Source organism: Prinia subflava, chromosome 1 (genome assembly GCF_021018805.1).
Source record: "Prinia subflava isolate CZ2003 ecotype Zambia chromosome 1, Cam_Psub_1.2, whole genome shotgun sequence".
NCBI classification, from domain to species: Eukaryota; Metazoa; Chordata; class Aves; order Passeriformes; family Cisticolidae; genus Prinia; species Prinia subflava.
In genome coordinates, this window is record NC_086247.1 from 87,308,452 (window position 1) to 87,380,540 (window position 72,089).

At 38.4% G+C, this 72,089-nt stretch overlaps 1 protein-coding gene and 1 long non-coding RNA gene across 3 annotated transcripts; one reads left to right on the forward strand and one right to left on the reverse strand.

Moving 5' to 3' along the window:
• The first annotated feature begins 22,640 nt into the window (after positions 1 to 22,640).
• Positions 22,641 to 35,720, forward strand: LOC134552936 (uncharacterized). The gene is made up of 3 exons (XR_010080974.1): positions 22,641 to 24,025; positions 27,739 to 27,831; positions 31,392 to 35,720. It is a non-coding gene; the product is annotated as an uncharacterized LOC134552936 (long non-coding RNA).
• SLC35B3 (solute carrier family 35 member B3) lies at positions 34,553 to 56,373 on the reverse strand. 2 transcript variants are annotated; one of them, XM_063402140.1, is made up of 10 exons: positions 56,190 to 56,373; positions 51,756 to 52,034; positions 50,367 to 50,488; positions 48,405 to 48,559; positions 46,816 to 46,923; positions 45,245 to 45,342; positions 42,166 to 42,258; positions 41,647 to 41,758; positions 38,672 to 38,741; positions 34,553 to 37,598 (listed from the first exon to the last, which is right to left on the reverse strand). In XM_063402140.1, the coding sequence occupies exons 2-10, from the start codon at positions 51,954 to 51,956 to the stop codon at positions 37,448 to 37,450; spliced, it is 1,110 nt and encodes a 369-aa protein (XP_063258210.1). In that variant the 5' UTR covers positions 51,957 to 52,034; positions 56,190 to 56,373; the 3' UTR covers positions 34,553 to 37,447. The 2 variants fall into 2 exon arrangements, with proteins under 2 accessions (XP_063258210.1, XP_063258200.1); XM_063402130.1 differs by lacking the exon at positions 56,190 to 56,373 and adding an exon at positions 55,797 to 56,110.
• Between the last annotated feature and the right edge of the window lie 15,716 nt (positions 56,374 to 72,089).

Consider the following 72,089-nt stretch of genomic DNA (forward strand, 5'->3'; position numbering starts at 1 on the left):
TTGTTATCAGTCACCAATAATGGCATGCTGTCTTAAATTGTCCCAGAATTGAAAGAGAATGTCACCTTGCTTCTTCTTACTTTGGTAAAAGCATTGACTATACTCTTTGTGTGACACCACTAAACATCAGAAACAGCAAAATCCTGCTTTTCTGATTTATCTATTGCCAAATATGGAATTTTATTCTAATATACAGTGTCACTGAGGATAAGCTGGGGCAATTTCATTTAGATATAACCTCAAAAATATTTTAAGTAATAAAAAAGCTATCAAATTCTGATGGCTTACATATATAGATTTTACAGGTTGATTTTTCTGTATTCAGAAATCTTCACCTGTTCAAAGATGCAAAAGATGCTAAATACCAAAAGAGTCCTGTTCTTATGGGTAGGGTGGAAGAGGAGGGATGGATTAAGGTCAGTTTGCTGTAGCTTCATTTGCAGAGTTGCAACATGGGGAATAATTTCAGGGATAGAAAATAAGTCAGGGAATTCTGCACCTAACTGCTTAGATTTTTGATTGAAGAAAGTTATTGTTGTTCTCAAAGATCAGCTGCAAACCTGTGAATTTTAGTAGTGGTTATATTCAGTGTTTCATGCTGAATATCTCTTGTGTATCTCCTCTGTGCTATTTTGTTGGGTTGCACACTGAGAATTAAAGTTTGTCCAATGTTCAGAGCAGCTGAGCTAGAACTCTCTCTCAACAGCTGCTATTCCATTTTAATATTTTATACAGTATCTCATACTGTGGCTGTATCTTTGCAGGAAATACTGTCTTTTCCAAATATCACAGGTATATCAGATTCTGGAAGCAGAAACACATTTTTCACAACACATTTCTTCTTCTAACTGTAAATAGAATCCAGAGTTGTACATGAACAAGAAAGATATAAGATTTCAGAGTATGGCTTTTCTGATCTTTTCTAGAGTCGCAGGGTGTGATGAGGACTCTGTCAACTGTCAGTAACAATTCTGCTGTGGCTCACAGCATGAAATATCTGGAGAATATCATCAAATGATTTGAGCAAGAGTCCTTGAAGAGCTGGTGCTAATGAACTTGAGGAGAATCATAAAACTAGTGAGAGATTAAGACCAGCATTTGCTAATATTTGTAACAGTGTAAATGTAGCAAACAGAAAAGAGAAGGGTAGAAGATTTGAAGGTATGCTAACCACCTAGATGTCTGGGCCATTAAATAGAAATACATGTTAATTTAGAGAAATAGAATAAAGTTAGAGATGCAAAGAATCACAGAGAAAGTCAGAGAATCAGATGTGGGAGTATTTCTTATGTAGAAAAGTTGAGACAAAGAAAAGGTTCAAGGTATGAAATATCTTTGATACTATCAGTCCAGCTGAAATGCTAAAACCTGGCAATGCAGACAGTGGCTTTCATCAAGAGGAAACAGACAGAAAAGCAACACAAAAAGGAAATGCCATTACTGCCTTCAGAAAGCTGTAGTTTAGTTTCACAGACAACAATCATGTTTCATTTGAGGCACTATTTATCATTCAACAAGAAAGCAAACCATGAAGTCTGCATGGTTTGTTATGCAGTTAAGAAAGAATGTAGCAAAAATATGCATTTTGTTACAAATCCCCCTGTCAGAGCTTAGCCTAAGTAAATTACGTATATTTTGAACTCTTCTTCTGAAACCTGTGTGTCTGGAAAATCTATTTCTCTGGTTTCAGATTACAGGGAGGTTTAAAGTAGGTACTACTGAGATGCATACATTATGTATAACCAATACCAATAGCTGAAATTAGAGAGTGAAGCCCTCCAAGTCCATTCCAAGCCAGCAACAAAACTGCTCTTGGACCCACTGAGCCAAGATTTCACAGGCAGATTCCTTTGGGCACTTGTCAATGTGTCCAACTAATTCTGCTGCTCTTGGACGTTTTCTGAAACAACCAGAAGAGAACAGATCCAGTGATGTCAGGGGATGATACACAGAATCAGGATATTCCCATGCCACTTTCCAGAACAGATTAGCCAGGAACTTGGCCAAATGTGTCTTACATGCCTTTCCTGACAGATGCACGCATGTAGTACTGAAAAGGAGTCTGCAAGACAGGGAGCACTTGTCCTTGTGACTGAAGTGATTAAGTATGCAGGTGTTTGCTGGATTAGGCCTTTAAAGCGGATCTTGCCCAACGGCCGTAACTGTTAAGGATGTAACTCATGAATCAAATGGAATTAGTTGATGTATGATAATGTTACAGCACTGGCAGAAGAGAGGTACTTATTTTTGCCTTTGAAGCGATAACAAACACCATAAATTTTAATGTCAGCTTTAGCTATTATTATCTCAGCAATTTATTTTTATTTAAATTGTTTCATCTTTTTTTTTTTTTTTTTTTTTTTTGGTTGGTTATTTGTCAAAACCCACATTTGACTTTCTTTGGAATAGCTGAATCTGGTAAGCTGTCAGCTGGCTTGTGTGAGGCCACAGCAGTTTTGACTGCTGTTGACTTCAACGGTATCAGGTTTTCAGTCACAGCTTCCAGTGTGGTTTGAACTGACATGCAAATCCAAATTCAGCTATAAGATGACAGAAATAGGATTTTTTCAGCCTACAGATTGCTAAACTGCCCGAAGCATGCTACTTTCTTACATACATGTCTATAAAAACGTTTTGAGAACCTTTGTTGTGCCTGGGTAGTTCCAACAGTGATAGAATCGGAGAATAGTCCTTGCAGAAAGTGTTTATTACAATATATGTAATTGAAAATCAAAGACTTGAAAGCTGTTTTGGTGGTGGGTCATCCAAACTTGAGCAATGGTACAATTAAATAATTTTGAAGTTTTTCCTCTGGCGTTTATCATCATACTTTATAATTGATACCTGGTATGCTTTTGCTGTATCAAAACCTATTGAGTTTTCTTTCTTAAATTTCAAGAGAACTGTTGCAACTCACTTTAATATTGACTCCAAAGCATAATTTTACATTTTGCACATCCAAATCTTGACACACTTTCTTGATAGTTAAATTAGCAGTAACTGCAGCCACTGCAGGATCCTCAACACAACCTAGGGGGTCACTGCATTACTAATTATGCCTAGACATTAAATTTGTAGTTATTGAATTGTACTGGTAGCAATTTTATCACTACAGAATCTTATTTTAATGCTTCTAAAAAGCCACAATATTTGGGGATAAACTGTGTCCCAGCTATTGAGATACAAGAGTATTCCTAAAGATGGTTCTTAGGCAAACTTGGTAGCACAGAGCTGGAAATAAAAGCTGGGCAGCACTAAGGCTAAATAGCTCCATCTGCCAACATGTCTCTCAAGTAACATTTTTCAGGTGATGCTGTTAGTGCACCCATCCTAGACATAAAGTGCTGCATTGGCAATAGGAACTTTTCAGGCTTTTTTGAATTGGCCTGGTAACAGTGTAGCTACACTTATTTCTGCAAGTAAGTGGGTATGTAGAATTGCTGTGCTTTAGCCTCAGCAGAGTAAAGTAATATATTTCAGAAGTTCACTTAATAATAAGCACAAAACTAGGATATTTCCCACTTGACTTCAGTGGGAATCTTTCTTTTTCTTCCCCTGGAAAAAACCCCCACACTTTATTTTGTTACCTAGTACTGAAAAAGGCACTTCACTTCTGTTGAGGCATTAGAAATTGGAGACACAGGACAGCGGGTGGACGGGAATATTTAGGGACGGTGTTATCCAGAGTTACAGGTAGATGGCTATTCAGATGTTATGGCCATCAGCGTAAAGCAGCAACCCACTTGAAAATGATCATAAAAGAATGATCACAACAGGTATGTAAGAGGAAAATAGTCAAACTTACAGGATGCAGTTGTGCCAAACTAAAGGGAGCTTCATCCCTTTGTTCAGGAATAACTATAGTTCCCTCAGTGTCTTCTTGAAAAATGACTGAGTGAAGTTTGTGCCTGATTCTGACAGGGCTAATGGGAAAAGAAGCGAGCAACATATTTTTAAATGATAGTACAGTAAATGGAAGTGGATCTGTTCATGTAGTAATGCTCTATTAATTAAGATCATCAGGAGGCATGAGGAAGGAGAAGCAGAAGAGACGGAAATGTTTAAAAAAATTATTCAAGATATTATTTATGAGCTCTATTTCCAGGACTGCAGCTAGTGTGGTACCTCTCTCAAAAATAAATGATGGAGACTGATTCTGCATAATGGGATAATTTACAAATAGAAATGAAAGAAATGTTTATAATTTTGACCTTAGTGACTCCAGCAAGATCAGTCCTTTGCTGGTTTAATATTGTTTCACAGTTTGTGCTGTTAAATCAAAAGGTTATCTATAATACATCTGGTACTATTAATGCAAAGGATCAGGGGTATTCAACAGACATTTATTCATTATTAATATAGATAATAAAGGATCATTTATGAGGTTACAGATGAGATTTTTATCATCAAAAGCTTAAAAAGGGAAATGTATTTTTGCTCTAGGACAGAGATGAAAAGAGTCAGTAATGGGAAATGTAAGAGTCAACATGAAACTGTCAAATTCATTCTTTTCCTGAAGACAGCTAGGACTTTATGGCAATAAATGAAAAACAAAATAAAACTAAATGTTTTTGCTGTAAAACTGCTTTATTGACAGGGAGGGGCTTTCAGTGGCAGTGTGGTTTGCTCTATTTTTCCTCCTTTAGCAAGACAATTGCGATGTTTTTCCCTCATACAGCTGAGCTTTCCACTGCCTTTTAAGAAGACCTAGAGTGGGAAAACACATCTGTGTCTCAAGAACTTCTGGAAGCTGGTTGAAATTGAACTTGACAAGGGGGGAAGTCACAGCTCTAAAGCCCCTTCATTGTTGGGTGCACATTCCATTCATATGTTTTGTGGTGTAGGTGTGTAAATCTGTGCCATAAGGTGGCACAGCTGCAGTTAGTGGTAGAAAGATATGCACATGTGAAACAGGAGTAATGGCAAGAGAAAAATACTGAACTTTTTGCTGTCTTGTAGTTGCTGGTGTTACAGAGGTAGAACAACCCCCTAGTGCTACTGAGGAGGTTTATAAAGTGACAGAACTTGATTCATTGAGCCAGTGGAGATTTCTTAATATCACAGGACTCATAACATTTGTGGAGACTGCCCCCTGCATTCCCAAGGCTGCAGTTGCCTAGTGAAGTATTGCCTGTATGAATGGCGGATGCTGGGATATTCAGAGTTAAGGCTAAAACTCTCTCCTTGTTTCACCTATCAGGTTTATCTAGGGCAGTTTCTTGAATCAGCTTCTAGGGTTCTCAGAACATTCAATTATCTTGTTTCCCATATGATCTGCAATACCCAAGGGTGAATTTAGAATCTGATGAAGTTGTTTCTGATCTGAGGGTATGGACTGACCAGTCTGTTTGAGATGACCTCAAATCCTCACTAGGAACAGTGGTAGTAGTAAAATAGAAATAGTTGCATTGGAAAATTAATGTCATTACTTAGATACTTTGCATTGTCTAGAGTTTGAGTACAATTCTGAAAATCCTCATTTGCAATCCCCTTTTCCCTTGTTTGCTTAGGCCTTTTTCATGCCAGAAAGGGTTGGCATTCCCCTTGCTATTCGTGGGATCTTACAAACTTGTGTAGCCTTTTATCAATCAAGGAGATGAATCTTGGCAGGCATTATAGAAATGAACAAATCTGAGTTATGTGACCCAAAGTGTTTTGTTTGTTTGTTTTAAGTTTCTGCCTTTTTGTTCATAATCTCATTAAAAAAAATTCTGATGTGGAAAACCAGCCCTTTTTGAAATATGATCCAATGGAGAAGAAACACACAGCATTATTATCTGCATGTGAAAACTGGATCAATTTTCCCCTTCCTCCAAACCAGAAAGGGTTTGAATGTTTTAGATTTGAAACTACAAATAACACTTAAATATAAAATAAATATTTTATAAGCAAACAAATTAATTTTCCTTGAAGGTGGAGAAGGGAGAATAATCCCTGGATGAGCTTGAGAACTCAGATTCTTCATCACTTGTCAGAATTTGTTGCAACATGATGTATCACAGGGGGTCAATGAGAAATGGAGCAGAGCACAATGGGAATTTCCATGTCAAACTTTCTTTTAGTTGGCATTCCAGCCTCTAACTCAAGCACGATGACAGGTAAGCCCTGACTAATCTAGCAAAGCCTTACAAGTTACCTCCCCAGCTTCAATTTCAGCCTTCCATAGATATTATTGTTACCACAGTGAGTTAGCAGGATTAAATTTGCATGTGTCTCACTCAGCTGCTTTCCCGCAACGTCCACTGAACTGAGTTACTCATCTGAGTTACTGGAAAAGCAGCTGTAGGATGGCCAATTTTCAGGCTCTGATGTGGGATTTTTAGTCCTTGCACAACTAGTAAATTTCTTGTAAGACTGGTCTTCCTTGAATATATGACACAGATCAAAAGGACTGTAAAAAACATTTGGCTGCTGCAATTGCAGGGGTGTCCTGCAATACCAGGACACCCCTGGTATTGCAGATGAGTTTTAGCTTTTGGTTATCCATCAGAAAACAGAGCATTTTGAATAACAAATCAATTTAAACAGTTCATCAAGTTTTATAAGTCTCTTCTCCTTTCTCACCTCAGGTCTCTAACAGGAATAGATTAATATATTACAGAAAGTCATTGTTAGTCCCAGGTGCAGCGTATTCTACCAATGAACAGCTACTTATTTAATTAAAGAAATCACCTGAGCAACATCTGTAGTTACTCCTGGATGCTGATGGAGACCTGTGAACATGCACAGATGACCTCCAAGCTGCAGAAGCCATGAGAGAGCATCAGAAAAACTAAGAAACAAAGCAGCTGCCAAGTTTGAGAAAAATGTGGGGAAATGTTTTAGCTGGGCATTGTCCTGTATTTCAGTCACAAAAGATTAAATCCTACATGACATGCAATAGAGATACCAAGGTCTTTTCTATCAAAGGAGCTTCTTAAAATTCATGAGAACCAATCAGAAAGATTTTATATGTGTAGAAAGTGAGGAGAAAGTGATTGTTACATCAGGCAAATACATACCTGCCCAAGTCATTAACATGAGGGAGGGAGAAAGGATACCATGGTTCACAGAGAAAATGCAGCTTATAGAAATATCTCTGAAAGCATTCAGCTAATTAAAGGCCTGACACAGGAAAGTATTACTCACATGACTAGTCAAAATGGTAATCAAACCACCACTGCAAGGACAACTCATGAGTAAAGGTTTGCTGTCAAGACCTGAATGAAGTAAATGCGTGAAAAGCCTGCACTGATGATTAAATCCTGTGCTTGTTAAAATGTAATAATTCCAATGACAGGGAAGAGATTTGATTAGTGTGCTTGGACAGGAAGGCATTATGATGGAGGAGTGATTTATATTAGAGAGGCACAAAATATGCAGATTTTTTGTACATGTTCAAACACAGTCCAAGGGTATTTTTCACAAAGTAAGGCCTTGTGCAATTAAAAGCATTCTTTGATTTTACTGAAGTGGATAGATATTTCTACTGGCTTCTAGTAAAAAAAAAGTAAATGTTGCGTTGGTGGTTTGATTGATTTTTTTTTCCGTATTAAACAAAGTTCAAAATTACTTTGCTCTTGAATAATTGAGACTCTCTGCAGATAGGTGGCATAAGATCTGTGTCAGAGTGACTTCTTGTGCTGTAGATTATAAGGAATAATATTACTTGATAATTGAGTGTATATTTCATGAAAATGTCAAATATAGTCCACTTAAATCACTGTGAATCTTTCTGCTGGTGCTGTGTACTTTTCTCCAAGTCAGAAGATCTACTAGATCTTCAGAGAGTATTTTTCTTTTGCATTTAAATGTGAATTAGTAAGGATTTATTCTGTTATGGTGTCACTGAGAAAAAAAATAGCGTTTCTGTGACCGGCTTTAGAATGCTTCCATGGCTTGGGCAGCACATCACCTTGTCAGCTAACATAAATTTGCATGTTTCCATGGCCTGGAATGCAGCTATGATGGTTACTACCAGATGAGGCTCAGGGGCTGCTGTGTTCTTGGAAACTGGCCTCTAGTTACTTCTCAAAATGAGCCAATAACTTTTTCCCAGTGCTCTCATTCCATGCCTGTTCACTAACAACAAATACAAAACCTTTGTCTAGATGTCTGGGGGCGCTGGGACACTACTTGGAAGTAAAAATAATGAACGTGTCCCCATAATTACCCATGAGACTGCATCTTGAGCACTGTGTTCAGTTTTGGTCTTCCCACTGTAAAAAGGACATTGTCATACTGACATGAGTTCAGTGCAGGGCCAATGAGATGGTTGGAGGTGGAAACACAGGATACATGAGGGGTGGCTGAGGAGTTCACCAGGTGATTTCACTTGGAAAGAGGCAGTTAGAGGTGAGATTTTATTTCTGTCTTCCACCATCTAAGAAAGTATAAGGATGGTTCACACTTAAAGGATGATGGGCAGTGGGACCAAGCTGCAATAAGAAAATTCTGTTTAGATATTAGGGAACAAATTTTCACAATGAGAAAAGTCAAGTATTGGAACACATTGCCAGAGAGGCTGCACACTTTTCATCTTTGGTGATATTCCAGACTCACCAGGCCAAGTCTCTGAGCACCTAGTTGCACATGATTTGGGCTGGGGTTAAACCATTCTACCACATGAGTTCCTTCTAGTCTAAATTATTCTATGGTTCTGTGTAAGTATTTTCAATCCCACAAGCAGAGATTTGTTACAACTGAAATGCAAATGCCCCTTCTACGTATCATCATACATTAGAAGAACATCATATGTTCATCTCTGGGTTTTCACTAGACTCAACTTCTCTTTGTGCAGAATGAAAGTTAAAACCTTAGACAGGTTTGTTCATCTTCCAATACAACAGCTGTTGGGATATTAAAGGAATAGGAACAAATTAAAAAAAAAAGAGAGAAAGAGGTTTTTTCATAGCAATTCTTTCAGTACTATGGAAGCTTGAGGTTCACTCAGAATCCAGTTCTGGACAGGCTCATCAAGGAGAAATCTGGTCATGATTTCATAAACAGAAACTACCTCTGACTCCAGAAGTTACAGAGTTGCAAATGTTCAGAAAACTGAAGTATACTCAAGGCTACTATTGTTTCATACTTACTTTATTCTTATACTTTTTCTTATGCATCTACTATTTATCGCCGTCAGAAAAATGGTATTGGATTAGATGATCTTTTGATCTGACTTAATATAGCTGTTCTTTTGGTCTTTTCTCCTGTTCTAGTATGTTGAGATAATTTTTTTCTTCTCCCCTGGAGCTGTTGGCTAAAGAATGCCCAGCCCTCTGGGAGCCGTGCACGTGCACCTTGCTCATTGCATGGTGCTGCTTAATGCAGTCAGGCTCTTCAGAGACTTCAGCTGTCAAAATCTTTCCAGTTCTTGACAGCAGACTTCACAGAGGGTTTATAGAGATTTGAGATTTGATCAAATTTGTGCTAAAGGCATATATCTAGTATGTTCTTCCCACTTTCCAACTTTTGCACTAGAGCATAAAATGTGGGGCATATAATCAATGAATAACTGCAAGATTCTTTTATTAGAAACAGAAAACTTTTCTCTCAAAAATATTTAGCCCTTTTTGCTTTAAAACTATTACCAAGACATTGATTCTTGCCCTGAAAAATTATTTCACTACAATTACTTAATTAATTGAATGAAAAAAGGTGATGAGCAAATGAAAAAATATGGTCTCGTGCTGGAAGGTGTTGGACAGGTTTAATATCATATGTCACATATACCAACACTTTGAGTTGTGTTGGTTTCTAAACCATACAAGTTACTCTGGACTTCCCGGGCTCACAGTCTGTAAAACAGTGCAGTTTAAATCCTATTTAGCTTAGTTAACAAGATGTAGAACTGGGGTGAAGAAGCTACAGAATGAAAACAAAATAAAATGAGAACAAAATAAGCTTATGATGCTCATGGCCGTCCAAAACGTTGAATCACGTTCAGCTTCAAATTCATCAGGTTAAATTACAGACAGATACTGCCATACTAATTATACATAATAATTTGCTGGGGGGCTGGGTTGAGGGAAATAGACTTCATGAACCCTCTGAAGCCATTTTTAGGGACTCATTAGAGATAGGACACTTTGGCAGGCTACCCAGAGCCAGCAAACACAAACCAGTTTTGCCATGCAGAATCCCTGGTCTGGCCAGGCAGCACACAACCCACAGGTTCACAGCCCCCTAGCCTGCTGACCAGGTAACAGGAGGTGGAGCAACAGAGGAGCGATGCAGATATAAGAACCACACTACATGATACAGTGCCGTAGGAAACCAGGCCTTGCCACAGCTGCAGACTGAAACTTCTTACTGCTCACACACCTCACCGGAGTCCTGTGCTCTAGGGTTAAGTCCCCATCTCTTTGGGAGGGATTCTGAGTTTCTAGCATGTAAGAGAGCTAGTAATAAATTTCCCCTAGTCCTTCTTTTTGTAGTGTCAGCCTAGTTCTTGGTGGGAGTTATTTCTTAATGGGTATTAATATAGTGTAGGTCCCATTATGGTTATGATTTCATGTGAGGCCAAAAATGCAAGTAAACTATTGACTACATGATGCAAGTAATATTTTCTGAGTAGTTGAGAGGGCAGCAAATAAAATATCCAGATCTGACATCATTTATTCAAATGTTTTTTCACTGGAAAATATCTCTTGATGTGCAGTCACTGTGGCCTAACCTAGCCTGTTTCTTGTGAAATGCTGTTAAAACAAATGATGGTTCAATCAGGTTCATGTAGGCAAACAGGTGGCAGAATCCACCAATGCAGTTATAAACTGTTTATAAGGGAAAATAAAATCAGCAGTGTAGAGAAAAAAATGCTCTTATTTTAATTTTTTTGTTTGTTTTTAATTTACTTTTTTATTCTGATAACAGATAAAACAAGAACTTATTTTGTAAAATACAGTAGTGCCCTACTGAGATATACAAAATTAAGGGAAAACCAGTTTTAGTTATTCAGTTAGTTTCTCCTTCCTTCTAACTCTGGATCTCAGTTTCCAGTTTCAAAGGAGCTCATTTTGATCCACAAACCAAATAAAATTTGGACATTATATCACACTGGAATAAGCCTTTGTGACAAAGAGGTATTCAAAGCTCAGTGAAGTGAGAAGTATATTAAAACTGGTACGTCCAACATATACATGTGCATTCCTGAGATATATATCTCTATATTTTTTATTACTAATACTAATAAAGGCAGGGCACGGGTGCAGCAGGCCTTAGTTTCTGTCTTTGGGGACTTTCATCTTTAATATAGTCTCTTAAAAATACATGCATTGCTACATTTTTCATTACCCTTAATTTTTTCATCAATCACGTTAATTTATACAGGGGGCACTTAATAATAGCTAATTAACACTTATGACTTTTTAAATTAAAAGACCTTTGGAGAGATTACTGCTGATTGCGAAAAGGTTTTTGTTCCTTCCATTAAGAAGAGGAAGAAAGAGAGACTAAAGATCTGGCTTGGGCATATGAGGGGAACTTCTCTCCTGCTTCACTGATCATACAACAAATGAAAACAGCAAAGGCCTGTGCAGAGGCAATGCTGCTATTAGCCTACACTCTTGAAAGGTGCCTTTACTTTAAGTGATTATTAAGCAGCATATATATTATTCAGAGTGACCTTTAAATAGCTGAAAATTAAATTATAATTTACTGGGGAGATATCTAAACCCATGTAGCTATTATTACCAAAAAAACCCCCTGATGTCATACAATGTCCTGAAAATATATTTTTATTACTACCAAATGAAGTGAAGAGAGAAAAAGCATTAAATATTGACAGTGAGAAGACTCTCACAGATTGAAATAATATTTTTTAATAACCTCCCCATTATTACAGTGAGGAATATACCATGTTTAGTTTTTGACTGCAATCACTTTTGGATATATCAGGGAGCTTTTGGGATTCACACAACTTTCCTTCTGTAGTAATAACAGTATGATTCCTTCCTTTTAATAAACAAATGTGTTCCCCAAAATTGAGCATATGTGCTAAGCACTTCTGGTGTTCTCTATATCTCAATGGTCTGGCCAGAAAACTCTGTTTTAAAGCATCAGTGAGGACTTTTTTTCCTTTTTATGGTTGCTACTATCATTGTTACACTAACTATTACTATAACAACAGCAATATTTTACGATGATAATGATGATGAAGATGATGATGATGATTATATCCCACCAATAGGTGTCCCCATTCCCTGACAGAGGCCACAGAAATACTCGGTATCTGGAACATCTGTAAGATTCTACCTCAGTCTGGTGACAACAGGAGGGAATCCAGCCTAGAAGGACAATATTCCATCGCTGAGGTAACCCTGGCCACCTCCCTTGCAATGGCCTCCCCTCAGCTGCCCAGGACCTGAGGGAAGGCTGTCTCACATGCACGGTGCTTCCTCCCAGATGCACCCTAGGTCACAGTGCCTTTACTTGTTACAGGTGAGCATATCTGGCTGCCAGTAGCAGCTACTGTTTTATGAATATCTTTTCTAGATAAGATGAAACAGGCTCATGAAGTGTAAAAAGACCAACACCATCCCTGTTTGGGAGTTTCACTCCTTTTTTAGGCACATAGCAAAAGGTACCACCTTGGTGGTGGCAGCATTCTGTAGGTCACATCTCACAGTAAGGCCTGTGTTTTGCACAGTCTGCCTATCATGAATTTAAATCACATGGGATGGTTTGCTGCTGCTGCACGTCAGACTCAACAAAAATTTAAGCCAATTGAAATGACCTTAGTTGCTCCTTGTAAGGCTTCTCCTCCAGATCCTTCACCATCTTTGTAGCCCTCCTTTGGACCCTCTCTCAAAGCTTTATATCCTTTTATATTGTAGCACCCAAACCTGCCCCCAGCACTTGAGGTGAGGTAGCCCCAGGGCTGAACAGAGCAGGACAATCCCCTCCCTTGCCTGGCTGTGATGCTGTGCCTGATTCCCCCCAGGACAGGGTTGGCCCTCCTGGCTGCCAGGGCACTGCTGACCCGTGTTTAATCTGCCACTGACCAAGACCCCCAGGTGCCTTTCCATGGGAAGCTTTCCAACCTCTCATTCCCCAGTCTGTCCGTACATCCAGAGTTGCCCCATCCCAGGTGCAGAATCAGTCACCTTCCCTCATGGAATTTCATACAGCTGGTGATTGTCCAGTCTTCTAATTTGGTGAGGCATCTTTGCAGGACCCCTCAAGGCTCAAGGAAGTTGACAGCTCCACCAATTTAGTGTTATTTGCAAACTTAGTTAATATTTCTTCAAGTCCTGCATCTAAGTTATTTATGAAGATGCCAAAAAGCACAGGGCCAAGGATGGAGCCCTGCAGAGCCCTACTAGGGACTGTGCTACATAAGGTGATGTCTCAGCTCTCTCACAGCTCCAAAATGGAGAACGGAGACAGCCAACAGGGTTGCCAGTTCAGAACACCGCATGCCTGTTCTCCCCTTTCAGTCATGATTTTCTGCAGTAAAGGAGTCACCAAAAAAACAATGGGAAAATTATTCTCAGATGCCAAGACTGGGGCAGCAGGAGTCAGCAGCAGTGTTATCAGAGGCAACATGTACCGGCCTAGCTGAGTGATGGGACCTGAGGTGTGGTGGGGGCATTTACTCACTTCTCATCCAAGGAAGGAGGCCAGCCTTTATCAGGAATCAAAGCAGTGTAGCAGAAGAAACTCCTGCGAGAGGGTTGCAAAGCACTGCAGCATGGCTCTGAAACTGCCTAACATCTCGATGAACTGGAGCAGGATTTACATATAAATGATGTCAAACAAACATACTCTCCGTAATGCTTTGCCAGTAACCACCTCAACATTATTCATTTTGATATCGTTCCACGCTGTGAAAACATGCATGAGCCAGAAGAGTTTTACTGTGTTCTACAGGGTAGAAAAAACAATTATAAATAAAAGCAAAAAGCAAATAGTCATTATTATGTATTGGCAATTTACTTGATAATGGCCCACATAGTTACAACCAACATCCCTTATGTCAGAATTTCATGCCACAAGTGCCCTCACAGTTTAAAATAGAATTGCTGTGGTATGCTCTGTTGAATTACTAAATAACTGAATAATAATAATTAAAAAGGAATTTGAAAAAACTAAACTTCAATTTACAAAGACCTGCAATTGAACACCAAAATTTTTAAACCTCTCAGGCTCTTTAATCCACATTTCCAGAAGATTCCTGATTTTTTCTCTCCCTACAAACAGACAAACATTTTTGCATCATTATCAGTAACAGCACCAGTGATTCATACTTACTTTACTCTCTCAGACTCAAGTCTCTGCAGATTGAAGGGTATGAAATTCTGATCCTCTGTATAAAAACAGGCGGTGGAAACATCACCTGTAAAGATCAGGAAGAGGGACATATGTTTTATCTCTTGATTTTCTGCTGAGAGAAAGGCGATAGCAATACTTAACACAACTTGTGACAACAACAATTCAAGGGAAGGTGAAATTCATGGTAATTGGTAGTGTGCTCTCAGAACGGATTTTCCCCTATACTATCTTTATAAGTGAAGAGCAAAGACACTTTACCAACTAATTCATCTCTCTACTTATCTGTTCAACAATTTAAAATTATAATCTGTTGTTTTTTATATGACAGCAATAGACATGGTGAAACCCCTGGTGGATTTTGTTAAGTCTTTGGCAAATCTTCCCTTTCTGGGATTAGATCTCCTCTTTGTCTCTTTTTGGGAAGTGGGTGGACATTTAAGGTTTACAGTGAGTAGACAGTTAAGCTTCAGGGGCTTAAACTATGTGTATGGCTCAAAGTGGAGTTTCTCAGAAAGCTTGGCTGTTTTCCCTGGAGATTTAACATCTGTTTGATCTCTACTGGAAGACTACGCACTGTGAGATCCCCTTAACTGAAGATGTCCCCAGCATTTATATGCTGCTTCTGGGACTTTGTGAACTGTCTTGTCCCCAGGAGGCACTGCTATCATGGCAGTGCATAAATCAGAACTGGAACTTTGATGTAAATGGGGCTGAATCCATTAATTGCTTTAAAAGTCTTTGTGATTTGCATTGTCCCAGAGGACATGCAGTTATAGTGATTCAAAGATCACACCATGCTTTGATGTTGCCAGGGCCGGATTCATTATTGCCTAAAATGGCAAGAACAAAGCTTTACGTGGACACTGGAAATTAGCTGGGAGCCACTGCGAGGATGAGATCCATGCTATTTCCTTCTCCAGGCTTAATGAGCCTTGGAAGACCCCAGCACTTTCTTGGTACACAGGAGTTTAGTTTCTTTTCTGGATTGCTGTCAGGCTGGTTTGTGAACTATCAGGATAACAGCCTGTGCACGAGTCTGCCTTATTGCACACATGAGATAGACTCTCTGAACACCTTTTAGTTGTAAATCACCTTCCAGCTCTGTGCCTAGAGTCTCCAAAAGTTGTAAAAAAATATCTTTGCTCACAGATAGATCCTCGAACTCTAGAGTTCAAGTCCCATTGTTCAGAAATTGTACTCAGACTTCAGAGCCCAAAGTTGTAGTGTGTGTGCAGATTTTAGTTTAGCTCTGTGGACCACAAAAACAAGTCTATTACTTTCCCAGGATGAAGTTAACGCAATATACTGTGTAGAAAGCTAACACACATGTAAGAAAGAAATCAGATTAATTTTGTAGCCTGCACAGAAATAGTTTTAAAATATACACATGGAATGGAAAAATGGAAAACAAAATAACTGTAATGAAATCAATAATAATAATAGTAATTATAATTTCCTTTCAGTTTTGCAGACTGGGCAAGGAAGAGTTAAAACAGTTTGTACCAATTATTGACTACAAGATCTGCAAATGATTGCATAAAATTTCCAAAATATGCCTGCAAGCTTCTATTATTGATGTTGTGCCCCAGGACATGCACATATGGATTTAATTGTCTAAAGTGTTTTATTAATTAAATTGCTATGATTTACCTCTCCCATGTTAGCATTTACAGTTTATGAAACAGCTCGTAATTAGGAAATGACTATACTGATGTAGCTTGTTTACTTTGCAAGCAATACATAATAGTGCCACATTCCTCTTTTTAAACCCACCCTCCCAGGCTACCTTTTTTTCTAGCCCGATTAACAGGCAACTGCCGCTGGTGCGTTAAATTGCTTTTTGGATATGTTTAGGGGTGAAGATAACTGCCAGGGCTACTGCTGCTGTTGGAGTGCACAGCAGCATCCTTCTTCCTAGACTGGAAGCTTCATCCAGAGCTCAGTGAAGTTAATGGACCTCTTACATTGGTGTGTTTTGAATCTGTCCCAACAAACAAAAAATTAATCTTTTTTTTCCCCCCTAAATACAGTATCATGTTGGTTGTGGAATGTCCAGAATACTCTAACCAGACACATACTACTTTATTCTCAGAGACAAGGTTTTGTGTTTTCTTTACTGACTCCCAGAAAGACTTTCTAAAATACTCATGAATAAATGCCCTGAAGTTGCACAATTGAATTTATCCAAATGAAATAGAGGCTGTAAGTTTAATGCGGAAGAATATTTGCAAATGAGTAGATCAAAGGTGCATCAAATGGTTACTTAGCTGATGAAATGGATAATCCATTCTGTCTGAAAGTTAGCATAATTGAATTTATAATTAAATTCTATAGTCTCAAATTTTGCACTTTTTTTGTTTATTTGGAGAATACAGACACCATGTAAATGACCCATACGTATGTATGGAGGAAGAGAGAGAAGAATGGAGTGGTTTTATAGCAGGCAGTTGGACTTGATTGTTGTGGGTCCCTTCCAAAAGAAATTTTTATTCTATTCTAGCCTAGTCTAGTCTAGTCTAGCATATTCTAGTATAGTTTTGTTTAGTCTATGTGTTAAGACCAGAATGGAAGAGAATGATCTCTTGAGAAAAATTAGCCACAAAATGTCACTTGCTAGCTTACATAAATATTCTTACTCTGTTTCCATTCTCCTACTCTTCACACTTGGATGAGATCTTACATAGAAAGGCCTCTTGTGCTCCCATACATTCCAAAAGCCTATACAAGCCTTGCTGATGCCAAGCAACTCAGTGCTCCACTCTCACCAGCCTCCTACTGAGTCCAGGGAGAGTAGGGGTGGCCACAATGCAATTGATGGCACTAATTCAACTTAAATTTTGGCTTGTTTGTCATGCAGGCTAAAACCCACATCTATCTTTGAAAGATACATTTTAAAAAATATATTTTGCAAAGGAAAAAGATATGAGGGATGAGAAACAGGACTTGAGATGTTCTTATAAAAAATGGTGCTTTCCTCTGAAAGTGAATTTAACCCTTTGTATGAAACAAATTCTTGCCCTGGTTAAAATTTCATGTTATTAGTCTAGCAGTGCAGTAGATATCTGGGTAGTGTCACATCTTGGATTCCCCTGCTGGTGTAGTGTTTAATAGAGGCCTTTCACCAGACACCAGAGGATAAAGCGATCTTTCAACCAGCTACTGTCTCTGTTCTTAGTAACCTTGGACTGTTTTAGTGATTTTAGTAAAACATGAGGTTCTCTAAGAATTTTTTTCTGCCCTGGTAGCTTATTGAGCCTTTGCTGTGTAGTGAATTACATTTCAAAGTGGTATATTAATAAAGGGGCTTTTGTGAGAGATCATTAAATGGGATTTACTGACACTGTTGTCTCGACTTTAATTTTGTTTGATGAATGAGTGACTCTCATGTTCATCTTCAGTTGGGCTGATAAGTTAGTTTCTTCCTCCTTTTCTATCTCTTATAAGAATGGATAATTTCTGTGGTCAAACAATGCACTAGAAGAGAGTTAGAATCAGATAAAAAGGGAGTTTTCAGGTGGAGCCTTATTTAACATCTCTCGATGTCTCAAAATGTTCATCAAAGCCAGTTCTGCCAAGTCCTAATGAAGCCTGCTAGGCAGGCAACATATTTGAAAACATGCTCACTGTAGGAGCAAAAAACCTGAGAATGCTGACCAAAATACCACAGAGGGGACCACTGTTCCCTCAGAGGCAGACTCCCATGTGACACAAATATTCCTTATTCCAGGCCAACTTTTTCAAACCTTAACAAATTAGTCTCATGCTGGTTTACTCTTGTAAATACACTAGTACTTGGTATATTCAGCTATGGAAATAGAGATTTCATAGGAGTCAGGAGAGATCCTCCTGCATAAAACCACTGCATAAAAAATAGAAAGCCTAATCTTCTGCCATTTCCAAAGTTGAAGTGGACTAAGAATATGGATATACCCTAGACTCACCTATCCTTAGGAAATGTAGCATGGTGGTTATTTTTCTACACTTGCAGGAGTACCCAAGCCACACTGATTCAGTGTTATCTGCTCTGGCCCTTATTCCTCTTTGATTGATAGAGAGTGACAGGAAGGTGATTTGGAGGAGAAGCCTGATCTGGGTCTAGGTTATTGCTGCAGAGCCCAGGAGCACTCTCCTCTGTCCTGAGCTGGGTGCAGACCATGTTCTGTGTCAGCTTTTCGTTCCATGTGAAAATCAGCTGTGCACATCTACTTGGGGCTTCATTTTTCCTACAGGTAAACACATGAATGAAAGCCAAAGAGTCCCATCCCATCTCACAGGGGTCCTTGCAGCCACTGCTGCCTCTTGGAGGAATCTCTCCCACCCACTGGCAAGAAAGACTAGAAAGATATGCTGGAAACCTCAGCTTCCTTCTCTTGGAGTGGCAAAGTTTTCTTTCCCCACAGCTGGGAAGCTTTGAGTAGACCGTGCCTAAACCATGTCACAGGCTGCACTCGTTGTGAATGCTAATGCAGAGTCACCTCCTTCGCCATCACGTACATGCTTCAGGCATCCCACACCTTCACAAGGTGATTTCATTAGGATTCCAATTAAAAGCCTGCAAAGAAATATCTCTGTTGCTCTTTTCCCTGTAAATATTGTAACTTCGGTTTGCTGCTGGAATTTCAAAGCCTGTATCTGTGCAATTAAAGTACCAATTAACTACTTTTCAGTTTCATTTTCTCATTCACTTCTGGGTAAACTCCCTTACTATAGCTAATAATAACAACAATGAACTAATCAGAAAAAAAAAAAAAAAAGAAGAAATGCATGAAATCCTCAAAGATATGATCTAACCTTTATGGGACTCAGAAAACCACTTAGTACCAGCACTTGTTATAATGTTTAGCTGCATGAGGGTAGCAGCGGTATACCTACCACCGCAATGTTTTTGCCTCTTTAGAATATTAATTGATTGAATTTAAAATGGCAACATCAGTGTCAGCATGACATCTTGAAATCCCTGCCAGGATTTTCAGTGTGTGTACAGAGCATTTCTGGCTGGAGCAGCATGTGGACAGCCCCTGGCTGGTGCAGAGCTCTGCTTGATCTCTGCGCTTGGCTGCTGGAAGCCCTAAAGTGTTTTCCCCTTATGGAACGACTCACCTTTGCTATAATGGACAATGTAGCAAGCAACAAGCACTGGATACGGGTTATGCTGCTGTGCACTCCTGCACCCTGTTGAAGCTGTTTGCTTCTCAACTAAAAATGACAGAGGAAAATTAATCTAGTATGTTTTAACAGAAGACTGTTTTTAAAGGCATGCATACATATCTTTCTACCAAACAACTTTGTTTTCAACAATAAAATGTCATTTCTAACTGAGGGCTTGGTACAAAGCTCAAGAGAATCAAGGAGAGTGGTTTCTGCTTACTTCTTTAGGCTATGGATAAAGCCCTTCAAGCAAATCCTTTTTTCTCTCTTCTACAACTCATGTAAGTGACGTGTAGAATCCCTGATCCAAAAAAGTATTCTGTAAATTGTGCTTTGTAAGAAATAAGGAGCAGGAGTTTTTCCTATGCCTTGTGACATCTAAAATATACCTGAAGCTGTGAAGTTCTGCATATTACTGAGGCCGTAAATGTGAAAAGATCTCATCTGTTTATATGCAGGACCAGGTGTTCAGAGATGCTCATCTTGCATAGGAGGACCAAACGACATTGCCAGAGCTGAGACCAGTCCTCAGATGACATCAGTTGTAGCAGCCCTCTAGCAGCCTTAGGGCAGGATATGATGGCTGTGGATCATCCCATGGCTTCTAGAGGCCATTGCCACATTAGTCCCTTTTGACTGTGGTCTCTTTTCTAAGTCACAGATAAAGGTTCAGTTCAGGTACCCAGAAACAGAAGTTAAGCCCTCTTTTTTGAGCCTTCACTTGAAAATTTAGCCTCATGTATGCCTCTGCCAAATAGCTGTGAATAAATGCTACAGTAGGGAGTACAGTAAGTACAGGGAAATTCCAGTACAAGAGGAAGCCACACTTGGCATCCAAGAAAAGATAAATCTATGTAATTCTCCTCTTCCTTTTCATCTCTTGTGACAATATTCATTGGTCCCAAGTGACATATTTTATGATGGCCTTTTTTTATTAAGCACTAAGCAAAACCTGTATTTCTCCAGAGCACTGAGGGGCCATCAGTGTGAATCTGTCATTAACATGCTAAAGAGTTCTGCTCCAAGAATAGTGTGACCTGTTCGTTTGTATGTTAATAGGGCTCGTGTCTAGAAAGACTGGAAGGCAGTCTTCTACCAGGCACAGGCTGCTCCTCAGAACAATGGACAGGGCTTCTGTGAAATAACAACAATAATAATATGGTCAGTACCTTTGCCCTTCTATAGCACCTTTCATTCAAACAACTCCAAGCACCCTGAAAATTAATTAGGCCTGACAGCAATTCTGGTACTTTGCATTCCAAACAATCTGTTGTGAGATCTGAGAGAGTGTAGGTGGGGAAAGAGTGAGACTTGCCCTAAACTCCATGGGAAGTCAATGGGAGCCGTGGATAGGACCTGTGTTCCCAATTCATACTTTCCTGAAGTCAGACTATAAGGCAACTTCTCTATACAGTGCAAAGAACACAGTTTAGAAGATGGAGAAAGAAATGTCTCAAAAATTAAGTATCCATATCAGTTTTTAATTTTCAGTCTGCGTTCCTGAAATCAGCTTCTGTATAAACACATAAATAGAAGATAAAAGTGCCCTGCTTTTCGGTGACACTGAGCATACACAGCTAGATCTCAGTTTAAATCTAGGCATCTCAGTATGAATTTAACTTCTTGTTGAAAGCATCTGGGGTTCAAACTGGTGACAATTCAGCATCACAGGTAATGGAAATTGGGTATTTTCTTGATGTACAACTGATCTGTCTGTTTGTGTTGAGGTTAAGGTGTAACACGTCTGTGTTACAATAATAGAACCATCTCATAGGACCAGGTTATGCCGCAAACACATTTGGCTGACAGGCAGAAGCACTGATGACAGCTCCAAGTCCTGTGCAGCTTCAGTGACATCACCTGAGTGGTGTAGGAGTGACAAAAGTCTGTGGAAGCACTGGGAACTTTTCCTCATACCAATCCAGGAACCCGAATCCCTCTATAAGCACAAATTCATCCCCGTTTTGTGTGGTTACATCTCTCCTGTTGCTTATCCCCTGTAGGATTTAAATGGATATATAAGTGCCCTCCTATCAGCAATATTAAATACTTTTGAAAAAACTCAAAAGACTCACCACAGAGAATGGAAAACATTGTCTCTGCTTCTTACCCCAATTTCTCTGTCATGTAGAATTAAGGGGAAGGATCAAATCAATTGCTCTTCCTCAGTTTCAGGGTCCAGGTTTAAAAATATGCCTCTTCAGGAAAGCTGTGAATTGCAGGTTCCCAGCTCGGTACTTGCTCTAGGCAGTTTTTTGTATCACACAAACATTGTAAATGGGCTGAGTGAAATTTAGTAGGGCAGGGCAGCAAAGTTCAAGTTTTGCTCTGTCCCCAGATTTGCATCTTTTGCAATCAAGATATCCTTGATTTTCCTTGTCGGTCTTTCATAGGGACTGATAAACAGAACAAAGTGCATGCTTCTGTAGAGCAGATAAACTTACACCTTTAATCAGAGGGAGAATATATGGCTTGGCTCTGTACGGCAAATTGGTGCACTTGCTGTTGTGCTGACAGTGGATGCAGAGCTGACCATGAAACCAACAGCATCTTTGCCCCGAAGAGCATTTCATCTGAGGGGCTAGGAGAAACAAGTCATACACATAATTACTTTGCCATAGGAATAAGGCAGTTTCATCTGGCCGATTACAAGGACATGTATTTAAATGAAGAATTTAGGGGAAAAAAGTAATTGCTTTACTGAAATAATGGCAGGTAGCTGGGAAGAGATGCATAAAAAAGACTAAAAAGATTCATTAGACAGGAATCAGAAGAGACCTCAAACACACACCAAGGATTTTCTTGCTGCGTTCAGATGAAGCCAAAAGTTAGCACTGTATAATTACAAGTTTTTCTTTTTAAATTCAGGTAGAAAGTGTCTAAAACTGCATTATCTGCACTTCTGGCTCTCATCTATGCCATGGTCTCTCTACATTGTGTAGAAATTTTTCCTGTTTTTCTTCAAGGATTTCCTATTTTATGCTAAGGATTAATGTTGTCTGTCACTCAGCAATATATCAAATGACCTAATTTACCCAGCAAGGTAAATGTTAGACAATGACCAGAGATACCACTTGATAAAGTAACAGTAGAGTCTAATAACAGGGGTTTTTATTATTATTAAAAAAAAAAAGAATCATATATATATATATATATGTATATAAAGGAACACTGGGTAATCTGCACTTGATTACTTGATTCCCTTTAATGTTGGAATGGATTGACGTTTACTTGAATTCAAGGAGGCAAAATCAACTAAATCATGCTCTGTCTGTGGAAATTAAAATCAATGATGTCTAACAATAAAGGGAAGGTTTTGAAAACCCAAGAGATGTGAAAGAAAATAGAAGCATAATGCTTAAAAAAAAAAGGGAGATAAAACAAGCAGAATGGAGGAGACCCAAAATAGGAAAACGGTGAGACAACGCAACATTTTGGAGAGGGCTTTCTGTAAATGAATTTTTTTTTTGGGTGCATCTTTACTTCCATACATGTTCACATCTTACAGAGTTCATTCAGGCTAATTGAACCTAGAACATTTTCAAAGGTTATTTTGCTAATTACTATATTCAGAGCTTCCCATTAGCCATGCAAGGCTATGCCACTTTAGGCCATTTGATGTATCTCAGCCTACTGGTAAAACTAGCAATAAAATTTACTTAACTGATAGAGTCATATCAAAACCAGCAATATACTGCTAATTGCAACAATCCAATTTAGAAGTGACAAATCAGCTAAGGAAAAGTTAGCATCAGTACATGATAGCATTTATGACCTTGTTCTGAAGGGCAATGACAGAGCATTTTGGTAAAAGAATTAATGTGACTTAGATTAGGGTTACAAGTTGCTCTGGGAATTACCTGTCAGCTAGAACTAGAAGAAATGATGTCTATTTTACTGAAGTCCAGAGATGTAAAATTTGTTGCAGGTTGTGAAACTGTTTCCCTAGGTATTTTTTAACTTGAAAAACAAACATTTTTACATTTTTACATTATTTAAAAAGCATTTAATTATGTAGCCAGGTTCCCACCTTGTTTAAGAGGGCAAAACCCCTCCAAAAGCTCCTGCATTAGCTCCAGTCTCAAAGGGTAACACAGGAGCAGAGTATGTGGGGGTGGAAAAAAAAAAAAAAAGGAAAAAACAGAGAATGTTTAACATTCAGAATTTGTCCACAGCTGATAATTTATTGGAACTCATCTGTAACAAGGTCTGGCACTGATTTATAAGTTGATTTGAAAAATAAATAAAAGTGATAGAAACCTGCATTTGGTTTTAATGATAGACTGTTGCAGCATGAAAAGTAAGGATATGAAACATTGCAAGGAAATTAGATATTATGCCCTGAAGACAACTGCAGCTACCAGCCCATTAATTGTTAGATATTTATTATTAAAAATTTCTTTTCATGAGTGACTGCAGAATATTTGCGCTCTTAAAGTTGTTGAGTTCTGACATGAATGAAGCATATGAAGCTCATTTTTTCTTCCCTCTCTGTGTGTCCGTGTGTGTGTTTGTGTTCGTGCAGCTGACAAGGTAGCTGACCCAAGAATGTAATAAATCTTTCCTGCACAAACCAAACACACAAGTGCTGCTTCTGAATTGAGACTGAACAGAATATTGAATAAAGGTAAGTTTGCTACTGTTCTGAATCTCAATAGCAAGGGGCTTGGCAGTGCTTGGAATAAAGTCTTTCTGAAAGTAAAGAGGGCCCGACTCTGTTTCCAGTGAGATGAACAGCATCCCCCAAAAGCTCTGACAATAGGTATGGATAGTGCATCATCTCCTGTGTGTTCCCAGAGCTGAAGCACTTATACACCAAGTGCTGCAGAAAGGGGAGACAGGTAAAGAGTCAAACCCAGCAGTGTACATTTAAAAAGTCAAAAATGAGGGAAGTGTCTTTTTAAAAAGTCCTCTAAAGCCCTTGGCAAACTCAGGCATTATAACATGCCTTAAAAATACAGAGAAAATCCAATGAAATTAACTCTGAAACAAACCAAGTTCATGGAAAGGCAAGGTTTGTGTCTGACATATCCTCCTGCTTCTCCACTCCTGCCTTAGAAAACAGCCAGCACTGATGGCCTTGTGACAAAGCAGTATCTAATGAAAAGAGCAGGCACAGGGCTGCTGCCCACGAGGCACAGGGAGGTGTGTGAGTGTTGATTGCCACACTGACCTGCTGAGTGACTGTGGGTGCTGACCTGCCTGTAGGAATACAGATATTAACATGCCCTTGCTTTTAAAAGCATTTGGAGGACAACTAAGGAAAATGGCAAAGGCACAGGGAGAGAAAAACGTGATGTTTTATTATTATGTGGTTGTTAGATTGTGTTAACATCTAGATTCACAAAACATTGCCCAAATACATAAAGAGAAATGGTCCCTATTTCAATCTGTCTATGATTTACCTCAGAATTTGCTATGAATTATTAATAGCAGTTATAATAATTAAGTATGATAATAATGTGACTACAGGGGCTTAATGGAGGAAGATAAGGTTTTATATCCTTGCTACTTAGATTGTCTGAGGAAAGCCATGGTGAGCCTGTACAGGGTTTGGATCACAAGAGGCAACTATTGACTCTGTCACCAGGAAGCAATACATGCCTCCTTGTTCCTCTTTTCCCTTCATGGTTGTATGAACAGTTTATCCACATTTCTCCATCCTCATTTCACTTGCAAAACTCTCTCTAAGCTTTCATGCTCTACACAACAGGACTTCCTAAAGGAGGGATGCATTCAGCTCACGGTAAAGGTATCTGGTACTTCACCCTTGGGACATGAACATTTCTTTCTCCATAATGAAGTACAACTTACAGTCAACATTACTGTTCTTGTTGATATTTCTTAATTGTTTCTAATGAAGATAAAATCAGGGAGGTCAGTACTTCCTCTTCAGAATATGGATTTAAAAACAGAGGAACATTTTATGCAGTGCAAAAGAAGACAGGCAGCTATTAAAGAAGATTCACAGTTATAGGCAAATATATTAATAGTGGGGTTAGCTCTTGAAATGAGAATTTATAACATGCCTTAACCTAATCCCTCATTAAGATAATTTATTCTCACCCTCAAGGTCTCACATCACAGCTAGCACTAGGCAAATAATTAGTAACAAACAATTCATTTGATCAATTTCAACTCCTCTTTTAAAATGAATTGTCAGGCAGTGTAGTACAATTTTCTCAAATATATTTATAATTTTTGTGACGTATTTGTAGCCTGATGTTGATCCAGGAAGAGTTGGGTGCTTGACGGTAGCTAGTCAGGGCATATTGAATTCTACTTGCTGAACACTCATGCTTTCAAGATTCAAATATTATTTCCCCTAAATAATACAATGAATACATGAACCTTTTAATCCAAAACTCACAGACGACAATGGGAGTTCTTTGCTCTGAGGTCACATTGCCCAAGAGACTCACAGCTCCCTTTGTAGTAAGGTGAGAGGGAGACCTATTTCTGCCCTGCTGCTGAGAGAGCATCCTGGCACAACAAAGGTTGCAAACCTATGTGCTAATTAAGGTAGCCTTAGGAAGTTACTGCATCAGAAGCATTTCCTAAACTCCATCCAGTATCCAAACACTTGCTGAAGTACTGACTGTGCTGCCTGCTCATCTGCCCTTCAGCCTGCTGTGGAGAAACCTGTGGGAGTCTAGTTAGTAAATGTGGCATCCAGAGGACTGGAAGGCTGTGAAATGAATTGGGGTCTCTGACACAGCCCTATCTGGGCCACCACAACAGCCCTGGAAGGTATTTTCAAGCTATGTTTTTTCATGTTATATCAGTCGGAATGAGAGCAGTTACCAGGCTAATGAAATTCTCACATCTCTGTCAGCTGATGGGAATAAAGCCAGGCCCTACAGTTTCCTGAAACAGCACATAAGGCCACTGACTGTAAGTGCAACCTATAAAAGAAAGGAACAGGAATACAGAGGCTATGGTACAAAGGCCCTGGGCTGGGATCCAGCAGGTCCACGTTAGAGTCACTCTCTGTTCCTCTGAAATGGGGAGAAATAGCTCATCATTTCTCACATGTGGCTGACTGCCTGTTGGTTTGGTTTGCTTCCCATGACAAAGGTGACTTTGAACCATTGGGTTGTTTGCAAGGCAGAGCTGGGTATGTGTCACCCCAACACAAACAACCAAAGCTACGTGGTTCAAATAATCTCCCTAAGACAAGTACTGCAGTTCCAGAAAATTCAATTAAAATTACACTTATGAAACTATAGAGAACAAAGCAGAGAATGTAACTAAAGCCCTCAGCCTCAGCCTGCAGAGACACAAAGCTGTAACTATTCAGTGACAGACAGGCATTTTAGACCCCCAAATTGAGGACTTTAAAAACAATGCTGTAAATTTTTCTTTCAGTGTTTTATCCTTTGCATGTCTGGATGCAAAGCAGGGAAAAGGTGCAGGGTGCTTGGGATAGGAGGGTGGGTAGGTGAGTAAAGTGACAAACTGGGTTGTTCTGGTTGGGGATAATTATAACCTCCCCACAAAATTTATATTCTGTGCATTTACATTATCAAAATGTGAACTTAATTTAGCTCAAGACTCCCTAGAATAAACTATTAAAAACCTGTTCCATTAATGCCGATTAAGAAACTCTACTACATACTAGCACTCAATATTCCTAATGAAGGCACCATTTAAAAATACAATATCCTGTAAACTCATGCAGACCTCTACTCAAAAAAAAAAAAAAAAAGTGCTAGAGCAAAAGCAAAGAAAAACAAGCATGTATTTTTGCATTCTGACAATTTTTCTCCCATTTACTTGCTGTTTTAGAAGACTTTCAGAGTGGCAAGATCTTGAAAGGATGATAAAACAAAATCCCATTATTTATGCACATTGAGAATGCACTCTGGATGCTCTGCTAAACTGCACTTAACTAGAAATGTGACATCTTGCTTAAGATCAAACATTATTTCCAGTAAGTCTGAACTGTTCTTCCTTGGCTTTTGTTTTTCCTACCCTTTCTACCACCAAAATATTCCCTAGACTTTCCCTATGAATGAGATTTGTCCTCAGCCCAAGCCAAATCATACACACGATTACTCCAGTTTGGCTGTTGAGTTTGAAGGAGTTTAAATAGTTGAAACTCAGCCCCCAGGGAGGAGCTGGTTGATCTCAGTTTGTGGTAATCTGCATGTTTTTGCTTTTCTTCAAGAATTTCTTCAAGTCTCGATTTGTATTCACAGCTTCTTTAAAAATCATTAATTGTTGTTCATTTTTCTGCAAAAAAGTAACTAATTTCATGCATATTAAACATCTGAGCTCATACAAGTGTGCCGTCCTCCATTTACAAGGCAAGGTCTCAAATACTTTCTTTTTCTTCAGGAAAGATGTTCCTTTTTGGCAGAACAGAAGAACTAACTCCGCTGTTTCAACAGGAGATCCCAGAGATAACAAGATCCTGTTCTCTTCTGAAATGTAAGTAGCAGTTACAGTCCTCTTGCAGTGAAATAACAATAGATCTGCAGTCCATGGTGCTCATGTGTGTCAACAGGCTTTATGGTACACTGTGCAGTGAGCTACATTCAATAGAATTTGGACAAATTTGTAGTTAATGCACTTCTTGCAAATTAACAATACAGATTTTCACAGCTGTGGAGAAACAGGGAGTTGTGTCTGAACAGAAATTTATTAATCCATTGTTTAAAAAAATAATATGCAGTAGTGCTAGACACAGAATTCTGAGCAAGAAATAGAGGTAAAACACTTGGTTTGCTTTCAGATGCCAGAATTCCAGAAGCGAAGAGATGAAATTAAGTTAGACTTGTAAGTGTCAGTTATTTCACTGTCAAAACAAATCTGCAACTGGCTAAAAAGTAGTTAAGACAGTCAGGATGTAGCCCACACTTAACAGAAATGAAATTACACCTGATAGAAAAATGTGTTCATTTTATTTATCAGTAGGATAATGTAACAGGTACAAATTCAGACTTAATGGTAACTGGTTTAGCAGACGGGAAATGTTCATCCCTACAGCAGTGGGCAACTCACAGCCTACTGGTACTGCTGTTTTGATAGTTGGACATTAATAGACCACAAGCAGTGGGGCTTTGCTGTGATTTTTCACCACTTTTTCTGCTGAAGAGACTGCTAAGGTTATGAGGCTATACATGTATTTGAGGAAGTATTGGCTGCATCCCTCTGCTCATTCCCAGATTTTCTCCAGCTTTTTGCACACTGTAACTGACTACAGGTCCCAGACACATGAAAGCTGCTGTAGGGTCTGGAAGAATGTGATCTTTTACTGTCAGCTATTCCACAGTAACATCCTATGTGCTCAATACATATGAGATAGTTTGTGGGTTTTCCCAGGGATAAGTGTGCACACATGGACAGCTCCTACTCCATGGAATTTTTCTGAGTCTCACATCACAGGAATTTGTGAACATAAACCTTTTGCTGTCTATCATCCATTTAAAGGAGCAATATGTTTACATATTTTTGGAGATCTGGTCCTTATTTTTAATAATTCAAGACCTTTGCATAAAGAAATAGTCCATCTATCTTTTGCTCAAAAGGAGAAGAAAATGAACATTCAATAAGGTCATAGTTGTCATGGTGAAAGGAATACAAAACGATGAAAAAAATATTGCACAGTACAAAATTAGTAACTAGGATGCCAAGTTTTTAAATGTATTCTCCAGTTATGAGAAAATGAAAAGGATAAGGGCAGAGGAGCAAATATGGAGATAAAGCCACCAGCAATGCAGTGTGGGTTGCACCTCTGACTAAAATAAAACAGCACTCTCCCAAAGGCTCACGTGCCCATGTAGCTACCTCAGCTCTTCTGCTGCTGCTGCCTCACAACGTCTAAGGGAAGAAAAATTAGGCTTTTTGCAAGAAATAACAGAGGTAATGGATGTACTGCCAGGCCTCCCTGCTATGGTAGTTTGGAAAGGATGATGCACTATGCACCATCTTATTTGCCCCTGTGATGAGTTTCAGACATGTACCATTATTTAGTACATGATGCTGAGAAAATAATACAGGTTACCAATTCTCTTGAAGAAAGATTGCAGTAATAGAAATGAACATGGATGAGATGCAGACAGTTTTTACTGTGAGTCTCAATAAACAAACTAAACAGAGGATAAAAGCCCAATATTGCAAACTACTTATAAACAATCCCCTACACCATAAAACTCTAATTAGGAAAATAAATTTAAAAGAATGAATCTGAACTCCCCAAACTGTGCAAAACACAAGTATCTGCATTTTCAAAAAAATGCATTTTAGCACTCTAAGTCATTAGCTGAAAGGGAACAGTTAATCTGATCAAACAACCATAGCTCCAGAAGAAATCTAGCATATTGAAGAAATTGTGCACTAACTCATATACAACTCCCTTCAGCCCCCTGTGTACCTACCAAACATGGTTCAGTCATTTTCAGTTTTGCACAGACATTCTCAGTTTTGAAGGACCTGCAGTGAAGATGACTGACAGGAGCCATCCTTTTTCCAACCACAGTCTCAGCATACCTGCATCAAGCAGGATACACATTTAAGATTAATCTGTCTTCACAGTGGATCTCCACAGACAGGAAGAGAAGCTTTGCACAGAGAGGGGCAGTCTGATGCTCTCTTGTGATGGTTGAATTTGGTATTTTCAGAACAGTAAAGTAGTAAAGGCTCAACAGTATTTGTCTTCAATTCCTTCAAAAAATTCGTCCTGAGCTTTAGTTTGATTACTGAAACCTGATTTGTATTTGTTTCATCCAGTATTATACAATTGTAAAAGTAGGATGGCCAAGAAATAATGTTATTGCTCTCCAATACATCTTTTCGCTCTTTTTCTTATCCTACCACAGTGCAGAGTGTAGAAATAAAATCTGGTAAAAGGTATCACATTGCACCTTTCTGATACACAGCTACTCCTGTTCTCCATACAAATTTAGCTCTCAGTAGGAATAAAACTAGCTCTCTTCACAAGTGACATTTTTACTGTGAAGCTAAACCATGTATCATTTGTACACAGCCTGTGCTTCAACTTTTTGAAAAAAACCCCGAGCTCTTACCTATCAAAGAATAGATTCTATTGAAGCTGTGTTTCGATGCAAAATTTACAAAGTCTAAGATGGTGGATTCAAGCAGCCTTTACCTACATGCCTGGGGATCCAAAAGCTTCTGGCAATAAGTGGTCTCATACCTGGCAAGCATGCAAGCATGACAGCTTAATCTCAGGCTGCTTTAATCCCAGGAAAGATGAAGTGTGCAAGCCAAGCTTGTACAGCCAGGCATGAGTCATTTATTAAGAATACAGAGTCCAGGGAAATCAGGTGTGACTCATAGTAAGGATTAGCTACCTTTAAATCAGTTATCTACAAAGTTACACAGATTTTCTTTTATATGTTTCCTAAGAGCAAGAATACAGTCTTCATTTGAAGAGGCCAAGCACTCAGTTTTTGTCTATTAGCTGCACTGCACAGGACAGTGTAAACTGGGTGTACAGTACTACCAGCTGTTACCTTGAATTGCTTATTAAGGGCAACTTCTAGTGTATTTCTCACTAAAAAGATTTTCCAGTACCAAAATTTGGATAGTACATAAAATAAATAATCCTAACTTAAGGCTAAATCAACAAAAGATTAAAGGCATGTTAAAGCCTAAAGAGCTTAAATTCTGCTTGTTGCTGCCTGAAGCCTATATGAACTCTTTATGCAATAAAGCCTTTCAGGGGCCTCAAATCATGTTCAAGAACATAAAATAGTTTAGTTTAGAAGGGACCTTTAAAGGTCACCCAGTGTAACCCTCCACAGTGAGCAGGAACACCTTCAATTAGATCAGGTGGCTCTGAGTCCTGTCCAACATAACCCTGAATGTTTCCAGGGACCGTGTCTCTGCGCACCTGTTCCACTTGTTTGCACTCTCATTGTAAACAGTTTCTTCCTCATACTCAATCTAAATTACCCTCTTTTAGTTTGAAACCATTATCTCATCACAACAGCCCCTGATAAATAGTCTGTCCATGTTTCTTGCAGACCCTGTTACATACTGGACTTCTGCCCAGATCCGCTGGCATTAATGCTTGCTACTAAACAACTGTATTTAAGTGGAGTTTATACTCGGGTTCTCAACCAGTGAGAGGGCATCTACCACAGCTGCCCATGCTCATGCAGAATGCTGACAGTAAGGCAGCAAGCAGTGCAGCAACACCTCCAGTGTATCTGCACATCAGGTGCTGCTCTAGAGCAGCCAACAGCTTTGCAAGATCTAAATGTAGAAAATAAAAAGCAACTTTGAACTCATTCTGTATTGATAGTATCAATTTCTTCTACAAGTGTCTTGCATTTGCTCACAGAGTCACACTCTTGTTTTGCACTGAGCAGCAGTTACCAAATGAAGGCATCTCTCCCCATGGGACTGCACTCACTGTTCAGCCAGCACCACACTATCAGGTGTATTCATCATGGCTTTGCCAACTCCAGCAGTTACTGCAGCCAACTCGGAGACATTCATTTTAAGGGCATTTATTAACAATTTGGTAACAGAAGAAAAAGTGGAAGATAGACACAGACAGCAAGATTTAAAATCACAGAGTGACTGACATTGGAAGGAACCTTTGGAGGTTACATGGTTGAACCTCCCCTGCTCAACGCAAAACCACCCCCAGCCCCCCGCCAGGACCATATCCAGTTTTTGAGTATACCCAATGATGGAGACTTATCAACCTCTCTGAGCAATCCATGCCAGTGCTCAATCACTTTCTTGACAGCAAGAAAGGATTTCCTCCACGCAGAGGGAACATCCTGTGTTTCAGTGTGTACCCACCGCCCCGGTGCTGTCACTGGGCACTGCTGACAAGAGCCTGGCTCCCCCATCTTTGTGCCCTCCTCCCTTCAGTGTTTACACACACTGATGGAATTCCCCCCAACCTTCTCTTCTCCAGGATGAAAAATCCCAGCTCTCTCAGCCTTTCCTGATGGTCAAATCCATCCTCTTCATGTCACTTTGCTGGACTCTCTCCTCTAGCCTCATTTCCCTCTTCTGCTGGAGAGCCCAGAACTGGACACAGCACTACAGGTGTAATGAAAATTACAAAAATTTACACTTAAAACATAGGTAATAAAAAAAAAAGAAAAGAAAAAAGAGGAAAGTGAAAAAAAGAAGAGGAAGCATAAAACTGAGAAATCTAACAAAGAAAATATCAAAATAACCAACAGTAGAAAAAAGCAATACTTTACCAGCACACCTCAAAAAACCAGCACAGCAGCACAATCCAGGTCTAGAGAAGTGTTAAGTCAGCCAATAGTCTAAGCTGACTATTTGTGCATGAATGTTCTTTATTGCAAGCCTTTGCTTCTCTACCAGCGAATGGCAAAGCAAAACAGACCCGACAAGGCATCATTATGCTTTATTCCTCATGTGAAGACAATTCCTCACAGTTTTCCCATGGCAGCAGGTTTTGACTGGTAGCAAGGTGAACCAATCACCTTAATGTGAAGGATATTATGCTTCTCCTAAAACTGCTAGTATGTCTGGCTTGCTTCCACAGCAGTGCTCACAGAAAACAGAACAAATCAACACAAAAATAACAAAGCAAAAAAGCTTCACATAAAATGCAGAAAAACTGTTTTATGGCTGTCTTATTTTCCCTTTAAATTATACTTCTACAGAACAAGGAACAGAAACAATTTAACACCTCTAATGCTGGGGGTAAAAGAAGACTGGGCTTACATTTGTACCATTTTATTTAAAGTACAGATGGGCTCTGCTGGACTTGGGGCACAGAATAACTTGAGGTTAGTATTAACATCTATTCCTTGCTCATTACAGACTTACCAAGGCAACTTTGGGCAAGATATCATTTATGCTACAACTCTGAAATGGAGATAGGACTTTTCTGCCTTATAGGCAAGACTGAAATTAATCTCTATAAACTTTCTGAACAGTCAGGAGTTTTATATTAAATATTAAAATTAATATAAGGACTTTTAAACAGGTAAAATGTAAAAGAAAACCCCTTCCACTAAGTAATTCTGAGCTATTAACTAAACCATACATAAAATCCCTCCAGAAAAAAGTATTAATGCATTTAATTACTTCCTTAACTTGTGAAGTTTACTTATTATTTCCTGCCCTCCAGAGTATACATGCAATTTTACACCTCTTTTCAGAACAGTAAACAACTCAAAAAGTTTCCATGATTGAACAAGCAGCAGTCAAACATGAGAGAGGGGCTTGTTTGTGCCTGGGAGCATGGGAGGCAGAAAGAAAAGAAACAATTAAGACACACCAGGTTAGTGAGAAGGCACTTATTAAAGAAATAAAAAGAGCACTTGAAATAATTTATTTCCTCTTCCTCTAGTCCTCACAGGCAGGCAAGGGAGAAGAGAGATTTTCTTGGAAGATGGAATGAGGTCAAGGAGTTAACTCATATGTGCACTCCTCAAGACCTTTCCAAAAATAATTAGAAGTATGAAAGATTTTTTGATGGAGAAAAAAAGATTTAAAATAATCATCTAGATGGTTATAAATGATATGAAACAGAAAATCTGAAACGTGACCAACCTGCAACATTGTGATGTAAGCCCTTAAATGCAGGAATACAAACCTGAAACAATCCACAGTGCATAAACAGAGCATGTTGAAAAAGGAGTTTACATCCAAAAGGAAGACAGACAAGGAAGTAAGGAAGACAAGTAGGAATGACAAAGCCCACACCTTAGGTTAAATGTTTGGCAAGTTCAAAGCACAGGAGTGGTAAAACAAGATTAAGAAAAACAGTTTAATGCAGGATGAGGAAACACTGTAGGTTTGGAGGGCAAGGCATTAGTTCTTCCACACTTGTATTCACACAGGTACCAGTGTAATTAGCAGTTCTGATGATACTGACACACGGAAGAAATCCACTGCACAGTCAATTACGTCATTACTGAACTGTGCCAGACAAATGCAAAAATGTAATATGAAGGTAACAGCAAATGCATGCTGATTTAGGAAAACACCTCCTCAGCTTTCCAAAGGAGGCAGAAACAAGTATCACAGAGGTAGATTGCTGACATCAATAGAGATCCTCATCAGACTTAAATTTTACTGAGAATTTCAATGCTGTTATAACTAACTTCTACACCAAATTTTTTTTTTTTTTATAGAGAGGATAAAGTTGTGTAGCACAAGAATAAGAAGCAACTAATTCACATTATATTTAACAAATTTTATCGTGAGAGAACTGAATGTTTTTTTCCATAGTTTCACCATGACTACTGTAGAGCCCAGGAGACAGTAAGTATAAAATGCAGTAGTTAGTATGACCAGCCTTCAACACTGGGAGAGGTTAACCAACATCCCAATATAAGTGCTCTTACACAAAAAATAAATAATTTACAGTTACTTTGTTGACAAGCCCTTATTCATATTTCATAGACAACACAAAACCAACATACATATACAGTACAGAAGATTCAACCCCAAAATTTTGCAGTAAGAACACCTGCAGGTTTGTAAGGTTTTCTAACTTGCATGCACTATGAAGCTTATTTAAAAAACCTCACACCACCACAAAGAGCAGTTCACTGAAATTAAGGTTTTCTTCATGAAGGCATGAAACTGCACAGACCATGATGTGTAGCAAATTATGAACTACTCTCAGTTGTGTGTGCATTTTCTTTAACACACGGACATGTTGTTGATTGGCAAGTACTAGACTCACACCTATGAAAATAAAGAGCTGACTCTTAAATCTATGCTATTAACAGTAAACCTACAATATCCATTTTTATATAAAAATAATTTTAAAGTACACCAGTAAAACAGAACATACACTTCTACAGTTAAGAAAATTATTAAAAAAATAAATCAAAACTTCCCCTAATGATAGCTCATTAACTCAGTCCTGTATACAATAGAAAATAAATTAAAAGATGAACTATTGTGATTACTATTCTCTTTGGAGAGAGGCAATAGAGATAAAACTGCATTACATAAACAGTTCTGAAACATACATACTGCATTTGAATTCTCATCAGAAACTTTGTGAGTGACTTCTCATCTATTTAAATAAAACAGATGCCAAATGAATTATATTTACTATGATTTTCTGCATATATTGTAGCTGTCACGTAATTTGTTTTCCTGAAGGTTAATAAAATTTAGCAACAGGCAGTTTACAGATGGCAGAACTAGGACTGTAAAATTTCTTAACCTAGCTGGAAAGACCAACTTAATTTAGTGAAAAGAATGCAAGGGAATGTAAGAGTTGATAAATATTACAGGGAAAGAAGTGTATCAATCCCCTTGACTTGGTCAAATGCATTCTTACACAAAATTTGAAACTGGAATGCTTTGTCGTACCTTACCATAAAATTTTGGCTGCAACATGAAAAGGGACAGCCATGGCAGGCCACCTCTCTCTCAGGGTGTATCCGTTCATCAAATTCTCACCTCTCTACCTCACCCAGGACATAATCGATTGAGCAGCAGCTGGAAATTTAAAAGCCAAAACTGTGCCACACACTAAATTCTCCTGACTTGGCAACAGTGGGTTTGTATGTGCTGAGAGGCTTTGCTGACACCCCAGAGAAGCATCAGTGCTGGGACCGGTGCAGTTGTGTCAGCACAGCTCTTCTCCTGCTCATCCCATCGCGGTTATTCCGTAACACATTTAATATGCCAGACGGGAGCTACCAAATCAATAAGAAAAATTTAAGGCACATTTTGTGTCTGTGCTTTGATTACAAGCTCCTTTGAACAGCAATTCTTCCTAAGTGTCTGAAAAATATTTTGTACATCTTGAATACTTTCATCAACTAGTATTTTTGACAGAAGGCCATCCTGTGAGATACTGAAATTCTTTGTGTGTTCCTTCTGACTATATATTTCTATTATCCTATTAATTTTTGTCTAAGTTGAAAGAACACGCACCAAAATGCATCTAAGGGACACAACAACAAAAAAACCATGACCACATAAGAACAATGATTTGTAAGGTGATTAGTATTTTTAAAGTGCTGTTGTTAAATATATAACATGAAAGAGATGGCAAGTGATTCAAAAGCAAGTTGACTATGAAAGAAAGAGAGATAAATGGACTTAGTCTTCCTAAATTCACGATGAAAAAGACAGACTGGTAGCACATTGTCTCCTCCTGTCACTGAAGAAAGAAAACCATAATCTGTACCCTAATCCTCTTAACTTCATCAGAAGACCACACAGACTGACACAATACATATTCCAATCACATTAGCTGATACTGTTATTATTTACTCCAATATTGAAATTGAAGAATTTTGATTTGATGATATGAACTTAAGGAGAACTTCCATGTCTTTTTATACCACTATGATAGAGAGGGTATAGGCTACGAAAAATTCTGTATTTCACCACAGATTAAGCAAATAATAGTTTCTTACACCACTGTTTTAATCTCACCCCATTCAGGCCTAAAAACCCATTTTCCCCTAGCAAAAGCATGAGTGTTGACTGCACAAACAATCTCAGTTTTTGTTACTTACAAGCAATACTCAAAAAGAGTAACACTAGCACTTCCATACAAATTTCAATTATTACAATAAATATCAAGTTCTGTGATGATCTAAACAATAACTTAAAAAAACCTCAACATTTTTATTTCAAATATAAAAGAATGACAACATACTGTATTCTGAACCTTCCACCCTTAAATTCACAATTTGGTCAACCAGTTGGTGATTAATACAGCATTACATTTAAATTATCCCACCTAGACAATTAACAAAGAACCACTAATCTCGGATCAGCCACATGGCCAATATTATTAAAATGCCCAAACTAGTCTTCTACTGTGTCCCACTGGGGTGCAGCTTCTCAGCCGTGTGCCAGGAGCTGCTGTCCTTCATTGCCGATAAAACCGTCTGACAAGGGCCTACAACACCACTTGTGATGATTCAAGTGCTCTGAAGAAAGGGCTCACAGAAGTGTGCATTTACAGCAATCTGCAAGCAGACAATATGCCTTCAGCTCCTTTGGTTTTCATAACATTCCCTTTGGAAAGTGAATCAGTTGAAGACTGTTCCAATAAAATAGTAAGTCCATCTCTAGACAAGGCATGAACCACTGTCTATACAGTTTGTGACAACGTCCTTGATTTTCTTTCTTCCACACTTTTTTTCCAAAGACCAAGCAGTGAAGGCAGTTTGATTTTGTCCATATTCTTACTGTAAACATTAAGAAATATACCAAGGACAACCAGTAAGCCTGACCACACGTACCTAGAAGGGAGGCAGAGGAGGGGATAAAAATAACTTTTAGCATTTTTATCTGTAGCAATTACATACCAATATTTGTGGAGTAAACAATCCTTACAGTAACAAGAGAAGAACTGAAGAAAAATTCCACAAAAATCAGTGGGCTCTGAGACAGAAATTCCTGGAATCTTTATTATTACTATCCTTCCACCCTTCTTTTTTCCTGTCCTGGCTGGAGAACTTATTAAAGTGCATTTATAAGTTAAATAATAAGTAAACAGTATCTGTTCTTTCTCACAAGAATAAAATAATACTGAGGGGTTTTAGTATGTTTCTCCTTTGTATGGTTACGAGAGCTATACTGTCTGTTACTGGTCCAAAATGTTTTCTCATTTAGTGCCATATATCCATACTTCCCAATGTAGGCACATTTTTGATTCAGCTCTCCCTTCTTTTAAGCCTCAATATTTTTAGCTCAGGCAATTTCCAATTAGGATTAACATGTAAGCTTCTTTCTCAAATCAATTTTTATATAAAAATAAAATAGAAATGTTTGTTGTTTCAAACCTGAAGCAATTAAAATCAAAGTAGCAACTTAGTTGCATTTTTCAATGTAAGCTCTTTCTTCAAATTTTAAAAAAGGGAATAAACCCAAGCTCAAACATTTGGCAATTTAATGTATCAAGATAATACAGTTATTTAAAAGGGCTATCTAAGAATTCAGATTGGAGCTTATAAAAGCAGGAACAATACCATAATGGAGAAAATTCCTTCCTTTAGACAAATTTTTCACCACCGAGAAAGTACCCAAACAATTAATGACGTATCATAAGTATTAGATATTATGTAAGGTCTTCCTTAATTTTTTTCTTGTTGCCTTCCAGACCTTTAGAAAAATGTAAACTCTTTTCTCTGATGATTCTCTCATGACTAGCACCAACAAATCAGTCAGTATTTACAGCAGACTGCTAACATTTGTAGAAGATATGAAAAGCATTAAACCCAGAATGATTAATTACTGTTGTTATACTTCCATAATGAAGAACATAATTTTTTATAAAATACTTTGTAAACCACTAAGACCTACAAATACTTACTGTAATGTGAATGGCTTTGCAAAGAACAAGAAAGAAAGCACAATGGTCATTGCTTTTCGTCCTGTTGTTACTGCAGAGGAGAACAAGTATTAGCCTCTTTAAGAATTCAGTTACAACAAAAGAACATAACAAAGGCTTAGCAGGTGACCTCCTAAAATAATTGTCTCACTGCAATGGTGATCACACCCTTGGTGCAAACACAGACTGCAGATGCACCAGTGCAGCACAAAACAGCACTGGAACCACGTGATTTTTGAAAAAAACATACACTGTGTCAGTGGTACCATGTCCAGGCACAGTACCTGCAGCAAGGAAATTTCCAGAACAAGACTTACTACTTAATAACTTTATGCTAATCAGTCTCTGAGAGCAACATGCAAGTAACTGATGATATAAACTCATCTGTTAAAGCTTGGATGTAGATCAAAGGTCAAATATCTTGCCATTTCTTCCTCATGTTATTACAACTCCATGGTGTTTTGGGCCCTCTTTTTGAGTAGAATGGGATTATTCTCTCATCATTCTTTTGAAATTGCTAAAAATTTCCCTAACAGAGCAGGGAATTGCAATTTTGCTTAGAAGCCTAAGAGACCAAGGATGTCTGACTTGAATGACTGCATTAGGAAGCTTTCCTCAAAATAACTAAGAAATATTCTTCTACATGTGATCCATTCACTAACAAGAATCAAGGTAGTAAGAGTGGAGAACATAATCTGTTTCCAAAACAGAGACAAACTCTTTGGTTGTTCTAAAATTAACTATAGCTCCAACAGTTATTTGAACAATTTCAATGCTATCTGCAATGAACAAGGATAAAGCATTACTAGCAAATTGTGTACTGAGAAACCTCTGCAGTTTATCACTGAACCAAAATCAATAAATGAATGAAAGTTGTAGAAAATGTTTAAGAACCAAGTAAGAATGCAGCCAGGCACACAAGTTTAGCTATGGAGGCTAAGGGCCTGAGAAGGTAATTCCATATGATGGCACAGGGTTCTCACTTGAGAAAGACCCCAGTACAAGGTGCAGTAACTCTGCACCTAAAGAATATGTTTTTATTGTCAGGAAATATTTTGCTTACCATGAAGTTCCTTTTACTACACCAAACCAGAAAGTCATATTTGTGTAACTACATCCAAATTAGTCTTACTGCAACACACTGGCAAAAGGAACCAATGACTACTGATGTACTTTCACAGTGCTTCAGCTAGAAAAATAAGTTTCATTCCTCCCAACTCTACTCCACAAACAAATATTCACTTAAGAGTGTTTTAGAGTAGAAGAAACAGCCTTCACTACTGCCTCATCTGCCCCAACTTCAACTTTTTAGTAATAATTTTCTTTTTACATTTTAAGAAATTTATGCACATTAAATAAAACGATTTTCTATTACATGAAAAATTAAAGGAGAATGGAAAAGAAAATTGAGTTTTAATTAGAAAACAGTTTACAAATGAATAATTTAAAAAATGGTTAAATTACTTCAGTTTTTCTAATTACAATTATTTCTGTTCTTTCAAATCAGTTATTAATTAAAATATTTATGTAACCATTTCCTTCTAAATTAAGTGCCTTTTCTTCTTTTTCCCAATTAAGTCTGATAATTTCTCATTCTCCTAATAGAAATACAATTTTCATTAAACTCTTTCACCCCACTCCCCTCAAGAAGGGGGAGGGTGGATGGGGGAGGTGGGAGGGACAGTAATGAATGTGGTGTTCTTCCAAGGCACAATAAACATTTTCATATTGCTACAGGCAAGACAAAAAGGGCTGAAGTGTTATAATTGTCAAGGTCAAGCATAAGAAAACCAGGGAAAGGTTTACTATTCTACAGCATTTTTGAACTTTTTTTTAGTAGAGTGAGACATTTTTTTTAAAGAGGTATTTTAATACATGAAACAGCCCTCTCCTCTGGGTCAGTTTCCAGTCAGGAGAGCTACTGAACTTGGTTAAAAGCAAATATGAAACATATGCTGGAGAGGAAATAACTGATAGGAAATCAGAGCATGCAACCCTCAGGTCAGAGAACAATGATGTATTTTCCCCTCCACTACTCAGAATGAAGTAGAGCATCACCTGACAGAAAACAGGGTGTCTTTTAGGGGAAGAAGAAAGGAAAGTAGCTACATGACATCCTGCTACACCTTGCCCCCCACCAGGCCATCGTGACTAATGTTTTTGGTTTCATGTGCTTAAAAACAATGTCACTGCCTACTACGCTTTTCTAGAACATCCTCACTTTTCCTTCTACATTTTAAACAATGTATGTCTTTTCCTTTCTTTATTTTCCTATGAAGACAGGCTGAGACTTGGGGTTGTTCAGCCTGGGGAAGAGAAGGCTCTGGGGATACCCTATAGCACCTCACAGTACCCAAAGTGGGCCTGCAGGAGAGCTGGAGAGGGACTCGTACAAGGGCACGTAGTGACAGGACAGGGGGCAATGGCTTTCAACTGAAAGAGGGATGCTTTAGATTAGATATTAGGAAGGAACTCTTTAGGGTCAGAGGGCTGAGATGCCGATTGTCCAGAGATGCTGTGCCTGCCTTATCCCTGGAAGTGTTCAAGGCCAGGCTGGATGGGGCTTTTGAGCAAACTGGTCTAGTGGAAAGTGTCCCTGTCCATAGCAGGGGAGTTGGAACTGGATGGTCTTTGAGGTTCCTTCCAAACCAAATGAATCTATGATTCAATTCCAACTCCTCCATTTAGAACAGTGCTTGTTTCTGCACTAAAACATAGCATGGACTAGATGCACAAGTTTACTTAACAAGCTCTTCACAGTTGAAACTATGTCACTAAAAGAATCAGGAAGCTTCCAACACATTCTACCATGTGAAGATCCATGCTACATAAATCAGTCAACACAAAGAATAGAAAAAACCCAGAGTAATAACAATTCTCAAAAGCTCTGTCCTAAACAATAGACTGGGATTACTTCGTTTTTATACAAAAGCAGCAAAAATATAATTTGTTCATACCTGTTACAGCGAGAAGGGCACCAAAGATTTTAATCAAAGCTAGAACAAAGGATATGCCAAAATACCCAGTCAGGGAGAAAAGGAATGCATAACCATAAGTCTGAACTGGATGCTGTAACAATAAAAAAAAGCCGGTTAGGAAAATGTAAAACAAACCCTGAGGTATTGCAAAATGACATAAAACTACAGACTTTAATCAACTGCTTGAGCAATAATAAGCTGTTCAACAATGCATTCATGCAAAAATCCTTATTTAATTTTAATTAAATAATGGAAAAATAATAATGAAATTATAAGCTCATAAGTCTGGTCCTGTGATTTTGTTGCTTTTTAAAACATTACCCTATCTTATACATCAAAGACTGGAAAAACTTGCTTACTGTATGAATTATACAAGTTAACCTGTTTACACAATGAAAACAGAACTTTAGAGAGAGAAGCAATGTGATTTTCTAAATCATACAGAGCAAGGTTTTCCAATGAGGTTCTTCATAGAAAAGGGGAAATCTTTATACCTACCTTTGAGCAAAATGTTACTGCAGGGCTTAATCCACTAGTGCACGTTAATCCAAATAAAATATACACAAAACCTATTGAATAGGAATACAAAACCTAGAATAGTGTAAGAGAAAAGAATTACTAGGTGATACTACACAAAAGGACAAAATTAAATGCTTTCAGATGCTTGGCCCTACTAATATGCTCAGCTCAGCTTCTCAGAGCTGAATTTGTAGCATTTTAGCAGCATTTATAGAGTAGCTGATGTACAGTGAAAAGTCAACAATAAGTGTTAGACATATTCTTCCTACTCACAACAGCATAAAAGAAGTTTGGAAAGCTAGTCAGTTAATAATATCCTGAGGTCAGTGTCACCCACAGTAAATCAAGTTCAGGATTTCACAGCCTAAATAAGACTTTCCACATCTGTGCAACTTAATAGTCTGTAGAACATGTTACACACCCTTCATTATCTGTTACTTATGCAGCACAGTAAAGATCTGTATTACATTAAATGTGCAAAGGGTAGCACACAATCACCATGCACTGCCAGAAGTGTCGCGTAAGTTTAACCTGTGTCACTCCAGTTCACTTGCATGGCGCACATGCACGATGGTTACGGCACACAGGAGTTTCAAATACGGCCAGCTCAGTGCTCAGAAAACAGGAAAGCTCTTTATTTTGTCTGCACCCTTACTTAATTCACAGCTGCACTGAGCAAGAAAACAATCTTCATTTATCCTTTCCCATGCTGAGCCAACTGAAGTAGAAACTGGAACTGTCCATCCATCCACCCTCCCATGTGTTGTTGTCTGATTAGGGACAGCAGAAGAACAACGACATGGACTCTCTATTCTCAGAAGGCAAAGAGCCAGACTTTATTTTACACTGTCCTTTATATAGACTAATTCAAACAAGAGAAATAATTGGAGACTCAGAACAACATCCCTTGACCGTTTTTCCAATAACAAGTTAGGAAAACACCACCTGCTAACAGTCTTTCACCTTCCAAGGATTGTTTTTAATTCCTCCTCACTTTCCCAGGTCAGTGTTAGAAAGCTATGTGGCTTAATTTCACACAGACTTGGCCGTTGCCTGATTTCTCTCTCTGATCAGGTTTTCAGCATCCATACCCATGCAGCAGGAGGCGTTCAGCTGCTTGGACAGCATTTAGTAGCCTTTTCTTGTGAAAGAGGGAATGAGTCAACAGAACTATTCTACACAATGCTGCCTAGAACATGCTCATCTACTAGGCTTTCAAAACTCCATGTCTTGTTATAATATCTCAGTTATTGGGAAAAAAATCTATTAAAAACTGATAGAAATTCCATGAGACAACAGAACACTTATTGCTGCTCTAGAATTAAGAAGGATGAATATACATTAAAAGAGCAGACCTGCTTTCTAACACTTAAAAACCAATGACCTGACCCTCAGTTTTTACTTGACATTGTTTATACACACAGAAGTCAGTCCCTAGTTCCTCACTTGCCTCTGCATCCAGCTTGTCTCCCATAGTACTCAAGGACTTCACTTTTCACAACCAGGAATAAGCACCACATTCCTATTTCCTTGTTAGGTAGTGTAATACACGTCACTTCCACAGAATGACACATAAGGCAAAATTCAAGTATAACCTCCCAGAACAGTGGTTACTGTTTCAGCCACAAGACATCTTTCCCCTTTTCACAATTTCTTAAATCCACGGCAATTTCCAAATCCGTCAGAGTAAGACAGATCCTGTGGATGACAGGTTCCTTTATTATTCAATTTTCTTTCCAGATCACTGTCTATTAAACATGATCTTCAATTCAGATTCAATGTTTACCCAAAGTCTCAAGTATAGAAAATGATTTCCAATTCCTGAAGTGTCAAGTCTAAACCATAAACAAACAAAACCTTTATATTCTAAACAACTACACTCTTCAAGCAGTATCAATATCCAGTATGAGGACCAACATTTGTCAGACTAATGCAGAATAAAAAGCAAATTCCTGGAGAGAGCAGGAACAGGTAAGGCAGCAACAACTGTCACACACAAAGTGGGCAAGAAAACAGCTACAGATTGCACTTTGGTTTGGATTTTGGAAATTACAGCTACAGAAGGCTGCACCAGCTCATGTAGCTAAATCTCTGCCCCCAGCAACAGTCAACAGGGCGCACTAAGAAAATGTACAAGAATAAAAACAAGAATAAAGTGACACTAACAGGCATATATTCTCCCACTTTCCAGAAACTTGTACCTCAAACTTCTTGAGCACCATAAATCACTTCTAACCTTAAATGAAGATTCCTTTTAACTTTTTCTTCATTTAAGAAGCTATTCTCATGAGAAACTAGATTTTTCTAGTTAAATGTCAAATACATGCCAAATAAAGAAAATAAATTTCAGTAACTTTTTTCCTGTGGCATATTCATATCGTGCCTTTTATAGTAAAAATTCTACTTGTATTTACTCAGCTTTAGAGAAAAATATGCCAAATTCAATCAAGTTTTGCCTAAAAAGAAGAATAATCTCAGACCATATGAACAGATAATCCACATTTCAAGTAAGTATATTAAAACACTGAGGAAGACACTTTCAAAATGATGCATTTCACTGAATCAGGAACAAAAATATTCACCCAGAATTTTACAGATTTCAAAAGATTTAAAAAAAACCTGCCTCCCAAGTGCTTGCGCAGTCTAGAATATAAAGTATAGCAAGTAAGAAAAGCAACACGTTCCATGTAACACATGCTCAACTATACCAGAAGAACAGTGTGTATTTTTCAGAGATTAAGTGCATGATCGTACAAAAACCACTACATTGATCTCAGGCCTGCAGGGTAGACAAAGGAATTGCTGATAGAAATGAGTGTTTCTGTAGCTGCAACATACACTTGAAGTTGCACACAGAAAGCAGCACCCTTGAAAAGTTAAAAAATGAAACAGAAAAATCAGCAGAAGTCCTCAGACAAACAGAAAACCCCCAAAACAGAACACCAAGACACTTTCCTTTCATAAGCAAGAGAAAAGCACACTAAGTCCCATGCTTTGTCAATGTAGGCCCTGCCTATGATAAAACATGTTTTTATAAAATTGCAAATGTGGTATTTACCATTTCTGAATTAGAACCATTGTGCAGCTTCATAGCTTTTTCCTGTACATTTCCTATAACTGCATCTGCGCAGAGGGCAAGGGATATTAGGACCACACCTATTAAAACAAACAAACAAAAACCTCTTCAGAACATTCACCAGCAAAATGGTGACAAAAAATCCAAGGAACAGAAAAATAACCATTCCTCCCTTATAATATATTCTAAATGTCAGCAAAAATATTTCATGACACCAGTACAAAGCAGTGCCTACCTCCACTCTCCCTCCACCAACTAACCCACGAGTCTGGTGTGTCTCTAAACTTGATGGCAACATCTGGATATTGCTATGAAGAAGCCAGATGTAGTTTTTGTAGTAACAAGAGCAACATCAGTTGCAGTTGGTAGGTGGTATTTTCTTGGCTAGAACTTCTAAACCAGTGGATTTAGTTTGGGAACCATTTCCTTTCCATGCAGTTTCCAAGTCCCTGAATCATTCATAATTATCAGGCACTGGAAAAGGTATAACTCAATGGAAAAGACATGATAACACGAATGATTTTGGTAATGCTAAAATACAGATATCTCATCTGCACGGATTCAGCTCTGGTCCAAAGATATAACAACAGCTCCAGTCCAGCAATTTCACTCTGTAAAGCGATGGATGCACATCTCCATGGGCATTCTCCACCATGATTCATGTTCCAGCTGTGCTTAATGGCCCAAGCACACCACTGGACAAATGCCTGGTTCAGCACTGGACTGAGATGAAAAGGTGCACCAGTGCACATGGAGAGGAGAAATGTGGGGACAAGAAATGTTAATCTTACACCCATTACACAGTTTGGAGTGTGAGGAGAATTGTTCCATACATTGTGGAAATGCTGAGCAGAAGCAGCAAAGCCATGGATGTGTTGTAGCAGCAGTGTTGAACTGGATGTAAAGCATGAGTAAAAACAACTGAAAAAACTGGACCCAAATTAGTTCTGAAAGGAAGCTGCATGGGAACAATTCTAAACAAACCATTGGAATGAACTCAGGAATTCAGTTACTCTTTGTCATTTGAGAAAGAAATTCAACTAAGTTTTTAAATCCAAGGAGGTTAAAATCTTTGCTTTGCTTCTGATTTTAGACAGTATTAAGTATTAAAAGGTTAAAATGTGAGAACACCTAAAAACTACAGCGAATCTGACTAAGATCATCAGTTAATATGAAGTAAATGGTTCTGAAATGGAAAAATACTTTAAAATTTAACTAGAAAAAACAACTAAACTTTTTAAGTTTTAAAATGTTCCAACTGAATTTTATCATATTTATTTTAATATATATATGTACTGGGCTAAGTCTTTCTTGAGAGTACATGACACATTTCAACCAAAAAGTCTCATGCAGTTTCCAAAAATTTTAGGAACCTAAGACATCACATTTTGAATAATGGTCTCTTCTGCCACAGAATTCTGCTAGGGCAAAGCTAGAATGAAATTTCAGTAGGATACCTGAAGGCACTCCAAACAAGAGCTCAGAACTTCTACAGAATGCTTACTGTAGGAAAACCCAAGCACTTTCTTAAACCCTAAAATATATGTCTTTACCTGTCAAGTTGAAGTTTGGTGCGACTGTGCTGTCAGCTAAAGTAAACCATATTAATCCAAGGCTCATACATAGGGCAGCAGACACATCTACAATATTGTAACGTTTTCCTACAAAATACAAACAGCAAGAATGGACTGTTAGCACTCTCAGAATTTCATGTTTATCCTGTTTAACAGACTAGAAGACAAAGGAAACTTTGTTCTAATGCCATTCTTCTACTTCAACAGATGACTCAACGCTCTGGGTCTTTCACAACCCAACTTAGTTTCTTCTACAACAGAAATTCCTACTACAGTGGAGGGCCCTAATGGGAAATACCTGATTCTTGTGATCAGCTTTGGTTTGAGTCCACAGTTACAGCACTGACACAAAGCACATCCTCCCTGACAAAGCATTCTCTTAGCACCTTCAGGGCAGCTTAGATGTTTCTTAATACTCTTCCCTCACATAAGACATTTCGGCTGCCTTTACTGATCAGAAAAAAGTCAATTCCAAACACTAACAGACAACTTTGGTACTCTGAGAAACCTATGCTGTCTTATAGTTTGGGAGAGACAGATTGTGGAGGGGAATGGAAAATAAAGTAAGGACATGAAAAAGCAGGAGTAAGTATATCTTGTTTGAAATAATATATTCTCTGCTCTGAAGCTGAACTTTGAACATAAGCTTCCAAGGGAAATTTGTTGAACTGAATTTTTTAACGATAATACTAAAAAACACAACTTCTGAGACTACAACACTATTACAAGACAATAAAAAGTTTCACAGAGCTTTAGGGAAATAGCAGTCATTTTGCATTAAAATGATAAAAAATTACTCCTATTAAAAGGTAAATACTATGTAGGCATGTACATATGTAAAGTCAAAATCTCCTCTGAAAATTCAGCTGTTCTCCAACCAGAAGGCCAGAATTACCTACAGAAATAGAAATACAGCATTCCAGATTTGATTCCGTAATACTTGTCCATGTGGACCATTTGTGACCAAATTTTTTGTGTATTAAACACAAACTTTTATAATCATACTTAAATCTTCTAAATCCAGAAACACTGAAGTATATTTATAAACATTACTATAACCTTTATCCATTTTTCTCCATATTCTATTTTCTCTTCTTGAAATGTGCACTATGACTTTAGGACTAGCCAAAGACATGCAAAATCAGGTGTGTTTCTGATTAAACATTCAATCAAAATTTAGGAATTAATATTTTCAAACAAGAGTAGGGATTTTCTTCACAACTCATGGTTGGTTTTATTTTTCCATTTCAAGTTTTTCATTTCAATATTGAAATAGTTTCATTTATGAAGTGATTAAGTTTAGAAAACAAATTCACACTTCTTAAAAATTAGGAAAGCGTGTGTAAAAATTAAGTTTTGCAAGTGACCTGTAGAATGGTTTTCCCCATATTTTCTGTTGATGTAATTAAATTTGTACATTCTCTCAGAAGATGCTTCAGAAATTCTCATTTTTCCTCCAACAGGAAAAATTCTACCAGTGAAATTAAAAAAACTACAGGATTCCATCTATGACTGCCTCCCAAAGAAACAAGTTTAAAAAATCATCTTATAGCAAGACTAACACTTACCTTGTATAAAAACCCCACCTATCATAACTGGAATCAGCTTACAGCACTTGAAGATGACTTGAGTAGGATAATTCAGATATCCTAAAGAGGTATTTGACAAACCCATAGTTCCCACTGTCAAAAATGCTATTATCATGTAGGTTTTGCCAGGAATTCTACAAAACATAAACATACAAACCTTGGTGTTACAGACTCGTCTAGAGGAAATTCAGCTTGGAAAATTCATGTAAAGAACTATTTTTGTAATACAGCCTCAACATTTTTCTCACTGAATTCCCCTTCATAGAAATTTAAAAATGCACATAAATTTCTGATTTCATATTTCATTTCTTTCAATTACTGTGAATAAAAAGCACAAATACAAGACAATAAAAACTTTATAGCTCATAAAGTATTCAAGCAGTAATTCTTTAACCTCCTTCTGTGAAGGTACGTTATTTACACAAGACTCAAGACAAAGGTTTCAGGTTATTTGTCAAAGGAAATGAGATAACCTGATCTTAGTTCTGTCACAGGTCACTGTGACAACTTCTTTGGTGAAGTTTTCACGTGAACCCTGACATTTTTTAAAGGAAGAAAGTTGAAGAAAGTACCATTGCTTTATGAAACTCAACAAAACTAAGCAGTGATTCAGATATCGTGAACAGAGGGGCTTGTTGAATACTTTCACATGTTTTGTTCACAATTTGATGAAATTATCACCTGACAACAGATGATCCAACAGTTACTTTTGTGCTCACTTTGTGATTTTTTTACAGTTATTGCTGTGCATATGTTCAGCTATTTTTCATACATACTCAGAACCATGCTAAGAACATAAGGAGCTGTCTTGCTGCAATCCTGTCTTATCAGTAACTCATTATGTGATGTACACGTACTCTGAGGGATGCAAGAAAAATTTAAAATTTAAGAAATATAGATTTCTGCATGCCTACAAGAAGATGCCTAGGCTACAGAAAATAAAATGTAAAATCTATTTCAGATCTACATTTTCAACACAACTTACTTGAAGGGTCATGCTCTACAAGCATTGCCAACTGGTAATAAAACCCCATATATACTAGTAACCCAAAAGGTAACTGTGCAATGTTATCTGATGCATCTCAAGAAGTCAGGTAACTTGAAATATAAGCTATCAGTGTTCAAAATAAAAGGAAAAATTTATCAAAGTTATGTTGCTTGGCTAAAAATGAATTTTATAATCTATGCAAAATCATCCAAGGTTGACTGCAGATAAGGAAAACTAGTTATGTTCAACTAGAATATAAGGCAACTTTAAAATTCATGTACACCATGACAGCCTGTATTCAAGCTTCCAGAGTGCCTCAATAAACACTTTGCAGAGGCTATAGATGGGTAGGATGCTGCAGAATGGCTACAGTCAGTGAGAAAATATCCCATTTCCAGGGGATTCAAGACATCAAAAATCTCCTTGGTCAACTGCAGTGAAAACACAGAACAGTTCTATGGCACTGTTATGAGTGCTGCCTCAAATAAAAACCACAACACTTCAAAACATCCTTTGATGCAAACCCACTCAGCCACACAGCAAGCAGAGAGCAGGCCTCTGACACTCTCCAAGATGCACAGCATGCTAGAGGAAAACATATTCACTGACAGATGGCTCCAAGTGCTGTGAAGTGCATTGGCTCTATTCTAGATGTGATATTCCCAAGCAACACACACGAGTCAGCCTCTATCAGCCACCTTAAGGATACAATATGTTCTGTAAGTGGGACAGGGACAGCAGAGTCAACAAAACTACTCACAGGTCTGAAATCCAAGTCAGTCCTTCTAAAATATTCTTTAACATCATCCAGCAAATTCACTTTCTTTTATCTACAGAACTGCTAACAACGCCTCACAGTACTCATATTCAAAACCCAGAAGTTAAATTTACCATAAGTATCAAATACTTCTAATTTCATGGACAGTGGGTAAAATGCTTGGAAAAACACATACCTTCTTCTTTTGTCCTGAATCAACTGCAATTCTATTAGTCCAAAAATGGAATAAAATCCAAATTGCACTAAAGTGAGGTACCAACCAAAAGGTTTAAAACCTTCCACTGAAAATATCAATTCCTATAAAAACAAAAACCCACCAAAGTCATGTATATATACCAAAATATTAAATGGACAAAAAAAATCAACAGACCTCCTTCCTCCATGTACATGCAAATCTAGCCTTTGCAGATGCTGGTTATTAACTAGACTTAGCTGCCCTATCTAACTTGCAAAGTACTGAAAAAGAAAAGACAATTTAGGTTCTCCAAAATGAAAGAAGAAAATTTACTGATGTTGTAAATACACTAAAATTAATGGATCAATTGATTAGAGGAATACATTTGACCCATTAGTAATTCTTTCATATTACAGATGGCTTCCTGCCTGCTTTTTTGCTGCTTTTCAATTCATTTACTTCAGTAGACCGTTTTTATTCAGATTTTATCAACATCTCAGGATAAATTTAATACAGATTTTCTCTAACAAACATCCTTACTGATAATTTTCAGCTCTTAGGAACGCACTCCTAATATTTTGAGTGCCTACATTAAACAGCACTTGCGAGTTCATAAATTTGCAGGCTGTAGGAGTATTTTAAAACAGAGCAACTTGTTATGGAAAAATACAGACATTGCATAAAGACTTACATAGGTGTATTAGTTATAGAAGCAAAAGGCTACCTAATATTTGCCTTTTTGAAATTCTGCTTTTAATTACTGATCATGTTCTCTGAACTCTTTTGGAGTACCTTTATGCTAACAAACTTCTCAGCTGCTTTTGAAAACTGCATCAGAAACATGATTTTAACTATCGAGATTTTTAATCATTGCTTTATTGAGAATACTCAATAAATGTAAAGATAATTTTAAAAAGGGAACAGAAATGCAGCTGCTCAAGATAAGAGAGAAAAGATTAGCAGAATGGTAAATGTTTAACTAAGATGGTATAAACCTTATGCTTCTGTTTAACAAACTACCACAGTTTACGCTTCAGCTCTGTCCTGAGAGCAGAGAGGAAAATAAGATGACTGTAACTGTACAGTACTCATGGAACTTAGGGAGATCTAAAGGTTTCAGCATCAATGAAGATTTTGGTGTGTCTTGCACACAGAAGTAAAAGATCAGGTTATAAAAGTCCAAGTGATCTAAACTTTACAGGAACACGAACCATAATGGAAACTTAGATTATACATTACTCGCTGTTCTTGAATACTGAAAGACTGACTTTGCAATAAATATCTAGTTTAAACATCTACACATATTAAAATACATACTATATTATTATGCTGTTGAAAAAGAAAAGGGATAGGAGGAATCGGCCTAAGACACAAGTTCATAATATTTACCTGTAAATATCCATAGATTAGATAAAACATAAAAACTCCAGAAACACAGATGAAAAATTGGGTAGGTTTGCTAAATTTGCTGAGATTCATGCCAAGAACAACAACATCATCTACTGATTTGATATGGGGAGACATAGCTTGAGATTTGGAAGGAACACTGATGGAAATGTATTTTCTCGATGAAGTGAATTTCAGATCCATGGTTCCTGGTTTGCTGCATTCGGTGCTATTGTTGTCGTCTGTCTGCTTTTCTCTTTCTCTGTGTTTTCTGTCTGAAAGCTGAAAGAAATGCTAAAGTCAGATGGGACATAACATACAGCCTTCCAACAACAACAGTAAATGAATGCGACATTTATAGGGAACATGTAAAGGTTTCGGAATTTTGTTGAATTGTTTTCATTCATAAATTTTACTTATCTTTTCTGATGTCCAAATTTAACACTGGTTAACTTTGTTAACTCCAAAGTTAACACCAGAGGCCATCAACACTTTATGAAAACAGTTTTGCTTTACTCCTACACTTGACATAGCAAACAAACCAACCTATCAACCCCAAAACATCAGCAACAGAAAACCAGCTTGAGTTTCTCAACAGCCCTAACTGCTCCTATCATGTACTCACAGGAGAGACTGCCTGGGAGAGAAGTGATCTCCACGACCAACTCACAGTGAAAGAACAGGTACTGGAGCACTGTGGTTCTGCCTACTTTCCTTCATCTTCTCAGCAACACACACCAGCCTAGTCCACAACATGGGAAGCCTTGCTAAAAACGACAGATTTGAGCCTATGGCCAGTTACAAGCACGGAAGTGGAAGAAGTTATCCTGTCATCCTCACGTTTATTCACTGTTTCTTGCACAGTTTTTCAGAAAAGAACATGAAGATTGAAACAAGCAGATTGAGATGCCAGTCTCAAAAATCAGACTGTTTATCTGATGAGGCCTATGACATGGCAATCCCTTTAATATTTATCACATGCAGCTATTTCCACGTTACAGAAAATGAAACTGGATGACTGAAGCCTAGAGAAGAAATGTAGCAGCTTAATAGACTGAGATGCAATTAATTCTGTTCTCCAGCAGATAGTGAATATGATATCTGACTTTTTAAAAAAAACATAAAACACACTGGTCAGCCAATTGTCCCATGATTTTTAAGTGTAGGTCAGCATCAAGTTCAGTGAGCAGTCAGTAATCAAACTGTGTTTGTCCCAACTGTTTAGTGATTTGTTTTTCCCAGCTCAAGAATATTTCTTGTCATCACACATGTATAAAAAAGGTTTTCCTCATTCTTTTAAAATTGAAAATGTCCTAGCATATTAACACGTGATCATGCAATAAATGAAGTCTGCAAGAAAAATCGTAAACACAATATAATATACAATACTAGGAATTTTAAGGTTAGCTGAAAAATGAAGCATTAGTAGGAAGCTTGCAATGCACTTATGTTTCCTTTTTTTCATACAATCTACTATCAGGCTGGAATAAGACTCCTACTAGAGCTCTGAAAACATCTTGGGGAGTGTAACACGAGTTTAGGGACCATAATAATTATTTGTGCTTAAATTCATAGCTCCGCAGCTGAAGATCAAAAGTGAGAGGTAGAAAGTTTATCCTTGTGAATTTTTAGCTAATCTCAACAGTGACCATAAAACAAAAGAAAAAAAAAGTGTTAGACTATTTTTAGTAAAATCAGAAAAGCTCTAACATCAGAACGAGCCTTCACATACAAGAGATTTCTGATCACTCTCAGAGACAGATTGAAAGAACAATGGCAAATAAGGGTTATCAGGATGGAGGAACAGGTTGCCCATCTTAGGAAATAAGGTGAAAGCATAACATGTCCAGCCTAACAAAACCCCAATGAAAAGAAAACAGACCTGCTTTCAATACAAGTATGGAGTACCACTAAGGAGAAAAAACAGTTTTAATTCTAAGGACAGAAGAATGAAAGCAAGTGGGTATGAAGTGATCATGAACAAATTTACCCTTTCCGTCTCTAGACTATCTGTATTCTAGAACAGCCTAAAAATGAAAGAGGGGACAACTGAACTGTTCTTTTTTTTTTTTTTTGGTTTTGTTTTTTTAAGATGAGGATTATAAAAGTCATTGTGTACAGCTGTTGAGATTGGGCATGATAAAGAGCAGTCCTTTTTAATCCCATGTTTATAGCATCCCACCACTGAGCTGCCTGCAAAAGATGCTTGGTGATCCTATTTAATCCAGGATATGAATTCCTACTTTCTCCAAAAGAATTGCATGCAAAGTCAGGACTTCCAAGTTCAAGCCCAAAGATCAAATCCCCATGAAGGAAAATCAGAGGAGTCCGGAATGTATTCCTTGCTGGCATCTCAGGTGAACTTGTGTTTTTGTTGATGCCTGCTCAGATCTTTCCTGTCCAGTGAAGAGGATATCTTTCCTCGTGACAGGCACCCAGCATTTGTTAATGCCACAGTTTCTCAGTGGAACAAGTGCTGCAGGAGCAACCTGAGCCTCATTTTTCAGCTAAGTGGAAGCAGAGTATGGCATATGCTCAGAAGAAGACATGGACATGTACTGCCATTGGTACCTCAAGAGTCCAAAATTTGAGAGTTTTAGTGGTTGTTGGGAGAGCTTGCACAGCATCAAGGCTTTTTGTCTTTCTCCCTCTGCCCACCCCTGCAGTGAACAGCCTTGGGTGTGGGCAGCAGGCCAGGAGGAGGCACAGCCTGGCAAACTACCTGAACTATCCAGAGATATTCCATAAACTGTCTTGGACAGCAATAAAATACAAGAGCAGGGGGTTCAGGGAAGTCAGGCAGCTTTTGCTTGGGAAGTGGCTGGACATTGGTCTACCCATGAGAGGAGTGATCATCTTTACATCGCCTGTTTTGGTTTGCTTCTCATTTTCCATTTTTTCTCCACTTCTTAAAAAATATTTATCTCAACCTGTATTTTTTTGTTTGTTTGTTTTTACTCTTCCTTTCCTCTCACCCCATCTCTCTGAAGGTAGTGAGGAAAGTGAGCCAGTGGCTGTGTAGTGCTGAGCTGCCTACTGGCATTAAACCACACAATTAACATAACCTTTGATTTTCAACTATTTCTATTAAAAATATTTCCTCAGGAACATCATCAGGTTTTACAGCCTCTCTACTTAATTTTTTGCAGATTATTGAGTGGCAATGTCAGTGGTAATAAACACTCATCACTCCAGACACACTCATGACCATCCAAAAAACTGATACATGGTAATTGTATTTCTCTACATCCTTCAAAGAAAATTATGTAACAGCTGAAGAAACTGTAAATGTATGTATGCATTTGAAACAGCCTCCACCAAGTAATTTCATTAGCAACAGTGACAGAACTCTTCTGAAATTCACTGTGACTTCTCAAACTGCAATTTTTCTAAGTATGAAAATGGTTATTCCTACTCCTCTCATCAAAATCCCTAAACCTAATTCACATCTTGAACAAACACACAGCAAAAATCTGTTTTATGAAGAATTAAGGGCTGTCTTGATTTGTGTAAAATACCAATTTCCCTGTTTTCTATCTCCTCCTGTGTGCAAAAGTGTAAACAACAGAGTCTTGAGATCAAAGACTTCCTGTTTCTTCTCCTTTAAAAAAAAAAAGTCCCTTGCAGATCAGTACTTTAACCTAACACAGAAAATAGCGATTATTACATGAAGGAGAAACAAATGAACAAGTGAGTAGAAAAACAAAATTTCTTTGGCCACCAAAAAGTTAACGAATTGCACTAAGCACGAAGAAAACATCAAGAAGGAGCTCGAGCCTTGGCTGGCCAAGGATTTTAACACTGAAGAACATCTGTTAAACCCACAATTTTGGCAGAAATCAGCGTCTTAGTAGGCTCAGAAAAACTGCTCGCCTGAGACACACAAGGCAAGCTCCACGCTGGCCTTGGCCACGATCCCCCGGAGCCTATGGTAGCAATGCCTGGTGGCAGGAGAAGAGCGGCTGGCCCCACAGCAGGGATGCGCCGGGTGACTGGGACAGCCCATCTGTGGGAAACCTGAGCAGATACTTTGCTCGACGCTACCTGTGTCCTGCTCCGGTGGCAAACGAGGGAAGGGCACAGCGTCCAGCATGATCCCTGAGGCTTCCTCCCTGCCCACTCGCCCGCGCCAGGTGTGCCCGTTCCCGAGCGCCTGGCAGCTATCCCGGGCAGGGCTGGCACACGCTCTGCAGCCGCCATTCCCCGCCCTGCCCCCGGGCCCCGCGGGACGCCGCCTCCTCGGGCCGGCCGAACCCCTCCCGACACTCAGTGTCGGCCTCCTCCGGCTCCGCATCCTGCCCCGCCGCCCCTCACCGTCGGGACCGTGGCCCCCCGATGCCGGGCGACGCTCCGCAGGAAGCGACCCCGCCTCCTTCCCGCTCACCCCCGTCCCTGAGGGCCACAGGAAAGGAGCGGGGAGCGGCCCCGCGGCCGTACCTGTCCGGCGGGCGAGGAGGGGCACGGCGGCTCCGGCCGGCCGCCCCCCGCCAGCGCGTCCCGCCCGCCCGCCGGGATCGCCGCCTGCTGCGGGCCCGCGCCGCCGGAAGTGGCGGCCGGGAGGCGCCAGGGCTCGGCGCGAGCAGCGAGCGCATCGACACAGCGCGCGCACGCTCGCTCGGCGTTCCGCTACCCGGCCTGAGCCGGGCGGGGACGGCGCCCTCCGGCTCACGCGCGCAGTGGGCGGGGCCTCGGTGCCAGGGACCGCCCACCGCCCCCGAGGGGCGGGCGGGGCGGGGCCTGCGCTCAGCGTTCCCCGCTCCCGCTGCCGTCTGTCGAGGGGCTTAGCCGCGTGTCTCTGGGGGAGACCGGGGGGATCGCAGAATCACAGAATCAAAGAGTTGCAGAGTCACTGTTAGGGTTGGAAGGGACCTCTGGAGATCCAGTCTAACCCCCTTGACAAGGCAGGGAGACCTAGAGCAGGTGACGCAGGAGCGCATCCAGGAGGGTTTGGAATGTCTCCAGAGAGGGAGACTCCACGACCTCCCTGAGCAGCCTGTTCCAGTGCGCTGCCACTCCTAATGTGAAAAAGTTCTTCCTCGTGTTGAGGTGGAACTTCTGTTTCAGTTCATGGCCATTACTCTGGGCACCGCTGAAAAGAGTCTGGCACCATCCTCTTGGCACCTGCCTTTGAGATATTTTACACGCACTGATGAGATCCCCTCTCATCAATGAGATCCCAGACTAAACATCCCCACCACCCTCAGTCTCTCCTCATAAGAGAGATGCTCCAGACCGCAAATCATCGTTGCGTCCCTCCACTGGAACCTCTTCAGGAGCTCCGCGTCTCTCTTGTTCTGAGTAGCCCCGAACTGGACACAGCGCTCCAGATGGGCCTCACCAGAGGGGGAGGATCAGCTCCTTCCACCTGCTGCACGCACTCTTCCCGATGAACCCCCGGGTACCACTGCTCCTGCTGGCAGGGCAACAACTCCGCTCTGCCCTGTCCCCCAGGGAGCAGCCGGGGCGTGGGGAAGGAGCCCGGGGCGGCAGGAGCACCTGGAGGGGCTGAGGAGCTCCTCGCTTGCCTGGGAACCCTGCAGCTGCCAGGAGTGACAGGGACGTGTGGGGCTGTCACCTCCCTTCCCAGGTGAGCTTCGCTCCGCAGCGACTGCGGCTGCCTTAACACTGCAAAAGCCTGCCGGAGCAGGCCGTAGTATTTCACACCACGGAGACGTGAAGATTGTTTGCAGTCCTGAAAAAGTTTTTTTCCGAGATTTGGTTGATGCTCGGCTGTTCTGATGTGAGCAATGAATCACCCATCCAAAGCTGCTGCTTTCATTTAAAAAAAACAAAACAAAACAAAAAAGAAAACAAAAAAAAAACCCAAAAAATGCTTTTAGAGAGAGGTAATCTTGCGATCATTCCACGTGAGGCTGCAGGAAGGAAATAATAAAAGTATTTAATGACAAGCAAAAAGGTAAATGAGAGCAATAACAGCAGAATGCATAGAGCATAATGGCCAAAGGAATCAGGTAAAGAACTTCGAAGAAAGGTAGCTAAAGGCATTTTGGGCAAAATGTGCAAATTAGATGTAGCTTGAAAATACATAAAATCCAGTTATTATTCATATCAGTCAATAAAATAGCAGTGCTGTTTTCTTCTGTAATTATGTGCAGAGGTGTTTAACATTATACATAATCACTACAGGACAATACATATGTATTTAGGAAATTCAAGCTTTTATGTTTGCAGTGTTTTAAAAGTTTTTTTTTCCCTTATCCAATGTTAGTGTAGTAAGTCAGTGTGTCAGTCAGATAGTAGCAACTCCAACATTTAACATCATATTTTTAAAGGGTGTTTATTAAGTGACAAACACTAAAAAGAAAATGTGTACTACATGGTTACTTAAAAATATTAAACAAAAATTTGAACCCCCTAAAACCTTTTAGCAATTAGCTATTTCTGAAAAACTAGATTAGTGATTATTGAGAAAAATACTTGCAGCTACCCTGCAAAGTTCCAGTGCTTCTTGGTTTGAGTGTCCTTTATCTGATGGAGGAATTTCACATTTAGGAAACAATTTGTGGGTTTTTTGCAACAATATGGATGGTACTTTTCACTGTCTCCATGACGGAAGTAACTACCCCAGTAACTCAAGTAAATATATTTGAGCTTGCATATGATCAACTGGGGTTTTCTAGTTTCCCGTAAATAAATTCTCTAGATATGTAAGTTGTAATAAACTTTAGTGTTACAGGTGTAGGTGGAATGATGACACATGAAGCTCCACCTGAACATGAGGAAGAAGTTCCTTTCTGTGTGCATGGCTGAGCACTGAAACAGGTTGCCCAGAGGGGCTGTGGATTCTCCCTCACTGGAGATATTCAGGATTCACCTTCACTGGAGATATTCAAAAGCCACCTGGACACAGTCCTGAATAATGTGCTTGAGGGGAGCCTGCTTGAACAGAGTGGTTGGACTAGATGACCTCCAGTGGTCCCTTCTAACCTTACCCATTCTGTGCTTCTCTGGGTGTGCCTTACTCACTCAGTGGAAGCAGGCAGATAACAGGAAAAATCAAACTGCACCACTAAATTGGATTGACTAAATAACCTCTAACTGTGTAGAAGGAACCTGAGTGTGTGAGGTTCTTGATTAGGAAGAGTGTTGAGAAGAAACACATGGGCAGATGTGATCTGATATTCCCTAATATCTGAGACTTGTTGATATCCTATTGTATTATTTTTTAAATTCAGAAATTAAGCTGGTTAATTTTGGGACGTCTCCTGCCTGTTGTTAAAGAGCATGTATTTTCCTGTTTGCAATGTATTTTTCTATTGTCCATATTCCATCATTCCAGCTGGAAAGTGGCATATGTGCTGGAGAATGTTCTCTTTAAATAAAGCAGAAGAGTAAACGATGAGTAGAATGTTTATTATTGATCTCACTGATGCTTTTGCAGTCTGCAATATGAACACGTATGGATTACTGGTAAAGCTGGAAAGCAAATTACATTTTCCTTTATCGTTTGTAAAAATGAAGTTAGGGTTTATGAAAGGCACTGGATTCAGGCTCTGGGGATCTAACTTTTCTGTTTATCCAGGAAGTAGATGTTGTACATCACAAGCAGAGGCAGTGGAAGTATTAAAGATCTCAAGGTTCTCACACTCTCTTTCTATACTTCTCCTTCTTGACCTACTCAAGGTACCAATAGGAAATCTTAGTCTGTGTACAAACTTAATCCTAATTTCTTTTTCTTCTGGAAGGTAGACAATAATGCTGTTGGCTGTAGTTTTATTAACAAGAGCTTTTGTTCACTACCGTCTAATTTAGAAATGTCAGCTCCATAATAGGCTTTATTTCCTTTGTTGTCTAGCCTAGATTGTTTTCATGCCCGTTCAATAGGAGCAATTCTAATTTTTCTGCAGTGCAATGGTACCCGTGTACCTACTTTCCATACACCAGATTGGGAATTAATCAGAATAGAAGTGTTAGGCATTTCTTATTTGTGAAGGGAACACAAATATGGAATATTTATAATAGGTGCACATCTTGCATTTTGTCAATGGGTTTTGGACAGTAATATCTTTGTGGCATAATGTGTGTTGCTATTAAGAATTTAAAAAAAATTTAAAATGGAGTAAAAAATATTTGCTGTATGTTGCAAAATTACCCAATACAGGTATGTTTCCCCATGAAATGTGTAGGTATACCATGAGTGACACAAGTATCCATGAACATTTTCACCGGGGTTATAAATAAAATGAAGCTAATGAAGCAGAACAATGAGGGGGGTTTGCTATATTTCAGCATGAAAGGCAAATTAGTACCACTTTCAAAAGCTTGAGCCCACCTCTCAGAGATGTGTGTTATTTGAATAAATATTTTTAGAATCTTCTGTGTTGACTAAATCAGGGCATAAGCCTATGAGGATGCAGTTTGTAAATCTTGATATACCTAAAGCTGATATAATTTACTAGTTTATCATATTTATCAAAAAATGGTGGGGAATTACATGCAAAGTGACTAATTTTTCTATGAATTTTCTTTTAGGGTTTACATTTGAGACAATGAAGAATTACACAAAAGTAAGTATTTTGGTTAGATGAAAATATGTTTTGGCTGTGGTAACTGGTCATCTGCTGAGTTAGTGGAAGTTAAGTAAACCTAGAATTTTGACTGACAGAAAAAAGAGCAGCTGTTTGCCTCTGTAGCATGGGGAAAAGAGGGAGAACAATAGTTTTCCTGTTGACAGATATAATGATATTTCTGATAATTTAACATAGTAAAATTTTTCTGCCAGCTTTGTACAGGTTTTGATTGCTGTTACTCTGAGACACAGTAGAATGCCAACAAAATAAATAAGACACACACAGAAGAAGGACTCAATGGTCTTTTTGCCAGGAATATTTTTAAAATTAGAAATAAGTGCCCATCAAAACTGAAGATGGCTAGTTAAGTATCACAATATCAATGCAATTAAATATCCATATGTTTTAATATATATGTTATTAAAACGTGTATGTTGTTCAGGCTTCTGTAATAATTGTTTTCTGAATACTTTCCTATAATTTTCTCTACTTAAATTCCAGCTGCAATGATTTTTCTCAGCCTAATTTTAAAAACCGTTTCTAATTTATTCCTTGTACTACTGCATTTTACTGCCTCAGAACCTAAATTGTGACTTTAACAGTAACAAAACGCTCTATGATTATAGAATACGGAGTTTGAAATGTGTGATACATCACTTCATATTCAAGGGAAAGCTATTGTACCTAGAATTATAAAGTTAAATTAAGGTTCTGCCTTCTAACATTACAAAGTACTGTAATACTGATTTTTAAATTTTTAAATTGCACTTAAAACATGGAGCGTAGGACCAGACACATAATCTATCAAGTGTTGATAACAGTCTAGATACAACTTCATTATTTCTGTCTCATCACTGGTGCATATAAATGCTAGTGTTTAGAAATGCAAACAGTAAGCAATTTGCTCAGAGAGTGGATGTCCAAATGTATATTCTACAACTTATTTGGCATAACAATGTAGGGAATTTTGCAGTCATAACTGGTTGACATCAGAAAAATTGTGCTTAAGCCAGGATGCATTTGTAGTTGTGTACTTTGTGATTGTCTGTGATCAAAGTGATTTAAACCGATTAGTTTAGGTCACAAGTAGCCTTCTTTGGAATAACTTCTTTTTATTCATACAGAGTTGTGAATGAGCTTATGACTTGATATTGACAGCATTACACTGATGACACTCCAGAGCACGGGAGTAAAAGTGGTCCCACTTGTGCCTTCAGGTATTGTGTTATGCTAGGGAAAATGGCAGAGTAAGAACTAGTGAGGCAGGTTGATTGATAGAATTTTTTCTATAAAAATTTTTGACTATCCTATTGCATTATTTTTGAAATAATTGAGGGCCTTCTAGACTGTAAATAATAGAGTATGTTGTGACTGTGCAAAGTTTGAATTCAGGCCCTGCTTCTGAGAAGTGAAGGTGTGATGAATGTTTTTTCTTGAAGTGTAAGGTTTGGAAGGTTTGCTGAGTAAAGAAGAAGATGTTTGTATGTCCTGGAGATATGTGATGTGTGTTTTGCTAAATGCTGAGGGATGTCTGGGCATGAGAAGTAACCTAAGAACAAATATTAGGTCAAATCAAAGTTTTGTTTAGTCATTCTCTGTGATGGAGTCTAGGGAGTTGAGTATATGTTAAGTAGTCCCTCCCTTAGCATAGGCTCCTGGCTTGTGCTAGTAACTTGTGTGGAGGTTGTGTGTAGATTGTTTAATGGCCTCTAGTAGACATTTCCTCCTACACTTAATCTACTGCTTTGAAGCCAGTTAAGTTTTTGGCCTCTGTAGTGTTCAGTTAGGGAGCTTTAATGCATTATCAATCTGGATGAGACTAGGACTGAGCAGTACTGTGGAGGTCTTGGAATTTATAAGTGAAGTTACTACAGAATGGTTTGGGTTGGAAGAGACCTTAAAGATCATATAGTTCCAATCACCCTGCCATGTCAGGGACACCCTTCCACTTGACCAGGTTGTTCAAAGCCCCATCCAGTTTGGCCTTGAATGCTTCCAGGGATGGGGCATCCACAACTTCTCTGGGCCATGTGTTCCAGTGCCTCATCATAATCACACTAAAGAATTTCTTCCCTTGCAAAAAGTCCCTTTCCAGCTCTCCTGCAGGCCTCCTTTAGGTATTGCAAGGCTACCCTAAGGCCTTTCCAGGGTCTTCCCTTCTCCAGGCTGAACAACCCCAGCTCTCTCAGCCTGTCTTCATAGGAGAGGTGCTCCAGTCCTCTGATAATCCTCATGACCCTCCTCTGGACTTGCTCCAACAGATTCATTTCCCACTTATGTTGTGGACCCCAGAGCCTGGACACAGAACCCTGAGTGGGGTTATTATACAAGACTGGAGTAGGGGGGTAGAATCACCTCCCTTGACTTACTGGTCATACTTCTTTCCATATAGCCCAGGTTATGATTGGCTTCCTGGCCAACTTGGTGAGGGTGTGCTCAATCCCACTGTCCATGTCACCGATGAAAATGTTGAACAGTGACAGTCGCAACACTGACCCCTGGGGTGTGCTCCTTATCACTGGTCTCCACTTAAATATTGAGCCATTTATTGCAATTGTTTGAGTGCAATCATCCCTCCAATTCCTTATCCTTTAAGTAGTTCACCCATCAAATTGATCTCTCTCCATTTTAGAGACAATGGCGTAGTGTGGCAACATGAAATGCTCCGCACAAACCCAGGCTTCAATTGCTCTTCTCTCATTCATCACTACAATTCCATTATAGAAGATCATCAGATTTCTCAGGCATGATTTGCCTGGATTGAAGCCATGCTGGCTGTCACAAATCACCTCCTTATTTTCCACGTGGCTTAGCATAGTTTCCAGGAGAATCTGCTCCATGATCTTGGGCACAGAGGTGAGACTGACTGGCCTGTACGTCCAGTAAGGTCTTCCTTTTCCCCTCCTTTTTAAAAATGGGGGTTATATTCCCCCTTTTCCAGTAAATGGGAACATCATCATATTGCCATAACTCCTTAAATATGATGCACTTCCTCTGTCATTATACATATACATTATACAGTATTTTCAGGTACATAAACTTGGAAGTTGGTTTTTGGCAAACAGCATATGTTCCTGGAAAACAAAGCAAAGAGGTTTTTTGGTGTCAAGTGGATACTGGAAAGCAGAGGTTGATACTTCTCAGAAGAAGAAAAGAAGAATATGGGGGTCTATTTTATGCTTCTGACTGGTAACTTTAGGGAGAGAATAAGTTTGGACAGGCTTGGCTGGAAAATTACACTTTTAGATAGACATAAAAATATTTTATTTTGAATTAAAATTAATTTGAAACAAAACTCGCAAGTTTCTGAAGTCTATTCTTCATTACGTCTTACTTCCTCTTAGAAGAGGATTGAAGTAATTTTTGTACTACATTGATTTCTTCTTCTCAATTAGTTTATAAGTTAATAATTGGTGTCAAAGAAGTCTGTGTACTTTGCTGATGTGCTAGAAAATAGAATCAGCTGGGAATTAGTCACAATTGAAGTTAAAACAATATACTGTATTTATTACTAAATAAGTGGCATAATAAATAATGGATTTTATACGTATTCTCAAATTTTCTGAAGGCAAGATAGTGAAAAACCTCTGTAGCATAATGTAATGTGAAGTACCTAACGTGTTATGCATGGGAAGATATTGAAATGAATTTTCACATCACTTGTTTTGTACTCATGGGTGTTTTAATGATATTTTATAGTGTCTTAGTAGTATCTTTCAAAACTAAAGCAGCATTCCTCTGAAGTAGTTTTGTCACTGCTTTATTGACATCAGAAGTGGTATTCTATGAGATACGATGGTACGCTCACATTTAAATGGACGCCAGTGTCTAGGGTAAGAAGGGAATGCAGATCTCCCTCTTGTGTTAACTCTTCCTGGTGTTTTACAAGGGTTGGGAACTTGTCCTCTGTGTGCTGAACCGTTTCAATGGTAAATTCTGTTAAGGTATCCTAATCTCTACCCTGCAGTTTTCTGAGAATGGATCCGTATGACATGCTACAGCAAGAATGACCAGTGAAACTGTTTGCAATTGAGTCTATGTCTCTGTGCCCCAAATCAACATAAAATTGTATCTTCCATGTGTGAAAAGACTACAGAGAAATTACCAGAGGACTCACAGAGCTGACAAAGATGTTGTCTTCTTGTCATTGGACATATTCTCTTTGAACTGACATATGCCAGGTAAAGCTTCCTCTTGTCCTTTTGGCGAGAAATGTCGTTCAATTTCTGCAAAATTCAAGTGATCAAAACTGTCAAAGCCAGACACTCCTGTAAGTGCCAGCTTCACCCTCTGGCATATTCTTTGCTAAAAAGTTCTGGTTTGGCCTGGTTTGTAAAATTTAGTGTCATCGGGAATGTTTTCTGTTACAGATGTCCTAGAAGATCTCTAAATATTTTATTTACATCATGTTTTACTTTTTGAGATTTTTTAAATTGTTACATAATAAGTATCTTGTTTGCCCATTAGTAGTAATGACTACTATGCTTGAATATTTTTTTATTACTACAATAACATCTGGATTCTTACAGCAATTCAGAGCTCGAGTTGTGGTCAAATTTGCATGAACATACAGCAAATAGCCTCTCTAACCAGAGAATTTTATAATATGGAATAACTTAGGGGAAAAAAATAGGAAATATATACTAAGTAATATGATTCACATTCCATTTCATGTAGTGCACCCTCTGCATGGTCACTTATTATTTGGGCATCTTCTGCTGTGTGTGGAGAGAATGCAAGGATAACTGGAACTCCATTGTCTTTTCAAAGCTTAAGGTTACCTGCATTATTAATGTTTTGTTCATTTCTTTTTATTAGGATTAAGCATATTGGTAAATTTTCTCCTTGCATTTCTGGCTTTTCAGAATAGGGTAAGATACCATGTATCCAGAATCTGTCTAAAATATTGGAACAGAATAACATTTTGTGGCATAATAAATGCAGCAGACAAAGATAAATTGATGTCTAGAAAGTTAAATGCAATGCCCTGAGAGTTATCCTATGTCTTATGTGGTTTCATTGCCTTCATAAAAAATCCTCATGGATGCATCTAGCATTTAACTACACAGGAATTGTGCCCAAGTCTGTGCTCAACTCATTACACAAACATTCAGAAGAGGACAGTGTAAAAAGTGTTTTATGTTCTAGATAATAGCAAAAAAAAAAAAAAAAAAAAAAAATTAAAAAAAAAAAATTAGTAGAGTCCAAAATATTTTTGATATAAGTTTTTATTAAATTTTGAATTTTATTGAATTTTATTTGAGTTATCTTTTATAATTTTATTTGCATAATTGTTATAGCAACTGAGTTACTCCTGTAGGCATTAAGTAATTATAAAGCACTTCATTTCTTTGAGTATTTATTGAGTTATCATAGGTACTTCATTTTTATTTCATTTGTATTAACAATTCATGTTCTAAATAGAAGGGAAAAGTCTACTGATTTCACATGAAATTGCTAATTCCACAGTCTGTGAGTATCCATTACACCATGAAGCAAAGAATAATTTTTTTTTCAATCTTCTACGAAAAAGATTACTTTTTTTTTGGAAAAGCACTGCTATTTTTTCCTCCCCCTTTTTTTTTTTTTGGAAATAGTAATTGCAAAAAAATGGTATACCATCTCCAAATATGCTGAAATGTCAGACTATTTACTGCTGTAATAGAGATGTAAAAATAAACTAGTTTTGCTTTACTGAGTAAACAACCAAAAATATGTTGATTATGAATATGTAAGTGTCATTTATATGTGAGGTGGCTGAATTTTTCCCATCTGTCAAATCTACACTGATTAAGAGTCTGATGTAAATGTCAATATGAATCCAAGTATGACAGCTCTATTTATTTCTAAACATGATGTACACTGTGGTGCCTGTTTCTGTAACCAAGTGTGCCTGAAAATTAAGTGTGTCATAAGCATTCATTTAAAGAAACAGCCTACAGTCTGCTAAAGACATCATATAAAGAAAAATATCCTTTTCAAGAAGGGAATTTGTTACTTGGCTATTTTAATGTGAATTGTTTCTTCTTTGCAGCGTGTCTACTATGTCTTTGGTAGCCAACCTGATTACCCCATATCATAAAAATTTAGTACCTTTCTACTGCAGTAGTTACTGGGTTATTGTTCATTTTGAAGGTATAATCAAGTCCATAAATTGCTAACTCTGCCACTGAACTTAGGCCAATAATCTAAAGTCTTTTTTCCCCTATGGTCCATCTTGCAAGCTTTTTTCTTTTGCTAAGCAGTTTAAACTGATATTTACAAATAAGTGAAGCAGCATTATAACATGCATATTATTCTCAGTTTAATAGTGTTATACTCTGATTGCTTGGATATATGGAAGGTAGTGTATTTCTGCGGTTTTTTTTTCCTTTTCCTGAACTTACACAGCATTATTGTTTGGGGTAATCTGGCCAATTCAGCCAAAGCCTTCAGCATGTTCTTTATAGACCCAAATCACATTGCGCATGGATAGGTTGCAGTTTTCTTGGGCTCCATTAATTATATTGTTTAGTGATACCTGGAGCAGTAGCATTATTAATGGTGTGTGAGAAAGATGAAAATTACTTGGGGCACAAAAGCTGGTGGCAGAAAATCCTTCTACAAGCAAGAATCAGCAGGGTTCACTATAAAGGAGCAAAGGTAGTGTTAAACGATTTTTGTTTAGGTAGAAACTAGTGGCTTTTAGGTTCTGTGTACCCACTGTATTTAATTTTGAAGATGAATCAATTCTTTTAAAGAAAGAGAAAAATAAATTTTGTAGGTTCATTAACACAAAGCAGTGTTCCTTTAATTGTAATGGCTGTGGCAAATACTTTGACTGGTAAAACTGGTTAGAATTATTCTATTTGTTTGTGTGAGCAATAATCTCAATCAAATATTCTGAAAACACGTTATACTACAGTTACATTAGAATAGCACCTGGTTGTATAGAAGAATTTATTTCATGGTTCTTTGCTTACACTTCAGCTATCTTAAAGGTCATTTCTTATGACAAGTATCTAGAACTATGCTAGTTTGCAACCTGATAGTTTGGAAGCTCCCTATTAGGAACTCTTTGATAGTTCACTCACCAGAACAATTTTCCAGGGCTCCCTAACCAGGATGATTGTTTTTGGCTTAGGTGTCTGGACATCTTTCAGTCACTCTTCCAAAACAAAAATATCTATATTTTTTAGACTGAAGCAAGGTTCCTTGTGTAATTTTCCATGGGATTCTTTAGGCTCCTAATGTTCCATTTTTTACGTGCTAGAGTGTCCATGTAGGTGTTTAAGTTACTTGACTACCAAACTGAACATCTACCCAGCTTAGTTCAGAGGGTAGTGATAGGCATGACCTTAAGCGGTGAACTTTGATGTTTCCTGATTCACACCATCCATTTTTAACATTTTCTCTTACAAAAGAATGAAAACCATTTTGTTTGCTTGCTTCCTGAAATGAAAAGTCATCTACATAGATGGCCTTTTAGTCTAACCATTTATCTGTAACACTTTAATATAGTACAGTGTCTGATAATTTCTGAAGCTGATGTAAGGTCTCACAAGTAGTCTTTCAACACCATGCAGTTTTTATTCCAGCTCCTGTTTATAGGTGAGAAAACTGAAGAAGTGAGTGAAGCATTTACAGCACAGTGGGCAGTAGTACTTGTACTGTTAGAGCTCATTAATTCCTTTCACAGCCCAGTGATCATTGTCCCAGAATGCTCCAGCTTTAAGGACAGCTTGACTTTACTTTGCCATTTAAAATGTAGGCTGATTCTTATAATATTATTTTTTAATCTGTTGTTGAAGACAGGCATATTTGTCTTTGTTCTCAAAATTTTGCTGGCTCAGCGCATTTGTCACTTTTTTAAAAATTTACTCATATACATATGTTTCTGTTCTGTGATGTATTTTTTTTTAGAAATATTTGTGCATGTAGCATAGTCATGGAAAAAGTTTAATTCAACCTGATTTTAGTTGGAGTTAGGATCAGTAAGGCTTCTCTGATCATGAATGTGAATAGTACTATCGTATATGTAAATCTTCCTCCTAATAGTTTGTACCCATTTCATGACCAGAATATGAAGCCTGTGGATTAAGTAATGAATTCTAAGGAATTAAAATGCAACTGAACTACTGAACAAGCTTTTCATGGAGATTTCAATTTCTGTAATGTTTGTTGAGGAATAAAGTGTCTGTTTCCCACCAATCTGGAAGAGTCTGAAGCATCGATCTCAGGTCTTGCTACATTTGTGGCCATGTGCTCCACCACTATTAGGCTTGGCAAATGTTGCCTGAATTTAATATTTGGCAAAACTATTTTTCATTTCAAGCAACTGGATTATCAGTGTGAGGTTGCTAAAAATGATGAGGTGTTTTCACCTACTACTGAACTGAAAGTCTGGTGGAAGGTTATATAGTTTTCCCTGCTGCACACAATACTTGGTAGTCTGTGCCTAGACTTCTGCTAGATTTTACTGTGCTTGAGCCTTGCTTGCTGCTTCCTGCTGCTCTGCAGACCCGGAGAAAGACTTTTTCATTCATCTGTTTTGTTGCAAAAATGGTGGGGTTTTTTTGTTTTTGGTTTTTTTTCAAAGTGAAAGTGCTTTTTAATCTGCTCAGTGAGGCACAGCTTGATTCCATATTTTCTTGGGTAATGGATTTGGGTACATTATTTGTTCTTCAGAGTCAGAAGTGACTAACCTAATTTTAGCTACAAATGTATTCTCCAGTATTTTTTGCTCACTTAGTTGGTTTGGATATTTGGCTGCTTGAACAGAGGGGAAGGGGAGATTAAGGATGTACTTTTCCATGCCCTGGAGAGGCAGCTTTTGTATAGTTTCTGGTGACAGGTGGATATAATATTGACAGACAACATGGCATTTTGCTGTATGTTTGTCATAAGAGTGTGGACAATCTTGATGGAGCAGGGAAGAACAACTCAATGGTTATATTCATAATGTAATCTGTTGTATAATCATGTCCAAAGCTTTCCAAACTCATTCAAGTCCTGCTATTGTTGACCTGCTGAATAGAATTTGAGGACAATAATGCATTCACAGTGAGTGGAAAGTACTTTGTTTATTATTATTATTTTAATTTTATATCCCCTTCTAATGTTAATAAATCCTATGCATAAATACAAACAAGCAGTTTCACAAAAGCTTGTCTAAGAAGTGATATTTGCAGAAACATCAGTTGCAATCTTTGTTTTCTTCATGTCAGTTTGATAAAGGAAACGACAGCCTGCACTAGCATTTACTCTAGGCCCTCTGAAATATAATAGTAGTTCTTAATAAACTATCTCGGTTGAACTAAAACTGTGTTCAGATGTTGAGAGTCAGAAGTGCTAGGGGCAGGACTGGGGAGGTTTGCCAGTGGAGAAAACCACCAGCAGTACCACCCCAGGATGGTGACTGAACATGAGCTATGAAGGGAGATGGCTAACACCACAAGTTTTGCCTTTCTTCTCATGGCAATGACTGACTGGGAAACACTGTTTTTGTCGGCTGCAACAAGGAGACTGCATTTTTGCATTCCTTCAACCTGATTTTGATTGCTAGGTGAACTACAGTATGCAGGAATGGAGGATTACTAAAATTTCCTCACAAAGTAAGAATTCTTGAAAACCATAGTATATTTTAAATATTTGTTAAACTTGCATGTGGGAGGACAGATATAATGCTGAAGGTAATCTTGCCCCTGATGTATTGCAGCTGCGTTAATTACAAAAGTGTGGGAACAGCCACAGCTATGGGTGTGATAAAAGAGTGAGTTGGCTGACAGAGGGTCACTTGGAGTCTGCTGGCTGTGCTGTTGAGGAGGAAGGGACAAGAGGTTGTGTGAGGGACAGGAAGGAGTGAGCTGGAACTGTAGAAGGAAGCAGGAAGGAGAGAAAGAGCTGGAGCTGTCCATGGGAGGCTACATAGAAAAGATATGAAAGACTTCTAGATAACAAGGTACTGATGCTTGAAGCCTTCTATGTTAGTTGTACCTCCTCTGTCACTTGCATATTTATTTTGTGATTCTACCTATTTTTAATAGTCAGAATTAAATTTTGGGAGACCTTCCCCAGAGGATGCTTTTCTAGTGCTCATTTTATATAGTGATGTTTAAATAGGTGATCTGAGGTCTCACTGCACTGTGTTCTGCTTTGAGGTAATACTGAACTTCTTTTGTGAGGAAGGCAGCATTAAGAGTAGAAGGGTACTTTTAAACATGCAAAATATCAGGTGTGACTCTACTCTTCCTGTCCTTTATCCAGAGTTTTGGGTCACTACAGATATGGGTTTCCATCCAAGCTTTTTCTTATACTAGGCTTCATTGGTGTCACATCTTATTGTGAGTTTTGCGTATGCAAGAGGTTTGGGCTGAATAGTCATCATCTACTTCTAGACTCTGTTGATCATTTCTATAATGAGTGGCTTAAGCAAAGTTTTTGTCTTGTGTAAGAAGAAGAAAAAACTTTCCATGCTCTTACAGAGCAGAAGTGTACGGTATGACTTTCACAGTCTCTTGCTTGACTGGCATGTTACTAAAGACATTTAGGTCAAAGCCACCTTGTTCAATTTGGTATGGATCATTTCCTCCTTGGTGGAGTCCTCTCATATGGTTGCCTTGATTCCAACAGTGCAAATTTCTGTAGCTTGTTATTTACTGGAAATGCCACCATAGCTTCATAGGGAATTGACACCAAGGAAACCAGACTAAACTGTATGGTGTGATATAGATGTATGTATAAACGTAGCATGGTTTATAAGTCTTTCATGCCTTTTTGAGTATTAATTGCCCCAGAAGACTGTCCCTCTTCTATCACAAGAGTAGAAACAGAAAACATTTTAGAAATTAATGCCGTGTTGTTAGCCAGCACCAAGACCCTAAGAATTTTGAAAGTATGAATAAATGTATTCCAATTACTGACTAATGGAGGTAATGGGTTTATGATACTTAGACGGCTGGATCTGTTCCCTGACAGCCTGCAGACATTAGGGGCCCCTCATGACCAGCTTGCAATGTAGGCATTATGGAGTGATTTTTACTTTACTGCCTTTTCCATCAGATCATCCCCTTTCTTTCACACACAAGGTTAATTCACTTCTTGATCACATTATTTCCTCACTGCTCTTTGACAATATAAAAATTCTGAGTGGACAGCTCAATCCCTCTTCCATCTCAGATTTGATTGTTATGGTATTGCCTGGCGTCCCTCAGAGGCCTCCAGCAGCCTTTGCTGCACTTTATGACACTTAAATGGCTGGGCTACAATTTCTCCATCTATTCACGAAATGCTGTTAATAACTCATTTTCAAAGAGGCCCTTCTTTATGTCTTGGCATTAAAGGATTTTTTATTAGGTGCCAGGATAGGTGACACACATCCCCAGTAACCAAAGAGTTAATTAATCTGTTGAAATTTATTGCCTTTTATACTGCACTCAGTGTGACAGTCCCTAAGAGAAACAGATACTATATTTACAACCGAGCTGAAATATTCAGTAATATAGTCTGCATACTGACCCACTCCATCAGTGTATGCCTTTTGCTGGAGTACCCATTAATCAACTAAGATGGATTTGTGTAATCTGTCTTCTTTCTTATTCTGAGATTCCAATAAATATTGAAATAATAATTTATTGATTACTCTGCAATATAAATGTGTAGTAAAGCCACTCAAGATATTTGCATACTAATGCATTTTGAAGCTCTTGGCGGTCTGTAGGTATAAGGAACAGAGAGATTGTAACAGGATGGAATTCCTCTGGAATGTAGTATACTAAATTCTGTGTTAGCAGGATGTGGTGGTCCTCTAAGGTCTTTTTTTGATATT

Bases quoted from the DNA above. Each gene is read 5' to 3' on its own strand.
- SLC35B3 (XM_063402130.1), bottom strand. From the start codon at position 55,952: ATGGCGGCTGCAGAGCGTGTGCCAGCCCTGCCCGGGATAGCTGCCAGG. The intron at 42,259-45,244 runs GTAAATACCACA...ACACTATTCTAG, and splicing joins ATGGTTCTAATTCAGAAATG to GTTTTGTATTCCTATTCAAT. The intron at 38,742-41,646 runs GTATGAACAAAT...TCTCCTCTGCAG, and splicing joins TGCCCTTCTCGCTGTAACAG to TAACAACAGGACGAAAAGCA.